We start from the raw sequence: 56,682 nt of genomic DNA, 5'->3' as shown, positions 1-56,682 counted from the left end.
AATCAGATAAGAGTCACATCAAAGGAAGGAATTAACAGAAGCGACTTAGTGAGTCAGCCTTCTCAAGGCTTTTCTTTTTTCCACTTTATTTTGTTCTTTCACAGCTTGACTTCTTTCTTCTTTTGGTGTGTTTTACAACAGCTCATTACCAGAGGAGAAAGGGATGGATGGATAGCTAGATAGATAGGTTGATGGTGTGGGAGAGGACAGAGGGGAGCGAATGCAGTAAGGGGCACTGAGCCAGACATGAGTAGAGAGAAGAAGAGAAAAAAAGATAAACAAAGAAGGGAAGAGAGAGGAAGAACTGGTTCATGGAAATTGAAAGCTAGGAAAGGATGCAAAGTCAGAAGTAGAGAAGGAAATGAGGGTCTTTCTTTTATAATCTCTGTTATCTTTATATATCTACTTTATGCTTTACAATGTAAGTTTAACTCCTGCAGGCATGTTTTTTAAATCTATACATAAACAGAAACAAGAACAGTTTGTATAAAACGGATTAAATAAATAGGGTGAATACGGCTAAAGGGGAAACTCGGGACGTGAGGAGGTTGCACAGCACAGCCTACTTCAGTGCAGCATTGTGTTTCGTGAAAACTGCAGGTGGGAGGTGAAGAGGAGAGGAGTGATCGGAGTGGGGATCGGCTTCAGCCTGGTGGGAAGGAGAGGTGTAGGTGCTGGCGGAGGTGGAGGAGGAGGGGGAGGTGGTGGGATTGCCAGGATGTGGTGTTGGTTGCCATGTGATCCTTCATTGCAGTGGGAGCAGAAGAATTATTCTTTCACGAGGGCAGCAAATTCTGAAAGAAGGAAAAAACCACAACCTGTTAGGAGAGTGCGAAAACAGCAAAACGCTGTTGAGGAGCACGTGCAGGCGGGTTTATTTTATGCACAATGTTTATACCCTGTCAATATCAGAATAAGGTTTTGAGACTTATCTGCATCAAACAAGTTATCACATGCATGCCTTTAAAAATCATGTCACGCTGTTATCTCTGGGTGGGCAGTTGAATTTTCTTGAGCTTACAAAAGAAAAAAAATGTTACTTTTCTTAAATACTTTCTGTATTTAATCAAACACATTACAATTACAGAATTCAAGGGGTTTTTTGTAGGGACAACTCGGGCCTTTAGAAAAGAACAAGAACTAAAAAATGAGTAAGATAAGTAAAAAAGTGACTATGATTTTTTTCTTTTTTAAAGGCCCTGTCTACACGTACACGGTTTTTTGATACACATAGTTTTTTCATGTGTTTTGGACTGTCATCCACACAGAAACTGCAATTTAGATAACTGAAAACCAAGCTATAGAGAAAACACCTTCCAGGGTGAATGTTTTCACAACCTGATTTTTATCTTGCAACATCAAAGATGGGAACCTTTGTCGCCTTTTTTGACATCAGGCTGCAATATTGCTTCATCGCCATCTGTTGCTTTAGCATGCTTTTTTCCCCCCAACGTTTCCATGTGGACAGAGATTTTTTTGAAAAATCCTAATTTTAAAAAATAGCTGTGTAAGTGTGGATCTGAGTTTTCAGTGAGTGGGCTGATGATTCCTATAGGCGGACCCACCGGTAGACAGACATTTGTATGAATTCTGCATCTACTGTGGGTCTCAGCTTTTGCATAATCTTATGTTTACTATATTAAGAAGACAAAAATCATATCTATCAGTTCTGTATCAGGGTTTAACTGTACATCCTTGCCACTCTAAGGACAAAGATGTTCATCCAACCCTTTTGTACCACATACCCTTTATCTTTAGTTGACTGTTGTGGTTAAGGTGTCACTTTCAGTGGCTACATCCCCCACCGGTTTTTGAAATGAACAGATATAATTACACATTGAAAAAAAAATGCAGATTGACAGCAGAAGAAACGTATGGCCAAGTGGATTTCTTGTATGGGTGTGAGGGAGTTCACTAGGTCTTCTAGGACATAGATATCTCTTAATTCAGTTTTAGTAGTGAATGTAAAAGTGTCCAGATGAGTTCAAGATTCAGGATAATTGTCTTAGGCCATATAACGTGCTTGCTGCAGCAGAGGTGATATACAGTAGCTTCTATTTATGGATGCGATCACAACCACACTGCTATGGCCAATTTCAAGGAGCAAGGCTAAATTTTAGTAGTGTGCTTTACCCTAAAGTTCAGGGCAAAAAACTGAAAAAAGTTTTCTTAAATATGAACATTGACAGACTTGTGCTTAAAATCTGCCCTGATTGCTTTTTCTTGTTTTTTTTCTTCATGATTTTATCCATGAAGCACTAAACACATGCATAGATGAATGAAAATGGGAATAAAAAAAACCCTGCCATTTGGGTTTTTGTGTTCTTTATGTGTGGGCCTTTATTTAATAATAGAATAATTTGATGTATTTGTGTTGCGTTTACCATCGACTCCAATCTTGCCGTCTCCATCCTTGTCAGCTGCTTTTAAAAATGCTTTGGTTTCTTTGTCTGTCAGGTCCCTGCCATCTTTGGCAAAGCCCTTCAGGACGAATCTACGAGAGGAAGCAAAGAAGATTGGATTTGTGTCACAGAATGCTTTTGTGTGGATAATTGTTACTCTTTTGGGGATTTCTTTGCACACACATGTGTGTTTGAGTGCATGTGTTAGTTTGTCTCACTTGAGTTCTTCCTCCTCTATGAAGCCGCTGTTGTCCGCGTCCAGCACCGTGAAGACCTTCTTCACATCGTCGGCAGACTTGGACTTCAGACCCACCAGCTCAAAAAACTTCTTGTGGTCAAAAGAGTCAGCAACTGGACACACAGAAAAACACAGAAGCCACATCAGGACTGTGACGATTTCATTTAAACTCCTCTTGATACCTATTAAAATTTGATAATCCAAAAAACAGAGTGATTTAGATACGATTGGATCTTCTAATGTTTAAAAAAGAGACAAAGCTTTTTTTGGACACTTAAAGGGCATCAAATTCCCGACGTAAGTAAGTGTGAATATTCACAAACTGTCAGAACATGGTGAAATACAATTAAACTACTAATTTCTCAATGTCGAGGGAAGTTTCTTATTCTGTGTTGGTCTGGTTAATGAAGGCCAAAGGTGGAAAATTATTTTTTATAAGTTGAGTGTAACCGATATAGAACGACGTAAGGGAAAAAAACCCCAAAAGTTCTGGCTCCAGCTTTTTTTGGGACTAACTTTTTCCCGTCACGGCTGTGCTGGTACTCACCTGCAAATGCATCTAGAGCTTTCTTGATGTCATCGGTGTTGAGGATGCTGCTCATTGCCATCTCGGCTGTTGGAGGAGGATAAAAAAAAGTCAGGGAGAGAGGCTGAATCAAAAGAGAAGACCCGAGAGGGGACAAGGTTAAAAGCAAGGTTGCCAGAGAGCAGAGACAGTACTGAGACATTCTCGTATTACACTGGTGACACTCTAGAAATGGAGCAGGAAATCAGGACATGTGAGAAGGAGGTGATGAGTGACAGAATGAATTAGTGACAGTAAAAGAGGAGTGATAAAGGGAAAGAGGAGAATGAGAGGAGAAAGGTATCCTGCTGTAGTAGGGTGTTGAGAGATACGGGAAGTGAAGGAGGTTTGTTTGTGGCATTTCAGGATGTAGAGCCAGGGCTGCGGAAATTAAAACAAAAATCAGGATGGAAGGAGAATACCAGAATGATGGAGACGAGTGATGACAGATGGACACAAAAACAAGTGTGCCTTTCAAATGTTTTCCATTTTATCTGTGTCATATCTTTGAGGTGGTAGGGATACAAACAGGGCGAGAGGCCAAGTCAGCAGGGGTTTAACAGACCATATGAGTCCTCTGCTGTGTTTGAAATATCACCGGAGAATTCAGTTTGTCAGCCCACTCCAGATGGAGAATCTTCTTCTTGTGCCTCGTGCTATGAAAGGTGAACCCTGCGCTAAACTGCGCTTTGGCTTTTTACTGCGTGTGTGTGACTGAACCTGATCGCTGCTTATGAAGTTGTCACATTCCCGCTGACTTTGACTGATGCCCTCTTTCCTTCTGTTGAGAGTGTAAAGACACGTGTATGGGATGTATATACATTAGACGGTAAACACAAATCTGTAAGAGTGGAGGAGGAAGTTATAAAGCTAGAGAGGAGTGGTGCTACGGGGAAGCGAGTTATGTGTGGATTAGAGGAAGTAGTACTCCGATTTCACTTTACAGGCAGGCGAACCATAATGGGGTTTTGTGGGCAACACATTATTTTAAGTAGGCTGTGTGATCAATGAGTACTGGTTCACTCACATCCACACGAACCTTTGCCTGAATGGACAAATGTACGACTTTCTGCGCTATTCACAGTTCACCAGAAAAGTGTCTTGGAAATCAGGTGAATAATACATTACATTGAAATTAGAACATTAAATCACAGCATTTCAGAACGTCAGGTGCAGGCTATCACACAACACCACACACAATAGATGTGCAGTGAATTTTCCAGACAGACTAACTTCAAATCCACAGCAAAAAGCCAAAGGTCAGCAGAGGACACCAGCCAGCCCAACTGTCTTCCAGAGACTAACTAGTTGAGGACATTTACTAGATCAAATAAATTTTATTTAAGTTATTCACCAGTTTTATTCCCTACTAATCAAAAATGATAAACTGGAAGCATATGTTTTACTTTGTGTCCCACAAAGATGCTTGCCTAGAGTACCAATGACATCTCTGGGAGTTTACATCATCCTAAATCTCCCATTTTTGTACCTCAGATAAAGCTGCGTCACAGTGGAAGTTACAAATACATCAGAAGCCAAAGACTGTGTAGCAGAGTGTAAAATGGGAAGGCACAGGGTCCCTCATATTTCAAACACAAGCTCAGCAGTCATTTCATTAGGGACACCTGTTCAGCTGCTCATTAGCACAAATATCTAATCAGCAGTCACGTGGCAGCAGTTCAGTGCATTTAAGCATACAGATGTGGTCAAGATGACCTGCTTGAGTTCAAACTGAGCATCAGAGTGGTGAAGAAAGGTGATTTAAGTGACTTTGTACATTGAGCATGGTTGTTGGTGCCAGACGGATATACTGCTGATGTACTGGGATTGTTCCACATAACTGTGTCTAAGGAAGTAGACTTAGTTATGTGGATTGAAATAGAGAAAACATCTAGTGAGTGCTAGTTCTCTGAGAGAAAATGCCTTATTGATGCCAGACATCAAAGGAGAGACTGTTTTGAGCTGAAAAAAGGCAAAAGTGATTGACTGACAAGATACACAGAAGAACATCACTAAACACACAACATCTCAAGAACCTTAAGCAGATGTGGTCTACAGCAGCAAAACACCACAGCGAGTGCTCTTTCTGTCAGCTATGAACAGGGAACTGAGGCTGACATTTGAATGGGCTTAGCAAAATTGGACAACAGAGGACTGGAAAATCATGTCCTAGCCTGATGAGTCTTGATTTGTGCCGGCATAGGAGGGTCAGGTTCAAGTCAGTGGTGATGGTGTCCACCCATCTTCTGAAGGCTGATTTCAGCAGTACAACACACCATCTCACAAAGCCAAACTGGCTGTGAATATAAATGTGGACCAAAATCTCTGAGGAATGTTTTACAGCACTTTGTTGAATCTATGCCACCAAGAATTAGGGCAGCTCTAAGGACAAAAAAATGGTCCAAACGGTTGCTAGCAAGATGTACCTAATGATGTAGCCAGTAAGTGTACACGTGCAAAACACTTCAAAACACTCAAAACAGTGCCCTTGCAGCAGGTCCTGTATATATTGGCGTCACAATCACTATATTCTCCTATGAGAACACAAAAACACGCAGACAGACAGAACGATTCACAAGGTGAAAGCAATACCAGCCACACTGGAACGCACGTGATCCCTAACGGTGTCCTGACACCTTCAGTTAACGAGCAATTAAATCTGATATCTGATACGTAGTTTGATTCAGATGCAGATGCCACGGAGATAATCAGCAAATCAGAACGTAATGTCACCCCATGGCAGAGCACAGTCCACACACATCCTCTAATACCTGTCATTCATTTGTGCAAGCAGATGTTAACAATAAAGAGATTTTTTATTCAGCGTCTAGCTCATACAGATGGGAGATGAGCATAAGCAGAGCTACTTTTTTTAAGTAGCGTGTTTCAAACAGCTTAACAGCATCTTAAAAATTTAAAAATGAATCGGTCACTCTCAAAGATGGAGAAAGAAAGAGGGTGGAGGACAGGAGGAGAAGAGATGATTTTCAGGGGTAAAAACTTGTCAGCAGGTGACAGGTGATAATAAAGTGAAAATTTAATTCATATTACTTTCAGTTTTTTATCCAGTGTTGTTAGGGCTGTCTGATTAAAAAAAACACCAGCTTGTATTTAAGACAATAAGTTTTCTATTTTATACAATATACTTGAAATCTTCAGCCCTTTCATTTTAATCTAGTTAAGGCTTCAAAATATCCTATTCTGAGGTTGTCTGAAACATAGCAACACTAACAAATTAAAAATAATGCATTTACCAATTATCAACAAGTGTGCTTAATTTCATAGTAATCCATCTTCTTAATTTTTTTAACATGGAACACATTTGTAAGAGTCTGACTTCAAAGATTAGTAAGATGCTCTGGTGGAAAACTTTGAGAGTTGACGGAGTTGAACTGTCTCAGCTAAAGTCATAGGAATGACACTCCATCATCATTTTCCTTGGACCGTCATCAACACTGTGTTCTCTCTGTTCAGCAAATGATACTGAACTGGCCAATATCACCCCTCCGTCCTTCTCACTGTTGGAAATACGGTCTGTATGACCTATACATTTCCGCAGGTTGCAAATGACTCGTGCCGCCTGTTCTTTGCTGCATCATGCCTCAGATATCACTGTGTTTAATAGCCACAATAAAACGAATGTTTAGCAGCTCTTTATGTACCTTTATGACGCTTAACGGTTAAGCAAACCTATCTTCAGAGTCATTTTGGTTTCAACTATACACCAGTAAATTCATGCGAATGATGCTTTTACATGCTGACCAAGCCTGTCCTCTGAAAGACACAAAAAACTGCTAAAATCCAAAAATCCATCTTTGTGATATTTCCTGTTACAGTAGCACATTTGACCACGCAGACACACCTGCACGCATACAAACAGACTAACAGTTCACCTTGTGAGGATGGTAAAAATACACCAAAGTTAATCTATAACATCCCAGATCTCTTTTAATAATCTATTAAATAAATTAGGTATTTGAGGAAATGTGCAGATTTTCTTCGTTGGTGTCATTTTATTTCATTTTTAATGTTGGTAATGTCTATGTGATTAGTAGTTCACATGGTATTCATTTTAATTCTCATCGATGCAATGATCTAATCAGCCAATCATATAATTCAATTCAAATTCAATCTTTATTGTCCCAAAAGGGAAATTAGTTTAGCAACAGGATAAAAGTAAACAAAACAATCATATAAAATGACAATGATAGTAATAGAAAATCTCAGAACGGTTATATGCCATTTAGGAGACAGGATGCAGTAGGGATAAAAGAAGCTTGGAGTCTTTTGGTCTTCCTCAGAGGTCAGAAGGCAACAACTCAAACTCACTGTGAAGTGGATGGTTCGAACAATTAACAATAGAATGAGCCTTTCTAAGCACATTTTTATTGTAAATGGCCAAAAGTCCATCTTTCCAGCGCCCTGAAATTTTGCTAGTAGTTTCTACCAAAAGACCCAACCGATTCTTATTCCTCACCATCAGGTTACCAAACCAGGCAGCGATACAAAAAGACATCACAGATTCCATAAAACTTCTATGAAACAAAGACAACATTTCAAAACACAGTTTATGGTCAAGTACCACAGATATTTATAACTCTCAACGATCCCAATATCAGCAGTTTTAATGATAGTAGGTGATGAGCTATAAGAGGACTGCCTAAAATCAATAATCATGTCTTTAGTTTTTGACACATTGAGTGAAAGGAAGGACTCATCACACCAATCCACAAAATCATCTACAACCTGTCCATGGCCTGACTCGCCCCCCACCAGAAGACTGACGATCGCTGTGTCATCAGCAAACTTCAGGATGTGTCTGTTCGTGAAATTGCTGCGACACTCATTCGTGTACAGAATGAACAGAAGAGGAGAGAGAGGCAGCAACCCTGGGGTGATCCAGTACAAGAGGAGAGCACATCAGAAAATACATGATTCACCCTCACGCATTGTGACCTATTAGTCAGAAAGTCTGTCAGGAGAGTGGCATAGTTGTTGGTGCCAGATGGAGTGGTCCGAGTATTTCAGAAACTGCCGATCTCTTGAGACTTACCATCTGTAGGGTTCATAGAGAGCCGTCTGGGAAAGAGAAAATATCCAATGAAAAGGTCTTGCCGATGAAAGAGGTCAGAGAAAATGGCCAAGCTTATAGGAAGGCAACAGTCGATCAACTATTCTGTTTATAGAAGAGCATCTCTAAATACTTCTTTAAAAATAAATAAATTCAGTTTGCTCGACTTTCTTGCAAAGTCAAATGAGAACACTTGAAATATCAGGTGTGCCTGAAGTATACGATACTGGAGCCAGAATAGATTGGAAGGAAGTGGATGAAACTTGTTCTTAGCATAAGAGAAATCCACATACAAACAACTCTAAAGCTTATTCATGGGCATATTATATATTTGTTTTATCAAATGTACTAATGAGTGAGAAAGGTAATCAGCAGATTTTTTAAAAAGTTGACAGATTGTTTTAACTCTAAACTTTAATGTCGGGGGATTTCATTCAATACCACAAAATGAATCTAAAACGAACAGCTATGCCAGCCATAGTAGCACAATTATTAAGAAGTCAACATGATCCATGTCCACAACAAGCAAAGTCCATTATGCATTTATGAATTTATTCATGTATTTCAAAGTGTGGACTCAATGACTGCTTTGTATATTATTTACTTCTTATTGTTATTACTTTTCTAGTAGTTTATTAAAATGTCAGATAATGAACCATTTGTAATTTTGCCTATTTATTAACAGAGTAATTTATTTGTACACAGTGTATACAGTAACACATTTAGCTCATAATTGGTGAAATGTTTGATTATTATTAGATGACATCTTTTGTCTGGCTAAATAAAAAATTGAAAGTTATTCTACAAAGACCGAACTTTAGAAAACGCTTCGTATTTCTTGAGGATAAGGTAAAATCTCAAAGGCAGTTCTGGTTTACACAAGGCTTGCCTGTGAACCTTTTAAAGTGGGGAAAGACTTGGGAAGTCACATGACTCTGATGGTCTTGCTAGGTGTGGGAAACCCAACTATAGTGCAAGAGTGCCAACTCTCCAGTTTACAGTAACAGCTGCATGGATGTGTGAATATATTTGCGTGTGTGTGCGTGTGCGTGTAAAAGTTTTTAAATGTGTTACTGAGGTGCCAGGCAGACTCGAGTGAAGAGGTGGAATGCAGGAAGAAGAATATACTTGCATTTCAAGAAACCTGAGCCGTTTGTGCCCATTTGAGAATGTGAATCTGAGTGTGTGTGTGTGTGTGTGTGTGTTTGAGAGGAACTCTGTTAAAAGCTGAGGTAATATGTGTGTGCCAGTGTGTGTTAGACTTATATAGATAAACCAAGGCAAGGTGCCCCTTCAGTATTACTGCAGTGCGAACTGAAAATGAACCTTCTTCATTTTTTCTCTTTCCGCCTCTCTGGCATTTTACAGCAATCTAACATTAAACAATAAACACATTCTAGTGGAATTATTGTTATTATGTGACTTAAACACCCCTCAAGCTTTATGCTGATTTAAGGTTTCATTACGATCGCCAACAGCAAGGTTTATTTTGTAATTAAAAACTCCACAATTTTTCATTTGGCCTATAACCATACAGTGCATTTCATATCCCTACAAAAGATTTCAGTATTTAACATTTGTCATTCAGTTCCCTTAAAGGGTGCCAGCAGCTTTCGCTACACCATTAATGTGAAGACAATGAAGCACTCTGATGGGCTATTCTTTCTTGAAACAAAGGGAGCCCTCAATGATTTTCTTTCTCCCTGAAAGCTTTTAATCTGAATCGCCACTGATCTGCAAAATTACCTCAACCAGAGCTATCTGTTAGAGTGCATAAGACTGCTTATCGATTGTATACCGCTCCTTATGAGAAGAGATGGTACAGTGGTGTCAGTTCCGTAACTGAAACAAACACACTTGTGCGTGCATGTAGCCACGGGCGACTGCAGCGAGTAAAAAGAGGATTTGATAAGAGCAGCAGAGGCATGGGGATCATCTGGCTGTTATCACCACTGGCCACTGTCTAATCCGCTGGCAGGTACGGGAGAGGATAGCTTAACCCCTTAGCAGTCCTACAAATTTTGCCTAAAAGGGTTAGGAGTCGGACGTACCGTGGGCGGTACGTCCGACTGCTAAGGGGTTAACCACACAGTTACAGCTTGTCATCAGCAACAGCGCTGCATTTGTGGTTTGCATGTGCGTATGTGTGTGTGTGCAGAAGGATCTGTGCATTGTTTTACAAGAAAATATTCAGTTGCTGGTCAAAGGAAAACAAAACTTCTAATCTAATCATAACAATGATCATACAAATATAAAACTGTGCTTTTTTTTAGACATTTCAGTGTGCTATGGGCTGAATCTGTTAGTCTGAAGTGTTATTGTGTATTTCAAGCAGGAGACATGCATCTTTTTGCTCTTCCTGTACAGTACGTTTTTAGAGACCAGTATATAAGAGATATGTCATTTGGCATCTGAGGTAAAACTGTACTTTAAATTATGCCAACGTAATAAGAATGTCCTGATGTGAAGCAGATACACCATTAATGACGGCCCACGAGCAAAGATGGCCAAAGTTGTACCGCTTTACCCGAGGGGCACGTCCCTGTGTCATGTTTGCACCAAAAAACTCTGTCTCCTCATTAATTAAGACTACAACCACTAAAGTATTGTTCTCCTCATTAATATTCATGGCACAGTTTAGTATGTGAGTAATATGCAACATTTTAATCATAAGCACGTGGATTTATTCTCAAGAGAAATTTCCCGTACTTCATCAGCATTTTGCTACAGATGCATTACCATGGAGCACGGACAGGACACTGCTTTCAATCTCATTAAGTGGTAATTAAAATTTGACCTTGACAGATTTCACACGTAAGCAGTGTTGCAAACCTGTGTCCTTTAATTCTGGCAGCAAAGTGTTACTATCAGAAAGTGATTACTTTGTTGATATCCTGTCGCTCTATCTAAATCTAAGCAGACTCTATGGAGACAGTGAAAGAAGGCAAATTGCTTTTCCTGTTTAGTTGCATCCACCACTGCATTTGATTAGAAAGCAAAGCCAGCTGTAAGCGTTCATCAGCCCTGTGAGGAAGGTACCTGAAAATCATTGTCAAGTGTGATCTGCTGCAGGTTACACTTAAAGCACTGGCCTTTGTCGTTTCATCTCTCATTTATCGCTGTCTTTTTCTTTCAGGCAAACTTTTTGTCTCTCCCTCATTCTTCCTCTTACCTTGTTGCTGGTGGACGGGTTTAAGGCGGGAAGAGGGGCGAGATGGGTTCAGGAGGGATGTCCAGTCAAAGATCAGAGGCTCTGCTCTTTCAGTTTTATACCTGTCCTCTCCAACTATTTTAGGATGAAAAATGGGCTCCGGGTTCAGTGTGGGGACAGGGATGTTATCCTGCTAGGTTGGCCTGTATCGCTTTCCTGACTGGACCCGTGCAAATCAAACATTACTATTAATAATCTTGGATCAATCTCCACCCCTCGTTCCAGCCAGATTTCTTTTCTTATGCTCACCCTTTCTCACCCCTCCCTCACTCTAGCTCTCCCTCCTTCCAGCCATTCGATTTCTCCACCTAATTTTCTCACACCTCCCACCCGAGGGACTTTGCTCTGTCCTCTAATCCGTCTCTGATCCTATCACTCACTCCACTACTTCTCTTTGCCTCTTTCTCTCTCTCTCTCTTCCTCTCTCTCCATTCTCTTAAACTTTTAATTTTCACTTTTAATTCTCCTCTACGAATTCCTCCTTTAAGGCATTCCACATCATCAGTGACAAATTACAAGGCCATGCTCTCTATCACTGTTGTTTTCTATCTCTTGATCATTTAAACTGTTAGAAAGTTGGCATACAAAATTGTCTTTAGGGTATTTCTTATGATGCTTTGTCTAATAATCTTTTTTTTAGTTAGTATTGATGCTCAAGATTTCCTGTATTGTTATACTTTGTCGTTTACACCTGTGGTGGCAAAACATTTTTGATTTCTGTTTATATCCGATGGTGAAATTTGTCATGTGGCTAGCTAGCTAATTAAGCTAACATTAGCCCCTTGAGTTGGCTGTAAACGTTAGCTAATTATGCTAATATAAGCCCATGAGGTAGGTGCAAACAGGATACTTAACAATACTAGTTTGGTTATCTAGAATATATAGTGGGGGGAAAAAAAGAAGAATATATTTCCATAAAGGGTATATTGGGCCCAAAGCAAACATTCCTAAATCCAATGTAAAAAAGAGGATACATGAGAGAAGATTTCAGACATGAAAAAGAGCCAAGTTAAAAGTTTCTCAAAAAAAAGTCCCCACCCTTGGTACTGTTAACTCTGTGTGGCCTTATGTGTGATTTATACTTCTGCTTTGAATCAATGTAGCCCCTACGATGTTTCCAGCATTTATACCAATGCTGGGGGTGTTGCTTTGCAGTTTTGCTGCCAAAACAGTACTTAATGATAATAATAATAATAATGGATTGCATTTATATAGCGCTTTTAGTTCCCAGTAAACACTAGTTTATCCATTCTCTTTCCATTGATTTGGAAAATCGAATCAGAAGAACAGGTGGCCAGGAACTGACAGAAGCCAACAATATGTTCACAGTGGGTCAATCAAAGCTAGCTAGGGTTTCAGAAGGGTTTGCGGATGCTATATACCTACAATGTAGATTTAATGCAGAGGCATGAATCTCACTTTTAGAAGAAACTGAAAGTTTGAAAGACTTGCTGTGGCTTACCCAGGCTGCTGATTCATATCTCGTTACTTCCTTTCTAAGGGAGGGGCTTTGTGAATCCTTAATTGTTAGATTTTCTAAAATCAGTTTTCTGAAGTTAAGATATGAATTAAGGAAAAGAAAATTGAACAGTATTCTGAATAAAATTTGCAGAGAAGTACACCTCCACAGTGAACAGTGCAGAGAAAGAACCTGCAAGAGGACCACGCTGCCGTTGATCACTCAGGCAGTGGCAGGTATTACATCTCCGGCCCAGCAGAGCACACCCAGTGCAGGAATTGTCCCTGAGGCTCACTTATAGATGTGAAGTACTTATAGCTGTGGAAACAGCTGTTTCCACTAAAGAATCGCTCACAGTGACCTTTAGAAGAACAGTCCAAGGCTTAGGCACTACTGTCTGCATGTAAGAGCCGTAAACAAGTCTGTGTTTGTGTGTTTGGGACTCGTGCATGCATTGTGAATGCTGAGTGCAGGAGTGTGAGTGAGACATTAAAAACAGGGGTGTGTATTCTCTGCCGAGCGACTGTGGACACCAGGTGCTATCATCCCAGTTACTGTAAAGATATTGTATTTATGAGGCTGCTATCAATTTCATGCTGGGTATTTATTTTAGAAAGAAAAGTGTTTAAACGGGCAAAGATTTATTATCTTTGCCATCTAATTATGAAATGTTTTGTATATTTGCCTGAGACTGTCATCACCATGACTTTGCAATCCTTACAAGGTTTTAATGGCATTAAATCGAGTTCTCCAATGACCTTCCTAGTCTATATAATGTTACTGGTGGTGTCTGCCATTCTTATGTGGGATTTAATCCGCCCCCAAATGATACTGACCTCTTTCTTTTCCGATCATACATTTTTAGTTACAACATGTTGACAGAAACTGGGAAACTGAGATATGAGATCAGTAATCTAGTCACAGTTACTTGTAGGGTGGCAAAAAGCAATGATATGAAATTGAAGGTACTGACAAATACCTTATTATGTTCAGGTTTAGGATCTTATGTGAGAACTCGAAACTAAAAATAACCTTCTCTTTTAATTCCTCTGCCCCTGTCCTTGCTGCTGTGTATTCTCCTTTTTCTTCCCTCCATCTTTATCTAATTTTGTTGCAACGTTGTGACAGGAATTTCTATCCCTCCTTCCATCCATTACGTTTTTTTGCTAGTACACTCCTTTTAAGTTCTCACTTTGTCCAGCCAAAGGGCCGCAGAGGGAGTTACCTTGATTCCCTCATTGCCTGGGTGCTTCTCGCTGTTGCCTGCCAAGAGGAGTCAGCAGGGTGACAGGACGAAGGAGGGAAGAAGAGAGAGACAGAGAGAGAGAGAGCTGATGGAGTTGTGACAACTGAAGCCAGGAGGGAGATAAAGGTGGGTGATGAACGTGCAGAAATTAAAATAGTAATGACAAAGGAGAGATTTAAAGAGGAATGCAAAGAGAGCATTCTCTCTAGTGAAGGAGTAGAGGGCTAGAAGGTTGACAGTAGATGATGCAAAGGAATTTCGATGTAAGATGGTGTACAGAGGGGTTGAATGTTGTGGAAGCAAAAGGACCGAATGTGAGGAAGGATCAATCCCAGAGTTTGCCTTATGTGTTTGGGTTTATCTCAAACCCCAAAGACTGCAGGACTCCAGGTTCATCATTGGCTCACATTTAGAGACAAAACACAAATCTTTGGGAGTTTTTCTTTTGTCCCAATACCATGGCAGCACAGACTCCACCCTCCCGAACAGCATCTGAATGTTTCCAGTCGCCCTGCTGCTACAAATGATTGGTTTGCCGCTGCACCGTTTTCATTAAAAAAGATTTTTGGCTCGTGTTTACTTATGGGACTCCCATTTGTCAATGTTTGTTTGAGATTGCTCCAAATGGATTTGGATATGTTGTTGTGCACAGAATGGCACATTAAGGTGGAAAATTACAACCTACCTCTCTGATTCATTGGCAGCAGTCATGCAGACCGGATCTACTCTTAATCATGCAAACTCGTTTGGCTTATTATTGGATTCTCCTGAGTTTATCTGGCTTTGTTAGTCAAATCATGATCAAATATTTGTGTAAGTTATTTGCGTTAAAAAACTGCTAATTATTGAGTTGGGATTTAAGATTATGACTATTAATTTCCTCTCAGATTATTTCTTTGGCCTCCTTTTTAAAAGGATTCTAAGCAAAACATGATTACTTATCACATCAGAACAAAGGGAGGTTATTCTTGAGATCAACTAAGATGATAAAGTATAAGGTAGAATTCCAAGGAGGAAAAGAAAGAGAAATGCTAATAAGAGAAGTTGGGTTGAGTGAAATTCCTTTGAGCGGGAATCCAGGTAAGCCAGCATAATGCAGTCACAATGGGAACCTGGTAAGTACAAAGAGATAGGGAAAAAGGAAGTTTGCTCCGAACTATCTGCTTCCCTGCATATTTTAAATGCATGGATGTACTGCAAAAAAAAAAAAAAAAAAAAAGGGTTGACCTCTTTCTCTCTTGTCTTCATATTCTTCTGGAGGAGGTAGGTGTCATTATCTCAGCGTCTTTGTGAAAATCTACACTCAAGAGATGCCTTTGTAAATGGAAACATAGAGGGATTGCAGCAAACAACTGGTTACACTCCAGAACAAGAGGGTTAGAAAACATCTTAATTCTTTGGGTACATCAAACCAAGATGCACTTTTACCAGAATGATGGGAAGAGAAAAATCTGGAGAAGAGAAATAAATCATGACCCACAAGCATACCCCGACATCTGGAGCAATGTCATGCCATTGGGGTGTATGGCTGCCAGTGGAACTGGTGGTCACTAGTGTTTAGTGATGATTTGACTGCTAATAGAAGCAAAACTGATGGGACAGAGCTTCACAGTGCAAAAGGATAATGACCCAAAGACAAAAGCAACCCAAGAGTTTCCTATTTTGATGCCTAGGCTGTCACTGATTGCAAAGGATATTTGTGATGTTATGATTATTATATTTATCTTAGTTTGTCCAATCACATTTGAAGCTCTAAAAAGAAGAACTGTGTATGAAAATAGGTGTTTAGCTTCCTAAATACTTTTGTTAAGTCTCTTGAATTAAAAGCATTTGAATTACATTTAGATTTTTCTTTTAAATCCACTGTTCATATATGGATGCAAAATCACCCTAAAACATGACACGTGACCTTATGCACACTAAACTCAAATACCTTGACATCCCAGAAGTTATCCTATCTTGGTGTCATCTGATGAATATCGTCTCATAACATGCTACTGTCTCACTCTGCAGATGATATCAGTGTCAACTTCTTTTTCCAGTTCATGACACAGAGGTCTAAGAATGGGTCTTGGTATGCCTGTCTGAAATATCCTTCTGTCCTAGATAACCTTGTGATTCTTTTAGAACTCCCCACCCCCTCTGATTCTCTTTCTTCCTCCACTAACAAAACCAATTTGAAAAATGTGTCATCTCCATCTAATGAAAATATATATGTTGGGTTGTCACCGCACAGTAACATTTAATATGGCATAAGTTTTCAAAAATGAGCTCAGCATTTATACAAGTCTCTGTGATCCAAAAGCTCCGGCTTCAGATTGCACTGAAAATTCAATTTCAGAGAGACAAAGAGAGGAGATATGCAGATACTGCTATTGCTACAAATCTTGCTGAGAGTAGCAGCCAATCCAAAGAAAGTGGCTGTCATTTGGAAAAGCGGCCAAAGATGGGGAAGCTAAAGCAGCTTGTTTCAAGCAGTGGATGAATTGGAGGGTCACATCAGTGCCTACCACAAAACAAATAAGGATTACATTGAATTATGAATCATGCAAAGCTACTACAGTGGCTGGAAGGGAACCTAATAAGCCCCCTTTGAGATTTTTATGTGCTACTTGCATCCAAATCAAATCCAGGCCTCTTTTGAGGATACTTCACTGTGCAAAAATCTGATGTGAGGAAATGAAATGTTTTAGGTTAGAATGTCAATAAATGACATCAGCGACTGAAAGGAACAAAAGAAATAAATCATTTTTATTAAAAGAATTAAGAAATAAATATGTAAATACAAGTACTCTTGTATTCCTTGATAGAGACACACAATTTTTTTTAAATGTAACATCCCTGACACGCGCGCACACACATAAGCTTTAAGAGTGTTTGCGAAAGAGAAAGCTGGAGAGAACAGCCATCATCTTTGTCCTCCATGTGCACTGTTATATTACTGTGCCTCAGCAGTGCTTCCATCCATCTCGCTCTCACATCGAAATGCAGAAAGAAATGTAAAGTACACAGAGTTGTGAGACAAAATTTGATAGATTGATGGGAAAAGTGGCAGCGAATCTGACAATAGGAGAAAAAGGGAAAAGATGTGTAATAGACAGACAGAAAAATCCACCTGGTTATTCACCGTAATAATCATCAGTCCCCCTTTGAACTATAGAACTGCATCCCGTAAACCTAGAAGGTTTCTGCAAATTTATAGATGTAAAGGACCGCTTCTTGCTGCAGGGTCTGAAGATATTGGACAAAGATACCCAGAGACTTGGAAGTGTGAACGAATGATTGACCTGTCTCTACACACAAAGGAGGATGATGTACCGATAGAGAAGAAAGGTTGATGGAAGGTGGAAAAAGACGAGACAAAAAGCTACATCGAAGAAAAGAGGATTTTGCTGGATGCGATTTAGGGTGGAAGATGTATGAGTGTGCCTGTCAGATATCCATCTGTGCGTCTATCTTTTGGTCTGGAGAGTTGAGAAAATAAAATTTCTCACATCGAGCGACTGTTGAACTATCCATGAGGTGACAGTGTTGTCATCAGCTGTGCCTTCATCCCTTTTATTTTTCATGTGGCCACAGTGAACATGGTAATTTTGTTGAAACAGTTGTCATGCTGACTTAACAAGATGAGGATGAAAACCCTTCAGCTGATTTTCAGAGATTCACCATCTTTCGTATTAAAGGAAGTGATTTTATCTGGTGACGCTGGCGCACACCCATCAGAGCAAGCTGGAGTAAGATTATCATCCCATAGATTTAAAAAAAAAAACAACCTACGAATCGAGTTATGAGCTTAACAAGTTACTGTGATGCAAATAAGAATATGTCTCGTGGATATGGTGGAAAATTACTTTGAATTGTTAATGTCAGCATCCATGATCAAAATGACAATGCCTAAAATCATTCAGATGTTTTATTTGGTTGAAAGCGCGGAGATGACAGATTGTCCAAAGAATGTTATGGCAATCCTTTTTCTCTTCCACTGTGTGTCTTCTGTCCTGTCTCCCTCCCCTCACCCCCAACCGGTCACAGCAGATGGCTGCCACTCCCTGCGCCTGGTTCTGCCAGAGGTTTCTTCCTGTTAAATGGGAGTTTTTCCTCCCCACGGTCACCAGGATATTCTCTGTATTATTGGGTCTTTACCTGACAATAAAAAGCACCATGAGGCATCTGTTGTTGGAATTTGGCACTATATAAATAACACTGAATTTTTTGGCTGATATATCCTGATCTGTATCAAAGTGGATCAGACCAACATCGCCGAGGTCAAGGTTTGAAAATTTCAGGACAAGTGGTTCTGATATATTCTGAAGAAAAAAACAAAACAAAACAGAACTTCCAATAAGAACTGGTCTGATGATCCTGAGTTCATTAATTACCGTCTGTTACAAGGTGTTGGTGGGTTCTGGTCTGTCCCAAAGGGTAAGATTGACCCCTCAGCTAGTAAAATGAAGTCATACAATTTGGTAATGAAAGCATTCAGCTCACCAATAAGTTAATGCACTAAAGACCAAGCTCGTGCTAATTATCCATTTGACAGTAGCTTGTTAGGAGACCTGGGTTGTTGATCCAGAGTTTTGAGTTTTCATTATTATTGAACTTTGATTTTGATATTATTTATCATTTCTACTCTTTTGGTTTATTTGTTAGAGTTCTCTGTCTTATGGTTTATGTCTCTGTGTTCTATAGTTGCCGTTTCCCCTATCAGCTGTGTCCCCTTGTCAAGACCGCGTCTCTGTGTTATGTTTCCTGTTTTATTTTGAAAGTCCATGTCTCATGTTAATGTTTTGCTTCCTTTGTCTCATTAGCCCTGATTTATCCAAGCTGTGTTTCCCTCCTGTCTCTCATTCACTGATTGCTCCCTCTGTGTATTTAAGCCCTGTGTTTTCATTGGTCTGTGTCGTGATCTACCATCATCCTATGCTGTGTGGGCTGTCCAGCTGCCTGCCAGTTAGTTATCTGTATTCTCAGTTTGTTTAGTTTTCTGTTCTGCCTTGCCATCCAGCAATAAAGCTGAGTTTGAGTTCACGTTTGCCTCTGAAACTTTGTGTCCTCCATACCACCACTCCTGCCTGCACACAGCCTTTACCTGACATAGCTTAGTGCATCTGCATCAATAGGTTGATCATCGACACTGATTTTCTGAGCACACGGGGTTATGGAAGTTATGGAACTTTTCCTTTGTCTTATATGTGTTTAGAACTAAAAAGATGTCGCATATCAGCTCATGAGGCTGGCTTTTAAAGAATGATCTCGCTTGTAAATGACAAAACAAAATGTTTTCAGTTCATTCTGCGCTCACAGTCGGTGACCCTCACTCATCCGAGAGTGTGATTAGTTCTTTAATCCACTTCAGAAAATGTGTCTCCTGTTTTGTATACTATAACTATAATTTTTCTTTGAGTGCACTATGAGTGTATGGGTTCAATTATGCACACTGGTTCATGCTGTGGTTTAAAATAGTTTGCTATAGCCTATAAAGGTGAGAGTTTTGGCAAAGCTTTAGATTGCTTGCCTTGTTTGTTTAAGCTTCAGTTCCTTTTTATGAGTTTATTATTTTCTTGTGTGTTTAGTTGCCTCAACAGGTCTGTATTTGTTCTCCAGTGCTCCCTTCGATCTTTTGAGTTTAACAAGTGTCATTTTTGTTTTACTGTAACAGTCTTGTGTCTGTTAGTTTTACTTCCTCAGTCCCATTTTTCTCTTGTCCATTGTCAAATGATCTGTTGTTGCTTCACCATGCAAGCTCTTGTGTTCGGGGATTTTTGCTGGTTTCACATTACTGGACTATGTTGAATATGGAGTTTGTTTTTGGTCTGAATAAAGGGCTTGCTCTCCATCGCTTAAGTCTGGCTCCTGTGTCTTGAATTTGGGTCCACAGCTCCACAGGTCAATGACACCACTGGTTAATCTGCTGATTCATGCAAATGGCCAACAGCATTGCCAGCATATATGCTTTTGCACAATGCATTACATGTTAATCTCCAAATGTTCACATCCCAGTATTTTATATGTGGTGCCGACCATGATAGAGAAACATTACTTTTTAGTTTTATGAGGTTAGCAATAACTGTTTTTCCATGCATTATTAAACAATTAGAAAAAAGACATATAAACAAAACCATTGTGATATATAAACTTGGCATATGATTGCATCTAGGAGTGGTGACGAGCTACAGTGCAGGGTATTGCAGAGAGATGGGGTGATGTGTTTGATTCACACAGTATCTTGTGTCAGCCTTGGCTGGATGAATGGTGTGAACTCAGGCAACAGGTGTCTGGGAATAGCTGAGAGTGACTTCAGAAGCAATATAAGTTCCAGCAACCAGATATGACAGGCTGTAGATATTCAGAGAGAGAGGAGAGTGAGAAAGGGGGGAAAAAAACTCACTTTTTAATTTTTTATTTCTTTCTTTTTTCTTTTACTGTTTTCAAAAAGTTACATTTCCTCATTTAAAAAAAGTCCAAGTGTGAGAGCTGGAGTTGTATAAGCAGAAAAAGGGATGTTGATAACGAAAGGAATGAGAAAGAGGAAGTATATCTAACATGAAATGTTAAAGGGCACATTGTTGCTAAAGAAAAGTACTGGAAATGAGGAAATAGAGCGATTTAGGGGAAAAGCAAGCTAAACATCTTAAACTGAGGTCTACCTGGAACTAAATGAGAGCTGGGAGAGCGTGTTTGTGGCCACTGGTGTCACTGAAGGAGGTTTACAGTTTCTGCCAAGCACGATTTGAATGTAGCGCCAAGTAACCTGATCGCTGGCAAAATCACAGTGAACTAATTTTACCTTCAGCAGTTGGTTTACATTCAGTGAAGTTATTTAAATTAATTTCTTCTTTAAATGGAAGGGAATGATACTGATAGATGAAAAAAGCTTGAAGAGAGTTCACGAGGGAAAGTTATCTCATTCTGATGGTGATATAAGTGATCTGTGAGTAGATCCACAAACATTCCCATCATATAACACCTGTCCTGCAGCTCTCTAAAGACAAAGCATGAAAATGGATGAGAGTTAGGATTTTACATCTTGACTAGTGTCTGATTATTGTGAGATTTTTTACATTCACAGTCCCCAGAGGGATGTATCTGTCAGCTCAAAGCATTGCGGAGTTAAATGTTTTAGCTGATATATGGAAATATTTAAAAGATGAGTGTTTCCCCCCCAAAAAAAACCTTTTCTTTTTTTGTCTTGTTTTCTTCTTCTGAGCTGTGCCTGTGAGTCACCAAATTTAACTTTATTTTATCTCAACAACTCTTTTTTTATGATGGCCCTGAGGGATTCGAATGCACTGCAATCTAAGAAAGCGCCAGCAAACAGAAAAAGATTGCAAAAACATATACAAACCAAAGTAGGAAGCTGAATAAAACATAATGGAAATTTCACAAATATTTCACAAAAAGCAAGAAATGCCAAGAATGACACTGAGACGTGCTTAAAAAAAGGGGGAAGATTCATCAGTGTTGTGAAAGAGAAAAAGATGCAAGATAAAGTGTTTTTTAATCGCATAATGCACAACCTGATCAGTGCTGGTGCAGGATCAACATTGCGACTCACGAGTCCTGAAGTTTGGATGTTCACTTTGCATTAGCCAAGAAGTTAGCTAGCTTGCTAATATGTATAAATTAATAAAGACAACACTTAAAAACACTTACCAGCTTTTTCTAGCAGACAGTTTTATATAAACAAATGGATTTGGTTTTTCTTTTTCTTCCATATTCCAACGCATTGACATCCCAACAACACAAATGTTGATCCTGGACCAATATTATTATGATGATGCAGGACACAGGGAAATCAGATACACCTTCATATAAGAGTGTACATACTCTACCAGTCAAAAGTTTGGACACACCTTCTCATTTATTTTCATGACAATTTACATTGTAGATTCTCACTGAAGGCATCAAAACTATGAATGAACACATATGGAATTATGTAGTAAACAAAAAAGTGTGAAAGAATTCAAAACATATTTCATATTTTAGATTCTTCAAAATAGCCACCCCTTGCTTTGATTACTGCTTTGCACACACTTGGCATTCTGTCAATGAGCTTCATGGGTAGTCAGATGAAATGGTTTTCCAATAGTCTGCTCAGAGATGCTGAGTGCTTGTTGGCCCTTTTCGCCATCTCATACCAAACCATCTCGACTGGGTTTAGGTCAGGTGATTGTGGCCAGGCCGTCCATCACTCTCCTTCTTGGTCAAATAGCCCTTACACAGCCTGGAGGTGTGTTTGGGGTCATTGTCCTGTTGAAAAATAAATGATGGTCCAACTAAACGCAAACCAGATGGGATGGCAGGATGCTATGGTAACCATGCTGGTTCAGTGTGTCTTCAACTTTGAATAAATCTCCAACAGTGTCACCAGCAAAGCAGCCCCACACCATAACACCTCCTCCTCCAGGTTTCAAGGTGGGAACCATGCATGTAGAGACCATCCATTCACCTTTTCTGCGTCGCACAAAGCCATGACAGTTGGAATCAAAGATCTCAAATTTGGACTCGTCAGACCAAAGCACAGATTTGATTGGTCTAATGTACATTTCTTGTGTTTCTTGGTCCCCAAAAATCTCTCGTGTTTGTTGCTTTTCCCTGGTCCAAACCCCATTTTGAAGGCAAGAAATTTTACAAATGATCCCTGACAAGTCACACCTGTGAAGTGAAAACCATTTCAAGTGACTACATCATGAAGCTGAGAGAAGGCCAAGGGTTTGCAATGCTGTCAACAAAGCAAAAGAATCTAAAATATTAAACAGATTTAGAATTATTCATCTTTTTTTTTCTACATAATTCCATAGACCTTGCTTCATATATTTGATGTCTTCAGTTTGTATCTACAACGTAGATAGTAGTAAAAAATAAAGAAAACACATTAAATGAGAATGTGTGTCCAAACTTTTGACTGGTAGTGTACATGTTTGCCATTAGCCTTTAACAGTCACTTCGGCAACACTTGATGTTGTTTGTACGTTTTCGCAGCATTTTTCGATTTTGATGGTGTTTTCTTAAGTTGCAGCATGTTTGACCTCTCGGTACTTTTTTCACCTAAGACATTTTAAACTTTAGATTTCTGTAAGTGGTAAATAGTTCAAGTGTTATCTAGACTTGAGGAAAGCTCAGTAACACATAGGTTATGTATAACACAGTGTTACAACAGAAGTACACACCAAACACAGGTCGCCAGTCCATCACAGGGGCTAAAAATGGCATCACAATTTATCTTTACATATTTAAAGAATTTAAATGGGTTTTGATCAAAAAGTTGATCACATAATGGAGGTACTGGGAAGATTTGTTGAAGCTAAGTTAAGAGGAGAGGTGAAAAGGAGAGTGCAGGCAGGGTGGAGCGGGTGGAGACGAGTGTCAGGGCTGATTTGTGACAGAACGACGACAACAACAGTGAAAAAGAAAGTTTACAAGATAATAGTGAGACCTGCTGGGATATCATGTTTTGATTTAGACACAGTGCTGCTGACGATAAAAAAAAAACGTCTGGCAGAGCTGCAGATGTTAAAATTTTCATTTGGAGTGACCAGAATGGACAGGATTAGAAAAGAACAAATCAGAGGGACAAGCTCAGGTTGGGCAGTTTGGAGAGGCAAGGCTGACATGGTTTGGACATGTGCAGAGAAGAGTTAGTGGATATAGTGGAGAAAAGATGTTGAGTATAGAGCTGACAGTCAGAAGGAAATAAAGAAAGACCTCCGAGAAGATGTGGTAATTGTGTAGTGATCATAGATATAGCAAAGGAGGACTTGCAGGGGGATGGTGTGACAGAAAAGGATGTTGGGATAGGGTGGAAGACAAAGGGAATAAGAATGTGATGTGTCCCATTCACCTTTACTGAGGCTTTTATATAAAATTATGTCATTTATAAACTAGATGAATTTCTTTATAAATAATATGAATAACAGTAATATGTGTGAGGATATATTTTATATGAAAATGCACATAAAATCCAAAAATACACACATTATAAATCTTAAGTCACAGCTAACCTGTGTGTATATACTCACCTGTGTGTTTCAGTATCTATTGGTTTAGCACAACTGAACATTTTGAACTACAGGTAAAACTCTTTTATTCCTACAAATTAGACAACCGGCTAATCTTTAAAGGAAAGAAAGCTGAAATAGCTGATAAAGGGGATGAAATTACTGAGAAAACTGCTTCACAAACACACATGCATGCATCAATGCACTCCCATTCAGCATATTTGCTCAGTACCAGTTGCAAACTTTGCAAACACAACCTATAAGCCAGCAGACACTCGTGTATATATATGCAAATATGCTCATATATGGTATACCTAGACATATACTGCATTTTAAAGACTGCAGTACTTGACCTTGAGATTCAGTATGAATTAGAAAATGCATTTCTTACAGTAGGTGTGGAGTAAGAGCAAATCACTAGTGTCAGGCAGTAAAGGCATCAAGGGAAATCTCTGAAGATTACTCAGCCTTAAATCCTCTAAAGCTTTAAATTACATCGGTGGAAATCTTCTGGTTATGATAATGACCAACAAATATGCTCTTGTCAGACACAGCCTTATGTTTGTGCATTCCTTTTGTTAATCTATGGGCATGCTTGGCGTCTCCGCCTGCTAAACACTGCACATTACAACGACATTAAAGCGATAACAAGGCCACGTTTGCAAAGAAAACAGCACCTGCTCTGCAGTCTCATCCTGCAGATGTCTTGCTTTATTTGCTTTTTATGACCAGTATAAGTTCAAGAATCTGTCTTAAGTGAATGGTCTATTAACACACATTATGCTAGGTGGATAACAACTTGCTGTGCACTGAAAGCCAGCCACACTGCAGTCAAACACTTATTTCAGTCTAGGACTCTCCTGGGAGAGATGTTCTTCAGAGCAATGCTCTGCAAGGCAGAAAAGAGGGCGCGCTATCATTATATCATCAATCAGTTGAATGTTAAAGTGGCAGTGCATCAAAAAGGTAGTGCATGTAGTGCATGCACTAGACTATAGCTTTAGTTCAGTTGTGAGCCGCTGTCCTTAGTCTTTGCATGTTCATTAGTACGTGTATGTTCCTGTGTATTTACAGTTACAAGCTGCAAACATGGTGGCTATGAGTGGTGTTCTTTCTTTAAAGCCTCTTTCATATATTGAAGGACATCTGCAGTAAACTAGAACAGCCAACAAACTATGTTCACCAAGACCATCACTCATCACTCTTTAAGAGAGTTTCAACCACATGACTGCATTAGTTCTACGCAGGTGTACCTAATGAATGGGCAACAAAGTATAGCAAATGTGTTTTGCAGGGTAGGAGGAGTAGACGTCTGACGCTACAGGGACACTATAATTAAGTCAAGTTAATGCACTGGAGTCTCATGTGCATCGATCCACAGCCCGCTAATGTCCCAGAGTGGCATGACTTGTTAGGCTTATTAGATGCACACTTGGAACCACAGTATGATCTGATTAATTAAAAGAGCATCCATTCAACCTGCACACCTTGCTGTGTGACACAAGACAGTAGCAGCAACAGACACAATTGTTTATGAAGTCAGGCGAGTCACAGAAATGCTTGTTTCAAGCTCAGAACAGCAAATATCTTCTTATCTAAGCGTAATGCCAAAATGTCACAGCTATGTTTCATTTAATCGGCTGCAAAAAGAGAAATCATTTTCATTTTGCTTGTTTCAAATGTGTCCAGCCATCACTGGCTCCAGTTTTTTTTATGGAGTAGATAATGGAGATTGCAGTTACAACTAGAAAGTTTGGGTGAAGCATCATCGAGGCTTTCAAGAGCTAGTTCAAAAATCTTTTATTGCTTTTCTGAGAAGCAGAGGCCATCAGTCTTTCTACGAATTACTTCCTCTAACTGTCCCCAATAAAGAAATTCAGGAACTCTTTGAATAAGGAACTCCAGAAAAAAGTAATACCTTTTACAATAAGCCGTTACAGCAAATGACTGTAAGCTGTTAATGTTGCTAATGTTACCCAGCTTTGTAAAAACAAAAAAGAAGAAGAAGAAGAAGAAAAGAAAAAGAAAAAAAATCTCCTGTGGGACAAAGGATATGCTAAATATTAATTTAACAAGTTGTGCTTTGAAAAATAGAGGAAAGAGCTTTAGAAAAATGCTTTGTGAGGGTTTCTCTGCAGGGAAAAAAAACAAGCAACAGCCTCGAGATTCAATTTCATCTTCCGTTTCTTTTCTCGGAGGTTCGTACATTGTTTGCCTTGAATCAAACATCTCCCTTCCAAACAAGCTGCCGCTGGCTCACCCCCTTTGGCTCGCTCATCCCTGTGTACGCACATATTCACTCCTCACCCCCATCCTGTGGTTTTACCCAGATAAAATTGGATATGGCATTACATACCTTCTGTTATTACTTTTACATTAACCTCGGCTCCTGACACATTACAATAACAACAAGCCTGAACACAGACACAATAAACACAGAGTGACCATCCAGCCACTCCATTTCTTTTCCAGCATCACTGATGTATGAGAAATCTGTCACATATGCTGAGACTTGAAGCTTAAAATTTCATGCAACCATCAAAGTTTGGGGAAAACTGGGAGACCAAACCAACAAACAGCCAAATGTTTTTTTCTGATCACTCACACTAAAGTGATGCTTAACAGTCACAGTGGTTGGTCCATTTAGATAAAGAACAAACAGCAAAGAAATTCTGTGCTGTTTGTACAGCAGGCAATACAGTATTGAATTTCTGTGGCTTCAGCACTTGCATACACTAAAAATACAGCACTGCGAAAGGCCAGTGGATGCTGGCAGAATGCAAATGGAAAGGACGTTACAGCACACTCTCAATTTAACCTCGAAATCAAAGTCAGCAAGTGATTCACTCAGGATCACATGAGGACCAGTTCTGACCCGATCTTTGATCTTTAAAGGTTTCTCGTTACAGTTGTTTTCATGAGCACCCTGCTGCATTGGTGTTGTTTCCTTCTAAACTCACATTGTCTTTAATAGTTCAGTCCTTTCAGATTTGATAACAGTAGCCCTGTCAGTAATGAGATGTCACTGACACAGTGGCCACAGAGAATGTGCTGAAGATGGGTTGTACTCTGCCCTCATTCCCCTTTTGCCATTACATGAACATCATCACAGGTGCTCAAATTTCAGTTTCAAATTCCACCACCTCTGAAACGCACTCGCTCTCCTCTGCCTTCCAGGTCTATCAACCCTCAGCTCGCCCGTATTACCTGTGCTTTCTGAACAGCACTGGCAACGAGTGCGAGCAATGATGTCTGTGTTGTAGCTCTGTTTAACTTCTGCCAGCTGTGCTCGCCAAGATGCGCTACAAGTGCATCAACTGCGCAAAATGGGAGTGAACTTGTATTGTGAATAAAGAATGGGATTATAAGATTTAAAAATCATTGCACTCTATTGTTATTTATATTTTACACAGAGTCCCAGATTTGGGGAAATTTGGGTTGTAATTAAAGTGCAACATGTTTGCCATGAAATGAGGAAGAGACAGCTTACAAGTGTTAATGTACTTGTGTAGGCAAACATACTTGGATGTCTATAGGCAGATGTAGCTACGTGGGATTTGCTATTGTGGTTATTGCCTGTGTGTGAACCTTTTAAATGTTGGCTGGGCTTTTAATATGATCAGTATTTGTACCAGAAGTGAAGACTTAAACCTACAATAGATAGATTGGTCCAAAAAGTCAGACAGAGAGTTTGTTCTCAATTATCTCTGAAATTTACTAACTCTGGAACTTTTAAATTATTTTAGATAGTGATCTCAGTTTTTAACTTGTTAATAAGGTTTCCAAAACAGCTTTCTTCCACTTGAAAAAGTCAAAAGTAAGAAAATTCTAATCCCATACTGTGAAACTGGCCCATGCCTTCATAACAAGCAGGCCCCAGTATTGAGGTGACGTCATTGACTGCCTTTAAAACCCTTCTATTAGTTTATAAAGCACTCAGGACATCTCTGACTTGCAGGTTATCAGGTGCAGATATTTTAACTGATCCCAGAATTAGATCTAAGTGCTGAGGGTGCTTTCAGGTAATGTGGTCCTGCTCTTTGGAAGAAGCTGCCTTCTGACCTGAGGTTAGTTACAACTGTGTCTACGTTTAAAAAAAAGGGAGTGGAGTGTGGAGGAGTAATCCGAGCAAATAAAGAGTGAAATCTGGAGCAAATCGGCCGAGTTTTAGACTCGAGCAGTAGAGCTGAGAAAGGCTACAGGGAGACCAGAGTGGACGGCAGATGATGAACTTTATTTCCTTTTTTACTATAATAAATTTACTCAACATGTTTCTTATTTTGTCATAGTGAACTTACATAGTGAGGTCAGTTTTAAAATTACTGGTTCAATCTGTTTCACAGTGAGTGCTCTGTTGTTGTACCTTCTTTATTTTAGCGCAGCTAAATGCGACTTTATTTTTCACGTTTTCCATTATCCAATTATTCTACATTAATAAAATTATTGTTTATGTTGATTCTTGCACCCATTGTTTATTAGTAAAATATATTTCACCATTCTGTTTTGTAATTAAATGACATGTATCATTTGTAAAACTAATAAAACACTTATGAATTCCTCTTAAATACTTATTTTGCCAAATCCTGCTTATATTTAGAAGAAGTAGAAGGAAAAACTTACAACTTCTTTAAGAAATGACTTCTTTGCTATTCCTGCTGTTTCTGCAGGACAGGAGCTACCGTTAGCCTAGCCTAGCCTAGTGCTAGCCACTACGTGCTTCCAGTTTTTTATGCAGTTGCTGACTTACTTCCTCTTTTTCTTAAATCGGATCTAGTGCAGGAAAATTCCAGCCCAGGCAGGCTGGTGCCAGCAATGAAAGAAAGATTTATAGGCAACCAGTCTAAACTCTGATGGTGTCATTTTCTGTGGTTATTATGAAGAATATACTCCATAAATTTAATAATAAAACGTTAAAGCAAAAATTCTATTTAATGTCTCTCGTAATTAACATTAAACTGTAAATCTTCTTCCAATAAAACCCCTAACTTTCCTGAATGCAAGCCTTGGAGAGGAAGAGTGTGTCTGTGTGTGCTTCCCAGAAAAGAAAAGAGAAAGTTTTTACTATCTCACACAGCTCCTGACAATGAATAATGATCAATACTTTGACCTTAGTTGTTACTCCCTGAAGGGTAGCTGCTGCACCAGAGGGAGTCAGTATTAAAACTTATACTCTTCACACCAGCATGTCAGTGTCCACACGCTACTTCTGAGTGTGTGTGTGCAGAGATTCTTAGTTCCTCACTTCTGGCATCTCGCAGAACAAGCACAGATGAAGTGAATACAGAGCAGATAAGATGGTGCATGAGGGGAGCAGCGAGCACAGCGACTGAGAATCAGAGAAAGAAACAGAGCTGAGTGTCTGAGAGATTGCCTTTGATCCCCTCGTCCCCTCGCAAGACTTTGGTTTATCATTCATTCAAGAGCGGTTCGCCTGTCCTCTCTTCACGCTCAGCAACATAAACAGAAGTCACCCGGACTCACACACACAAACACACGCGTGCATCTTTTCCTCCTTATCTCTTAAATCACATCGTACCCACTGAAGCAGGCTTACATTAAGGATTGATGTCGTAGTAGCTCCTGAACTGGGCCTGCCAATAAGAGCTCCTGACACATAATCAGAGGTGACAGATGAGGCAGGTGAGGAAGGGCAGGGTGGGGGGGAGACAAGGAAACAGACAGGGGGAGTAATTAGGAGAGGCATGCAATGCTGGAAAGAGGGGGTGCGGGAAGCAGAGGTATGAATGAAATAGAGCGTCGAGGGCTTAAAGATAGGGGCAAAAGAGGAAGCGCAAGCAAGAGATACGTGCACGCGAGTGGCAGAGCTTTGATGAAAGCAGTCAACTGCTGTGCTGACAGTTTAATGAAAACAATAATAGACCAGCTTTTTTCACGCCTTTTAAATTATCTTTTGATCTTTCTTCCTCGATCACACTGCAAGTCAAGTCATCCCCCACTTTTTTACAGACTGAAATACCTCAACGGCTGCTAGACAGTGCCATGAAATTTTGATCCCCTGAGTTTTACGTGGGTCCACAATGAAGTCTGCAATATTTTTTGCAGACAATCATGTTTCCCATAGGATGATCTGCAACGAGCTTTTGAAGATAAACGGCTGTGTGAGTATACTCAGTTTCTATTTCTCTCTTCCACCTTTAGTCCTCTTTCTGTTTTTCATTTCCCCAGCATCCCCACTTCATTTTCTCAGTTGTACGTCCACGTCATCGCTTCTCTCCTAGGTAGCATTTGGTATCAAATAAAGTTTCTTCTTTGTTTCTTTTTTGTTGTTCTTTTTCTTTTTGAGAAATATTTGTATCTTTCTCTCTCTCACAGTTGGATGTTGGCACCTGTCAGTTTTCTTGAGATCTATGATTGAGTTTCTCATTTCATTATTACGCCACTTTCCATTCATGCGAGACGAGACAGAGTCAGATGCTGTGCCTCAATGGGCATGTGTTTCTTTGCATCTCAAGTAGCTACTGAATGCGTTGCATCAGTGAGACGGCAAACAGTCAAATTCAGAACAAGGTTATGTCCAAAATCATTACGTCCTTCATTACTTCCTGTCCCCTGCTGAAGTTCTATGAGTTCTATTTGTTGGTTCATCTGAAAAAGAGAAAACATTGATTTTTGTTTTTTATGAATACAAAATACACTGAGTGTATTTTACAGCCAAGTTAGAAGTTAGTAGCAAGTTGGAAGCCAGTTGGAAGTTGGTTTCCATTTAAAGATTTAATGCTTTGCCTGAAGTATTTCTCTCTCATTTCCTTTCATCCATCCATTTTCTGCCACTTAACCAAGTCTGGGTCAGGGGGTGGGAGTAAAAACAGAGATACCCAAACTTCCCTGTTCACACTTCCTCCACCTTGGAATCCGAGGGGACATCAAGGTGCTCCATAGCCAGTTTCACAGTGCCATCTACTTGGGGGCCTCCTCCATCTTAGTCAGATACCTCAGATCCACCTCAAATGGTTTCCTTTGATGTGGAGATATCCTGGCTTTAGCAGGGCCCCTCCTAGATGGGTGAGCTCCTCACCATATCTACTAAGAGAGAGCCACCCTTCAGCAGAAACTTCCTTCTTCTGCTTTTATCAGCAGTCTCATTCTTTTGGTCACTAACCCCCTTGTGGGCATAGGTGGGGTTAGGGATTGGAAGGTCAGGGGTTTGAATCCACTGAGCGGCTACCCTGAAGTACCCTTGAGCAAGGTACCGTCTCTACACACTGCTCCCTGGGTGCTGGGGTTAAATGCAAAGAACTACAGAATTTCCCACGTGTGGGACTATAAGGGGTTTAAAATAAAGAAAAATTTAATTAAAAAAAAAAAAGTAGATCGACCACTAAATCAACAGCTTTAACGTCACACTCAGCTTTCTCTTCACCACAGTAGAGTGATGATGATTAAATCCATAAGATAAAAAAACATAGAGATGTTAACAATTGCTCTGTGTGTGATAATCCTTCTCCAAAGTTTGGCCCACACACATGAAGGAAACAGGGTAGATAAAGACATTTAGCATTTTTCTGATAGTACCTACTTGGTTCGGTTCAGCACGATTCGACTCGGTCTCTGGGGATTTCCTCATACCAGGTACTGTTTTAGGATCTACTCGTACGGGGTTGTAAGAGATCTGATGTCACCGATTGGCGAGTCAGTGACATCACTAGATGACTCAATAGACTCCTCCATTGTTCTGGGTAATATAAAAATGACCTCACAGTACTTTTGGCCATGTTGCTATAACAACCCCACGCACATTAGGTGGTACTCAAGTCGAGTCAAGCTGCGTCGACTCAAGTTGAGTAGGTACTAATGGAAAAGGGCTAATATACATTAGTATTTATTCCATTATAGTAAGATGTAAGGCAATAATTAATTAAACTTAATAAATAGTCATTTTACTGTTAACCAACAGTGAGGCTCTGCAGATGAGTCGAAGGGGCCACAGAAAACAGGCAAGTATGCTGATGTCTACTCAGACTCCCTGATGATGTCGGCTCAGTGCTGTACTGCACATTTGGATATCAATACCAAATAAATAAAGGGCTAGTAACGCCGATATCAATACAGATACTTTTAACTTCTAAAGGCAGCTTATGTGTAGGAGAAAATTGCCAAAAATTGTTAATTTAACACAATTCAGTGGGCTACATACTCAACTCAGAGTATAGAAACAAAGCATTGATCATACTGTGCTAGTATTGATTCAATACCAGTTCCAGCGTTGGTATCAAAATTATCAATATTTGCATAGATCCGCCCACCTCTACCACTCAGATCCAAACAGACCCCAGAGGACCAGCAGATGTGGAAACTTCTTAAAGGACTTGGTTATAAATGTAAGTCCCATGTGAAAATGACACTTAAAAGTGATCCCAAAAATAAGTGTGCAACATCGATCCCACCTGCCTCTTAATGTTGGATTCTTCAGTTCTTCCAAATATCCTTTGTTTGATATGGTTGAAAAGCCAGTAGGATCGCCTAGTCGGAGGACTTTTTGGTGGAATAACGTCACTGCATCAGTGAATCTCTGCCAGCTCTGCCAATTTTAAAAGTGCTTTTTTTTCCCCCAGAGTTTATAAAGGAGGGAGGAGAGGAGGCATGTTGAAGTAACTCTAAATCAGTGTTATGATATCATCTATTGGGATTGGAGCCATTTTCAGCAGCAGAGTGAAAAGGTAGCAATACAACAAGGCTTTCCTGTATGTACACTCTCTGAGTCTTTGCTTCCACGTTTTCTTTTTTAATTTTATTTGCCTCATTTGTCTACGTGACTCCTCTCCATCCCCTTGAAGCTGCAGAAACAATGTGGCCCTGCAACCTAAATTAACACTCTAATCTATCTCTCTGGCTCTCCATCCATCTCTTCCCTTTCATTTAGCCTTTATCCTTTCCCTCAATCTTCCCCTCTCTCTTTCTCTCTCTTTCCCTTTCATCTCCACTATTCCCACCCATAGTTTTCCACTTTCCTTTCCTGGAAGTGGCACACATACGTGGTCTCATATGTGCATTTTGAATTCCCCCATTCTCTCGCCCCTAAATCCCCTAAACTTCCTCTCTATTTTTTTCTCCTTTCACACACCCGTCCCCCTCGAGATCATTTGGCCACAGCAAATGGGCCATTATATTCCAGGTGCACTGCATTGACCACAGGAGGACCTGGATACAGCTCACACAAAACATGCACACACATACACAAACGCACACACGCACATCTGCGATGAGCAGCCAATGGCCCAATCATTGCACCAACAGTTCTGTGCCCAGCATTTCCTCTTCTTCCTTTCCTCTCTTTCCAGGAAGACTATCTGTCATGTTTTGCCAGTCAGCCTGCGTTAGAATAGCCGAATCAAACATAGAGTCATTCTGTGTCTTGAGAAATTGACTTATAATCCATGAATATGTAGGTGAACACACCGACGTGGAGGTACAAATGTATACCTGCAACATATCATATAAATGTACACACACAGTCAAACTTGGTACAGTCCCCCTTGAGATTTTTGACTCTGTGTGATAAATGTGTTTTCCATGCCATCGTCCCAACTGTTGCCAAGCCGTTACTCTCGCCTTCTCTCTTTTCTTCTAATTCCAAATGGATTAATTCATCTAGCTCATTAAATAGACAACAGCATCAATACTGTGCTGTCATAATTTTGCCTCTAGGCTCAATGAGGTGTAAAAATGGCTATTATAACTTGTTGGGGAAGACAGAAGAGTCACTGTATTTGGATGGAAGTGTCTGAATGGGAGTAATCTTTCATGGTAGAAATCAGTAAGACATTTGCAACCGCCAAGGAGAATTTCTGAATTAATTACTTTTTGGATTGATATTTGTGTGAGCCTCACTTGTGGGACAGATTCATGCGGTTTCTGCATTTATCAACAAAATGCCACCATTGTTAACAATTTAAATCAGGGAAAGTAGATAAGAGGTTTATGGAATGTGAAAGAAGTCGGGAAAACAATGTGGGGAAAATAAATTATATGTCTCATTTATCTAGTTTTAACCTCTGATAAGCAATAGTTTTGGCCCTTATGGGGAGTCTTTTGCTACTTATGACGAAATGATTGCACAATCACTGCAAATTATGGTTAAGTTTCAGGTGCAGTGCTTGAACTGGCATCATTTCTGCTATTATGTATCAATGAGTGTAACCAGTGAGATGCTCTCCTCTGTCGAAGAAACAGATATTCATCTGAGGGTGTGTTGAGCTGCAGACACGGTAAAGTGGAAGAAGTTTATTCTTCTTGTTGTATAACACTCTCAATCAAATAACAGAGGCTTAAAAAAAGACTAGCTATTTGAACCCATGGCACTACACATGCTATTGCAAATCCGTCTGCAGAGATAAATAGAACTTCAATGCGGCTGCACTAACTTTATGTTTTAACCCTCTGGGTTAAAATTGTTCTCCCAAGTCATGCAATCATAGAACAAAGGAAATTTGTCTCCCTCTAAAATAAGGTCTTCCTTCCCCTTCTCCTTTTTCAAAATGGTGGTTCAGTGGTTAGCACTGTTGCCTCACAGCAAGAAGGTCTGGAGCTGACTCCACCATCTGGCAGGGCTCTTTCTCTGTGGAGTTTGCATTTTCTTTCTGGGTACTCAAGCTTCCTTCCACAGTCCAAGACAGTTAATGTGAGTGCAGGTAGTCTGTCTGCCTGTCTTTGTTAGACCTGTGTTGAATTGTCTCTCGACCAATGGATGAATGAATGGATGAGTATAGACCTGAATGTTTGGACATTGTGTGTGGTGTACCACAAGGTTCAGTGTTAGGGCCAAATTAAATGTATATTAATTACAATTCTGTAATTCGGTCTGTCATAGTGAAGAAAGAGCTGAGCAGAAAAGCAAAGCTGCTGAATTACTAGTTGAGCTACATCCTTTCCTTCACCTATGATCACAAGCTCTGGGTGGTGATCAAAAGAACGAGATCATAGATACAAGCAGCAGGAATGAACTTTATCCAAAGGGTGGCTGGCCTGTCCCTTAACAATAGGGTGAGGACTTCAGTCACTCAACAGGGACTCAGAGCAGAGCTGCTACTTCACCACATTCAATTGAGCCATTTGATGTTGTTTAGGCATCCGTTTAGGATTCTACCTGGGTGAGGTGTTCAGGGCATGTCCCACTGGAAAGAGGCCCCGGGCCAGACGCAGGACATGCTGGAGAGATTATATCTCTCGGCTAGCCTGTTCCCCCAGGTAAGCTGGAAGAGGGAGATCTGAGTTTTTGTGCTTAGGCCCCCAGGACCTAGCTAAGAAGAAGATAATGGATGGATGGATTTGCCACTATAATCCAAAAGATAATTGTTATTAACATCTGCACTCTCTTAGATTTGCTTTTTGCATTTTATGTTCATATAAGAAAAGTATAAGAAGTATATGAAGTAAGATGCCCATACAAAAAAGACGTTGCATCTGTCACGATGGCGATGACAGTGATTAACCTCCTAAGACCCAAACTCTTCCATGGCATGCATTTTTAATTTCTCTTTGATATTTGGGCTGATTGGGACCTGATGAATGTAAAAACAAAGAATCACCAGATGTTTTTTTAACCTAATTTTTGTTTCTAAGAAAAAAGAGAGCCACATATGAGGATATTTGTTTAAAATTTTGATAGAACAGTAGCAGTATAATGTTCTCATAAGTAGATATCAGGCCCTTGTAGAGCAAAATTGAGTATTTTGGTCTAAATAACCCAAAATGTCATGTCCACATATGTGGACGCCAGGTCCTGGGAGGTTAAGTCAGACTTTGCACAAAAAGGAAAAAAAGCTGGATTTGTTTGTGGGTTGCAAAGCTGCTTGCAGACGTGCAACAAATTAAGGCAGACTTAAGTCTAGATTACACCTGCCTAGATTAATAATATTAATAAAATAATATATGATTAAATAGTAACATTTTATCAATATTATTAATATATGAATAATGATACATGAAAAATGTATGATTAAATAGTAATAAGGCAGCACGATGGTTAGCACTGTTGCCACACAGCAAGAAGGTCCTGAGTTCAATTCCACCATCAGGCCAGGCTCTTTCTGTGTGGAGTTTGCATGTTCTCCCCGTGTTTGTGTGGGTTCCTCCCACAGTCCAAAGACATGCAGTTAGTGGGGATAGGTTAACTGATCAATCTAAATTGCCCATAGGAATGAATGTGAGTGCGAATGGTTGTCTGTCTCTGTGTGTTAGCCCTGCGACAGACTAGCGACCTGTCCAGGGTGTACCCCGCCTATCGCCCTATGACAGCTGGGATAGGCTCCAGCTGACCACGACGCTGAAAAGGATAAGCAGAAGCAAATGAATGAATGGATGGATGGATAAATAGTAATAATACACAACAGTTGAGTAGTCATTCCTGACCTGTCTCTGTAGTGTCACTAAAGCAGTCAGAATAAACTGACAGACTCATCTTCTGAATTTACATGGAATCTTATATAGTGTGCCCTGTGTTAAATATGTCCATTGCAAGGACAGAAGGGTATCACATGAACCATCAGCACATTATGGCTGCCTGTTATCAGCTTATCCTGCAGTTTCTAAATCCAAAGTGGATCTGATTATTTTTTTTGGCTTGTATGAACTAAAACCATCCTCAAGTTGAGGGAGTGTTGAAGCATTCCCAACATGTGCTAAGCTAGTCTTATATCTACAGTGCATTGCCTCTGCTGAGTAAAAGTCAACTGACTGTCCACCAGTGTGTTACGCAAAAAAAAAAACCAATGAAAAAATAGAAAATCAGTTATGCTGCATTTTATACAAACTGTGCTTTAACTGTCTACATCATCTAGCTATCAGCTTCTCTGTATTTGAGTTCTGCGAGCAGCGGCTGGGTGATACAGATAAAGAATGACAAAAGACTTTGTCATACATGCTGATGTGTTCACTGTTACTGTCCATGACCCCTGAACACCAACCCCCACCTGCCAACACCAATTTTATGACTGTTACATGATACGTAGTAAAGCAAAAAGGAAAAAACTCTAAAGGTAACAACCTTAATGAAAACAAAACAAATTGATAGATAGCTAAAAGAATGATAAGCGGATTATAACATGCACTTCCCCAAGATCATTCCTATAGCTCGGATGACCTTGGCTTTGACGGGGGAATCTGTGTTTTTTAGTTGTCTCTGTGATCAGTGTCACCATCTCCCCTCCTCTGTCTCTGTACTGCAATGCCTCGTCCTTTTTACTGTCTTGTTCACTTGTTTTATTCAGCGGCATTACAAGACAAAGACCCCGGAGGTCCGGATGCAGCCAAAACACATATGCACCCACACACACGCACACACATTTTAACAGAGTTAAAAATCCAACCATGTATTTTCCTCTTATAGAGTATGAAGTCTGCACATGCATGCATAATTTACAGTCAAGACACAAATACGAAGAGACATACAAGCACACACTCGTAAGTGACCCAGACAAGCCACTGACTGCAAGAGTTAAATCACTGTCATTGCATGACAAAGTTCAAGAAGCAGGTCTTCTGAGATTAATCTCTCTCCCACGTTTGCAAACAGCTCTAACCGACGTAATCAGAGTACATTCAGAAAGTTTTTAGACCCTTTCAAGCTTCCTACATTCCCAGCTTTTTTTGTCTTGTGTCTATTCTACAGCCCTTACATGTCTGTGAAAATCACCACAAATAAACTTTACTTCCATACTTGCTTACATTTTTGGTATCATTCAGATAAAGTGAAGCAATTGGCAGATTGCAGACAGATGGCCTCACGTTTGACACTAGAATACTTTGATGTACAGAGGAGCTCACGTTTGACTCAGTAGCTGCAAGATGCCCAGTTTCCTGGGGCTGCAGAACAAGGCCAGATCATCACCCCTCCACCACCGTGCTTGACAGTTGGTATGAGGTGTTTTTGCTGGCATGCTGTGTTTAGTTTCCAAATGTGGAGCTGTGCATTTAGGCCCGAAATCTCCACTTTGGTCTTGCCTGTTCAAAGAACATTGTGATTTGTTCAGACCCAACTTTGCTAACCTAAGCCATGCTATCATGTTCATTTTAGAGACAAGAGGCAGCCCCAGCTCCAAACAAGCCATACTTCTTCAGTTTTTATCTAATTACACTATCATGAACTTTAACACGCTAACTGAGGCCTGTAGAGTCTGAGATGCAGCTCTTGTGTTGTTATCCATTTCTCTGTGCATTGTACCGTCTGACCTTGGAGGGATTTTCCTGAGAGGTTCTGGAAAGACTGTGGTGTGTGTGTGTTAACACACCTGAATCCTCCCAGTGCAGCAAACTGAGAAAACTTCTCCTTTTACAGAGGTGCTCACACTTGCTGCTGCTCAATTAATCAAGTGAATTTGATTGTCAGCATCTAGCTGCTACTTGCCCTCTTAATTCCTATGGAAGTAGTAAAGGTGGACTTAGTTTTTCTGAAGACTGCATACAGTCTTTTTCATATGACTGTAGCTTAAAACAACTTTATCGGTAATGGCAGCCTCCGGTCTTTCTGGGAACGATTCTGCGGTCTTTTATGATATGAGTATTTTTTCTTTGTTTACTTTGATTCTTCATGGCAGAAATGTAAAAGTGCACTATACATCATGCTGCTATCGCACACTGTGTGGCATTGATGGATATGGCTGATGAAGCCATTTAAAAAAAGCGAAACCAGGTGGAGGAGTGTTTACTGTGACCTTCAACTGAACGATTCACAGTGAAAACCCACTTCTATCTATCTCCGATTGTGTCAGTGAATATTAGAGAGGCTTGATTAGTTTAATGTAGTGTTGTTAAAGGCAGGTGTGTGCACACACACACAGACACACACACACACACACACACACTGAAAATACTGCAGTCCTCGTCATGCCTCGCTGGCTCACAGCAGCGTGATGTAAGGGTCCTTTTTTTTCCCTTGGCTCCTTTAAAGTGATGGAGTCCAGTTTGGCCGGGCTTTGTGCAGGAAAAACCTTTAATCAAATGAGACAGACGTTGAATGCGCCACAGAGTTTGTGTGCATACTAGCTGGTGTGGCACTTAGGGCAACACAACACAAATATGGTTTGAGTCGTGACTAACTAGGGTCAGGGGGAGTCATGAGAGACGTGTCTCTTTTTTTACTCATGCAGACACAGACCTCTTCCAGGCACTTGGCCTTCATGGTTATACAGACATAAAAAAAATATAAAGCACAGTCACACAAACAAAAAGCATCCCCGGCCTTTGGGTCCTGATTCCCCTCTTCATCCGTCTGCCTGTTCCCCTTTGTTTCCTCTGACGTTGGTGAGGAAAAACGGGAAGAGACAGCTTCGGTGAAACATTGCGAGACGTCCGTCCAGCGGACAGAGCGAGAGATCCATTGGCGTGAGTGGCAGCAGACCCCTTTCTGATGATTTTAATGAAGGTTGATGGACTCTGAGACCTGACTCACTGCATACTGTCCGTGATGTGCGCAGGACAACCCTGCCTTACCGAGAGTTATGGCTTGCTGCATGAGTGCCACGGTCTGTATATCACGACTCTTGTCCTTGTCGGTAAGGAGCAGTCCCTTTCAGCGTCCTGCTCAAAAGCACTTCAGGCAGATGCTTGTTCATGCAGAAAAACTATGCACTGTGTCATGCTGCAGTGCCCTGGAGGACTAAGCAAAGCAGGGGTGAGGGTAAACTGAAACGGGCACTTTGCTGGATTTTCCATTTGGAGTTCAGTTTACCCATCCAGTGAAAAGACATGCAGAAATGTGCACTTCTTTAGGCTCTGTGGCCTAACCCGAAAGCTTGGTTAAGTAGTCAGGTACGCATTATGACAAAATCAACGGCCATTATTATTAAATAACTTTTGATTGTTTCTCAGGTAGACGCTGAGAAATCAAAGCCCTGTTAAACAATATTTTGCATCTGAGCATTAAGAATCAACGCACCGACTGCAGCTCTGTGCAGTTTTCCCAACATTTTGGCAGCAATTCGCGCCGTAGGCCGGAGCAGACAGTTGAATTCTTTGAAGTCTGTCCAGCCCGTGTTGGTCCAGCTGCCCAGCTTTCACGGAGCACCTCCTATCTGCATTTTGCCTTTTCGTCTTTGTATCGTTCTTCATTGTCGCTAACTGCTCACACATCCTCCATTTACCTATACTTTTCTCTCCCACCCCACCTCACCTCCTCTTCACTTCTTTGTCCGCTTGTTGTTTTTTCTTGTCTGACGAGTTGCTTTAACGCCTTGCGGCCACCTCTTTTTTAGCTTTGGTTGGACACTTTCACTCAAACTCTCATTCTCCTCAGCATTAAAGAAAGAAAAACACAATTTGTATTCCGGGCCATGTCTGTGATGTGAGTGAACAGAGAGGGGGAAGGAGAGACAGGGAGGAGGGCAGCGAGGAGAGGAGGGCTTGTTAAAGTCACAGTTTGATGACTGGTTAAATGTATTTGACATAAAGGCAGGTGTCTGGGGGCATTCGCCCACATTGGTAGACTGATTTTTTTCTTTTTTCTTTTGGTTTTATTTTAAAGAGGGAATTTGACCTTGAGTCAGCAAAGTGGCATGCTCTGACGCCAGAGAAGGTACTACAATGCACCATCACTCACTTCCTAACATAACAATAGCTTGACTTTACTGCAGCGAGGAGAAATTAGAAATGCATTTTGCAGAATGTTATAATTCTGCCTGATTTTGTGCATCATTACACAGGTGATTTGTATATTGACACACAAGTCTGCATTGCGCTTGAGTTTGCCCTTTTGTGGGGTTTTTTTTTTCCTAAATATAGACTCCCAGTGTATCCTCACAGTTGGATAATGATGCAGTTAGAGGGGTGAGAGAGGGAGAAGGATGGCTATCCACACACGTGGCAAGTCAAGTGCTCAACAGTAGACTTTTTAGATGCTGGTGGCACGGTGTGTTTGGATGCATTTGAATTTGTACCTCCATGACTGAGCAATATTCCCCTGCACGAATGAGTTTACGCATGGATGCCCGTTTATACATGTTACCCTGTATCCTACCCTGGCAGCGATGCCTGGTCAGCAGCTGACACCCCCCACACACACACGTAAACCTCCCACCCCATCACTGACAGCAGCTCCTGCAGTGCTGCAAGAAGGGAAAAAGATGGGGCAGCAGAGCTCCACTGACCTTGCAGCAGAAAACCCAAACAGTTCCAACAATACTAGCACACCCTCGACTGCTCACACGCTAAAGCGCTCTTGGGACGGCGCACACACAGCTCTCACCCCTCGCATCTCTTTGTGCTCATTCAGACACTCGGTCTACACTTTGGAATCACCTCAGGCCTGTTTGCCAGCCCCAGCCTTCTTACAAAGCATGAGGAAATGGACAAGACAGAAAATGTGCCCGAGGCTGGTGGTTGAGGACAGAATACGCGCGTTCCCATATACTGAAGCAAATGTGCATTCATTTATAAAGCGACAAGAGACAGAGAGTGAAACTGAGTTCTACCCGCAGGGAGGGAAATCAATAAACACGCACACACCGAGTTTTACACAGTTCTATGCATGCGTTAGCGTGCACTACAAAGTGCATTATGAATGTATGTAATGCCCATACACACGCTTGAAATAGAAAGCAAAAAACATCCTCAGCCCCAACTTCCCCTGCAGCTGGTAAAAGTCAGATAAAAGTTCCTCCTTTTTCCACTCTCTCTCTCTCTCTCCAGACTCTCTATCCCCACTTTCAGGTGGAGCTGTGGATCACCCCTCCTTGTTAGACCTGGTTGTGGGCGGAGCCTTCATTTTTGGGCACTTGCCTCCTCTCTAGGGCTGCGCAATACTGCAAATTCTGGAATCGATCAGATACCAAGTAAATGCAGGGCCAAGATTGTTAATACAAATAAAGATACTTTTAACCTATAAAGCCATTTTTTTATAGTGGAGAGCAGTGTGTCATAATTTATGAGACGAATCATCATTAATTTGCAAATTCTGAACACATTTTACTTTCCACAATAATTAGTTAACAGAACAAAACACACCTTTTAGCTTTTTACTACTTTTTGAATCTGGGTTTTTTGGAGACCTAGAATTTAAATCAGTGCTTTGGCACAAATATAAATGCGATGCTAATACCAGCGTCGGTAGTGATACTGTTGAGAGCTAAATCGATCCGGTCACCTCTGCTCTCTCAGGTTTTTTTCTTTTGTTTAAGTTAGAAATACTGAACCATTGTTCAGCTCCTTTGATTCCTGTCTCATTAAGAACATTGTTTCACACATCCAGTTCCACTCACCTGAGCTTCCCTGCCATCCACGCCACCTGTGACGAGTTACACTTACCTGCCTGCCCGCTCTCCACCCTCCTGAAAACCTATCCATCTGCCAGCTTCCCACTCTGAATCAGCTGCTCAAGAAACTAAAAAGGTCTTAGAGTTTAATTGCAAAATCTGCAAGATCATCTCTGACTCACCTTGGCCATCACTAATCACTCCCCTCCTCTCTGGCAGAGCCTCCTATCCTGTGCCTTTAGAGAAACCTCCACCTGCCAGTATCACTTACCTGCCCATAAATTACACTTTTTATCATTGCAATAAAACCGGTGAAACTGCAGTCGGTTTCCAAGTCCTGCCTTTTGAGTCCAGTCCTTGGTTAAATATGACAAAACCATTGTTTCTCTTCAACCTAGTGCCTCTTACTGATAATACCACAGGCCTCAGGCTTGTGTCGCCAGATTGAATATGACAGGGAAGTGAATGGGTTTCAGGAACAAGTGCATTATGGCATGAACGCTGTCAGAGAGAGTTTTTGTCTGTTTTGGGGCTTTGTTAATCCTGCTGGGAAAACACTGCTGTATTTAAAGCCTAGAAATATATTTGTCTTTAATTAAAAGGCAGGTCTGTTTCAAATGCATCGCATAAAGCCAAATGGTGTTTTAGTTAGGTATCACACAAAGTAGAACAGGGCTTGGCAAAGGCAATTAATTAACTATAATGAAATTTTACTTTGTAAAAGGGGGCTCCACCAATTTTACACATCAAAGTCAACGTGCAGGATGTGACAACGTGTACTCAGCACACTCACCAGCATTTTGTCAGAAGTCACTGGCATTAAGAGGAATGCACAAAGATTCATGTTTGTCAGCCAAAACACAGCGGTTCATATCCCATTTGAGAGCTTTGTGCTTTGTTCTTTGTTCCAGTTTTTTACTTTTTTTCAGTTTTATTTGAATTTAGCTTTCATTTGCTCTTTATACACCCAAACTACTGAGCCAGCTTTCATTTTAATTGCTGGTTTGGGTTAATAATATTACGCCCCATGTTAACAGATGACTTAACAGTGTCATAGGACCTCATTGACTAGCCTGTGCTTAAATATTGCATATGACCAATTCACACACAAATCCAGGATTAAACTCCTGCATTTGTTTGCACTCTGCAAACAGATATAGAGACCCTCGGGTCATGCGTACACACAAATGACAAAGGCCAAGCGTAAATCCGCACTCTTAAACTAAACTATATTAATAGATTTTTGTGGGTCATTCTTAATGCTTTAAAACAAAACAAGGCCAACCGTTAGTCCTATGGTTCACTATCAATACAGAATTAAATTACATGTAAAATTTAACATGACATATTCTACTAGGCAGCACTTTCACTACTAGATGTGACCAATAGGAAGACAAAAATAAACATGAGTTGGTTTTCAAACTTTCAAACTGTTTCCTCATAACCTCATAATTGCCATTTCCTGACACATCAGGTGCTCTTTTTTCCTCCGCCTGCTTCCTTCTTTTCCTTAAACTTGTTTTCTTTTCACATGAAGTTTGATGCCAGATGTTTTGGGTTTTTTGCGTCTCTCAGAGGAGGCACAATTTTCACAATGCTGGTTATTGCTGGGGGTTTTTTGAACAGCCAGGCTTACTGCTTTGCTGACAACCTCAACCTCAAGGTCAGTAAGAGAAATGGGGTCCTGGTTGAAGGTAGATTTCAGATACCAATTTAGATGTATGCACATGAAGGCCAAGAACAGCACTGGTAAGTGTACACGTTTCATCACTTCAGTGGAACTTGCATGTGCACTTACTTTAGAGAGGAATGTAAGAACATTTCTATGAACATATTCATGAATATTAGGGTCACATTTAGCCACACTAAGCCATCCATCCCATCCATTCGCTTCCGCTTATCCTTTTCAGGGTCGCGGGGGGCGCTGGAGCCTATCCCAGCTGTCATAGGGCGAGAGGCAGGGTACACCCTGGACAGGTCGCCAGTCTGCCGCAGGGCCAACACACAGGGACAGACAACCATTCACACTCACATTCATTCGCACATTCACACCTAGTGACAATTTGGATTATCCAATTAACCTATCCCCACAAGCTGCATGTCTTTGGACGGTGGGAGGAAGCCGGAGTACCCGGAGGGAACCCACGTAAACACGGGGAGAACATGCAAACTCCACACAGAAAGACCACTAAGCCTCTGCGGTTAAATGTGAACCTCTCGACCAGGCTCATCGACAGTTATATTTCAGTATAAACCAGCAGGAAAGCAGGTGATAACACAGAGATGGTAGCAGGGAAGAGAGAAGGTGGATGATTGGATAAGGGTTTTGGATTAAACAGAATGTATCGTCAGGGAATTGGAAATGAAGGTCAGATGAAAGGGGAGGAAGGTAAGAGGAAGAAGTGATAAATGGAAACTTACGCACCATCAGCATCCTTGGCTTTATTCCTAAGGGGCCAGATGTGGCCTGGTATATGTTAACATTAAATGGGGATTGATGGATATTGTTCTAAATAAACAGGTCTTTACAAGGCCACAACTACTTTGTGGCAACACCATCTCTCCATTTAACTACTTTTTCTCCACATTAGAGAGTATTTGAGATCAGCTTTCATTGTGTTTATGCTGTTGGTGCTGTTGTTGTTTAATCAATGTGATGTTGATCTGCTAGATTTTGCTTTTCTTGAAGAAATAAGAAAGCCAGTTACTAAAATTACTTTTTATAGAAGGATGTGTAATAATAGCAAAGAAGCGGAAGTTCCACATTGCTGCTCATGTCGAGTCCTCATCATAACTTAGCTGTAATTTCCAAACTATTCGTTGAATCCAAAGTAGCATTTTTGTTTCATTTCAGCCTTATTATTGTGAAACCAGCCAGAACGTGCCTGAAATTTAAACCAATGACAAAGCTATATTTGAATAATTGCTGTGCATTTGTTGAACGGTGAATGTTTAACCTGAGGACTCACGGCATTCATATATATATATATGTGTGTGTGTGTGTGTGTCTGTGTGTGTGGGTGGGTGTGTGTAAGTGTGTGTGTGTGATAAGATTTGGCTCCCCATAGATGGAGGCTTTAAGTGACTTTGACAAAATAGGTCACATCATCATCCTATTAATGTTCCTTTTCTTAAAAAAGACCCAACTAAAATAATAAGAAAACTCTCAATCCAATTTTTGCTCACTCCTTCTCCCATCTGACCAACGGGTTGTTAATGATCTCATTTAAGAGGTCATGGGTACTCTAATTGGAAGTGGGCTGACTACTGTTTCTCTGGACTGACCTCTGTGACGGTCTAAAGTTAGCACAGACTTCGTGACCCCACTAAAAATAGTCAAGTTTCTCTCACCGACTGACCTTACAAGTCCACATCGACCCTTTTAATTGCTCAAATTACCTTTGGAGCTCCCTTAAGGAAAGCCTTCTTTGCCTTTGGAGAAATAGTGACTTTATGTGGATTTAGTGACATTACTTTGGATGGAGAAAAGCTACATGATGAGCTACACTGATAGAACAAAGAGGAAGAGGCCCTATATACGCCAAAACCATTAAAAGTAATGCAAGTTTCCAGTATTGCTGGGCAATTTGCCGCTTGTTGCACCATGCTGTTCACTCTGGTAGCATGTGACACCTTGACACAATCACACAGTGTGCAGCTGAGCACTGTCTGGCAGTAAACTGCGCACTGCCACAATCCCATCACTTATTCAAATATTAGCCAAACCGCAACATCTGATGCTTCGATACAAGCTGTTCATTCCAGCCTCATAAGTCTTTGTTAGGAGGTGGCTCTGTTCCAGCACCAGTGCAGTCCACACACAGTCACAGTGCCACACATATACGCACGCGGCAGCGTCTACACACGTGTGTCTGCAGGCCAGCACACCCAATAATAAGCTGTAAACAGGCAGCATTGGGCACGTTTTCTTTTAATGATCAGCCTGCGTATCACTGAAACCATCAAGCTCTCTCCCAACGCAACCGCCAAAAACAACATCTGTCCTTGACCTTGGCAAAGAAAACCCACCAGTGTATAGCGAGCTGCTCCGCCTATCACAGCCTTCTGTCGGGTCCATTATGATAACAGGGTCATTTGTTAATGTGTCTCTGTGCTGTGTAAATGCAACTGCTTAGTTTGTGGGTGCATTGGGGTATATGGGGGGTCTTTGTGTCACCTATGACTGGCCCAGCGTTACAGGCCCTGTTTCTGTGTATCCGTGTGCATTACACACTGGATAGGGGTGAGAATTTAAAAAATGGACATCAATTGTTCCTAAATGCCGAACCCCGGTTGACCTTTTTTCCATCTCTTCAGCAAAACCACGTGACTCCCTCTTCTTCAGTCATCTTTATTAAAATCTGTGTTTTAATTAACGCCGTTCAACGAGGGCCCTCTGAACAGGGGGTTAATTGTGCTTTTCGTGAAATCAGCTCAAATGCAAATTCTCTCTGCGTGACCTCTGTTCCGTTCCTTGGAATAGTGTTTTAATTATCCAGACAACCTCTTAAGAAACCGTGGTGACGGGGTAACCATATGGTCAGTAGTCAGGTCTCATCCTCGAGATACTGCGGATCACAGGAAGTGAAAGAATGTGGAGGATCAGTGGAAGAATGTTCGGATTTACAGATATTCAGGAAGTAAAGCACCAAAAATAAGGAACAATGATGATAGTGATGCTTAAAATAACAATAAAAAATAATAAATAAAGAAATGTCTAGAAGAAACGTCAATATACTGCTCACATTCTGACTATTGATTTCATGATGTTCTCTTATGTGCTATCCACACGCTTCCAGAAACAGCTACTCCACTATCCTTCCCTACTCAGCCCTCTGCCAATGGGCTTCCATCCTCCCTGCTCACATTAACAGTCATGTCTCCACAACATGTGCGCCGCAACAATGGGCAGCAGAGCACAAAAGATAGGCAAACGGTGATTTGCATTGTAGGCCAAAGCACATCCTCCTCAGCAATACGCAGGAAAAAATAAAACCCTGAACACAATCATCAGCAGCCATAAGTAGGCAGTAGGGTTTTTTTTAATTATTATGCATGGTTTCACTTGGATTCACTTGAAAAAATAAAGTTGTTGTAAACCAAAGAGCACTTTGATGTCAGTCATGTGTTTCCTGCTTCTTTGTCTGTTTGTACGGTAAAGATGTTAATGTCAGTTTGTCTGTGTATCAGTCCACCACTTTACCCGAGGCTGTAAAAGACGATAGAAAAGTATTGGATAGATTACCATGAAATGTATTACAGAGTTTTATAGCCACCACAGGATGAATCCTACTCATTTTGACCACACCCTCAATTTCCTGTCCCTCAATTTCCTGTCAATTTCCTGTTTAAAAAGTCAGTAGCGTAACATCATATCTAATAATATTTTAAGACTTCAAAGCCGATTTAGACAGCACATCAGCATCCATATTCTTGCTAATATAGTAATGGCATCATTCGTATATCCTGTGTGTAACCACACAATTGAGCACAGTCTTCTAAAACAAACTGTCACTGTTAAACAGGTAGCACCTCGTTCACACATTGTCAATATACACATAACTGCACTCGTTCATGTCCCAGTCATACTGTTAATGTGACGCATCAGCGCATTTGCTACCGAAGGTTTGGAATTTCTACACTGGTTCCCTGTGCCTCCCTAAATCAGCCTGTTCTTATTCCTGGGGCAACAATTAATGGTGTTTTATCAAAGCTGTTGGCTTGGCTCATTTAGCACAAGGTGTCCTTAAGCAGCGGAGCTTAACGCATGGCATTAGCGAGATGGGACTGTCGATCCCAGTTCGTGTTTCGTCAGGGTTACTGCTGTGAAGGAGCATTTTTTGTTACAGATCACAATCTTTTCATAACCTTAGAATAAGTTTTTAGCACCTAAACATAAACAAGTTTGTACCTCAAACTAGTCTGAGAGTCTTTAAAACAGAGACAATATTGCAATGACAGCAGTTGAAGAAACGTGGAATCGGACAAAATTGCATTACAGATATACTAGATATACTGTGCCGCAGTTTTCAAGACGTGTCCTTAAATGCGCATGCACATCATTGCTGTAGCTTCACACACACATACACACACAGACATATAATGATCCACACACCAATCTTTATTTTTCTTTCCCCTGTCACCCTCTTTTCATCTTCTTGTCCTGTCAAACACGGTGACATAAGAAAAACATTCACTCCCTCTTTTTGAAGCTGTTTCTCTCTCTCTAACACACACCCTGCAACCCCGTCTCATGGTTCCCTCCCACAGAGCATTATTTCCCACCTGGGTATTTCACACTCCGCAGGGCCCTGTGCTTTTTAATTCATTGAACTCTCATGAAATCCCAAGAAGATATGTTACCATGCACTGAGTCTGACTTTTATAGCTAATAGGGAAGTGGTGACAAAGTTTAATGGGGTTGTGTGATGTGTGAGTTTTAGGAGTGGAGAGAGAGCAAGAGGCAGATACAGAGGGCTGTATTTTCATATTATCCTTTTTCTTGAAATATTGGAGCAAAAAGAATGTTTTTATAGGTTAATGTCACTCTAAAATGGGGTTTTTTGGAGGGCCAATTCCTCATCTAGAGAAATTACCTGTGGTACACATCAGGGTCTGATCTGGGCCCTATTTTCTCTTCTCTTTTGTCTGCATATACACTTTTTGTATATGCAAATGACACAAAATTGTATGTCCCTATAATTTGTCTTGGTTTGTTTCATATCTCGAGCCTAAAGACGAAAACTGACATAATTATATATGTAGGTATTTTACATTCCACAGGGCTCTATGCAGGGCTGCCATGAAATCACAAAAATATATTCTACCATGCATCACATCTGACTTTTACATCTAATAGGGAAGTGGTCATAAATCATTTAGCGCAATTCAGTTTTATTTATATAATGCCAAATCATACGCAGATGACAAACATTTATATATCTCTTTGATAATTTGTAAGTGTCTCAGTCAAGCTGCAAAGTTATAATTTAAGGTAAAAAGCTAACTACCAGTGAAAAGACAATACTGTTTTATGTCTTTCGTCCAACTTTATAATGGATGGACTGGTGAATATGTTAGACATGCTTGGCTTACATGCCCCAAAGCTCGTGATCTGCCTTTTTCTATGTATTTGGCAGAACACAGAATTTATTATAAAGTCCAAGAATAACATATCAGTACTGCAGAATTATAGATATTAAATCTTCTTGTCGCTTTAGCCCAAATTTTGCACAGGCTTTAAATGGTTACCAGAAGATATATTTTAATTGCTTTGGTGATCCTCTGTCTTTGACTCTTGGCCTCTACGGGATCCTATCGTTATCTGTACGCCTCCCTTTTCAGTCCAACTTATCACTCCTACACTAAGAAGGCATCTGAAGTTTTCTCCATCCATTTTTTTAACCATTTTTGATCACCCCCTTCCACTTGAAGTGCAACCGACTCTCCCCCTCTCCCCAAACAAATGTCGCTCTCTAATTGGCCAGAACTGGGGAGTCATGAGAGCGTTGGTGTTTGGACAGCTGTTAATCTTGAAGGGTTGGCAGCGGCAGAGAAGATTGTGACAGTGGTGGGGAGAGGGATGACAATCTGGAATGGCAATGTGAATGACGCAAGGAGAGAGGAAGAGTTCAAGTCTGGTTGCAAATTACTGCCATCCCAAGTCTGTGACCACATCTGTCTGTCATTGTGAGGCTGTGGTGTCAGTGAGAAAGTGCTTCCACAGATATATAATGCAGTGTCACTGTTTGTCTCAATGCCTCTGCAGCATTGTGTAGTATGTACTATGGCAGTGCAGTTAATGTACAAGAACAGACACACACACACGCCCTGCACATTCATTCACTCCAAATCATCACACGCATGGGGATGCACTGTGTTTTCTCCACTGCTCACACTCACTCTTGCTCCATATCTTCCTTTCCTTCGATCCTATGCTCACACACATACACACAATAAAGCACACATACACAGCGCTCAGGGAACCAATCACCATCGCCTGTTTTCAGGTCCTGTTTGTGAATGGGATTTTTACGGGAGAGGAGGAGGCAGGCACCTCTGTGTTGTAGGCATGCAGCTGCTACAGCGGGGAAGCATCAGCATCCCGTTCTCATTTTTTTTCCCCCACAAGCTCAAATATTTCTCTCATTTTCTCTTTGTGTTTCATTTTTAATGTTATGGTTATTTTGGTTGTTTTTATTATTGCAGCATCACTCTTTCCCTCTTCTTGAACTCTCTCTGACTCTTTTCATCTTTTTTTGGATGGTGCAGTTGGATGTGACTGCTGCATTGAAATATCCCCCCTCTTTCACCATTACCTTCACCATCATCCACAGCTGTTTGCCTCTTCCAAATATTTTTCATTATCCTGTCCACTTTCCCATTTATTGCACAACTTGCTTTTTCCACAACATTTTTTCTATCTGTCACTCCATCTTTTTCTTACCCTTCTTTCTTCTCACCATCCCATCTGCATCCCGAGGAAGGTGCTGATGCGGGTAGGGTGAATGCCTAAAGACTCACACACACACAAACACACAAGCGTAGACACTTACCTTCTGTGACAGGATCTTCCGTCCGGAGTGCTTCTGAATCTTCAGTGGTTGAAGATAGAGCAGCGAGCCTCTGTGAGCTTCTGGCAGATAAAAAAGAAGTGGAGGACAGGCAGAGAGGAAGAGAGAGAAAGAGAGACAAGACAGGAGAGGGAGTGAGAGGTATAAAGAGAGAGAGTGAGAGAAGGGAAAAAGTGGACTAGAGGGGCGGGCTGAAGCGATCCAAGTGGAGGAGGAGCAGGATTCTCCTAGCTAGCTGGAGGTGAGATGAAGGGGAGAAAGAGAGAGGGAGGGAGAGATAAAGGGAGAGGGAGGGAGAGAGCTAGGGTGCACTGGATTGGGATAGGAGGGGATTGTGTGATGTTTGAGAGGAGGAGGGATTGCAGCGGATGAAGGGAAAGTTGGAGAGAGGAGAGAGGAGGGAAGGGAACAAAGAGAAAAAGAGGTTTATTGATGGGAAATGATGGAGGAGGGAGGATAAAAGAGTGAGATGCATGCGAAAGATGACCTAAAGCCAAGTATCCGAGGAGGACGGAAATGACAGATTAGAGGTAGAAAATGCAGACAGGGCAGCAGAACCAAAAGTCTAAAAGGGAGCCAGAGGACAAAAACGCCTGACAGGAAATAGGTGTGTTCAGCTATGATTTGATGGAAGAGAAGTGGAAGTGTGAGATTTCAGGGCACCGTTATGTAACCTTTAACAGCGTCAAATAATACAAGAACAACTTATGTCAAGCCATCACATGCATGCGGTCCCTGGAGACAATCAATTTCAGAGTGCAGAAAATGTCCTTCCATCCATTAAATCTTACGGTAATCCGATCTTGTGTTGATGTGTTGCAGTACGGATACTGCGATTAACTTTGGAGCAATAACTTACCGGCGGATGGAGAACTGGGGGGAAAATAAAGCGAAAGATCTTTGTGAGAGGCTGGTGACAAAAATGGAATCTGGGAGGTGAGCGTACATATACCTTTCAGGAACTTTAAGGAGAGTAATGGTTCACATGTGGATTGTAACATACTGTACAAAAAGTTTTAATGTGAGCAAACCGCATTACAGCTATGGATAGACTGTCTCTCTCTGCTCTCTTCTCTTTCCTCCAACCCCCAGCCAGTCATGATGGATGGCTGCCCCCTGGAGCCTGGTTCTGCTGGAGGTTTCTTCCTGTTTAAAGGGACTTTCTCCTTCCCACTGTCACCCAGTGCTTGCTCATAGGGGGGTTGCCTGATTGCACGTATGAAACACCATGCCACCGAACACAGGAGCATATTTCGAGAAACCATGGGGCTTCCAGGAGTCTGAGTCCCATGTAGGACTGCTGTTTTTACACTTTTATTTTCAAATTTGGTTTTCTGATACTGTTCAAATAAATTAACACAATAAAGCTATCTGGGTTTTTTTAGTAAAACATCATGTTTGGATTAAAATGATGTTTGAGTCTCATGACTGAAAACTGCAATTCCTCTAATCACCACTTTAGGCCTGCTTAAAAAAGTGAGTCAACTCCTATAGACACCCATGGCCACTGGGATAGACTATCCTCTTGGTAATCCAACTCTAGTTTGATATTTTTAGGTGTTTATTTGACCAGGAAGTGAAACTAAGCGTCTCTTTTGCAAGATTTTCCTATACTGACATAGTCAAATAGACTGGTATTTTTATCTAACACTTACATACACGTTAACACTCTGATGGATGCACCAGGGGCAACTCGAGGATACTTCAACATGCTGACTTCAGGAGCCAAAGTAAGAAACAGAGAGGTTGACAGGTTGTAGCTCCTAAGCCACAGCCACTCATAGACAGTATTAACCTAGCAAACTTTTCACGTCAGGGGAAAACAGAGCTCCAAGAAAAATCTCTGCAAGCATGGGGAGAAGTGTACCTCCTCACAAAAGAGCCGTACCCTGGTTTGAACCCAGGACCCACTTATGGTAAATGCAGCAATTCTAACCGCTGAGCAGATGCGAGAGAGCCAGCGTGATGCTAAATGCTAGCTTGCTGCACTCTTGCTGGAAAGTTAGCAGAAGTATATTGGTTATGTAGGTGATGCAGTCTGCTCCTCTTCATGGATTTAAAAAGAAACCCTGATTTTGCACCTGTTGTTGATCAGCAGGTTACTGAATGTAAAAGTGAAAATGAAAAAAATCCTAAACTAGCATATAAAAAAACTGTTTGTGGTCGCTTTTGCATCTTTTCTCACATCTCTTTGGGGTCCTTTCTCACTGGCTTCTAAAGGAGAGGCATCGCTTCATGCAGATGCTTTGTCAGATATAGATTTCATGCAATTGTCTATTTGTGTTCAGTGTCAGAGGTCTGGGTCAGCCCGCAGTACTCTTAAGCTGGCTGGCATTCATTTTTGTCAAGGTGAGAATTCATTTGCTCAAGGACACTTCAGCAGAGTGGATGCTTGCCAATGCACAGTTTAATCCTAGGATTTCTTTTCTCCCTTTCAAAAAAAAAAGCTGTACTCAGCTATTTAGTGTACTGATGGTGTCTATTTTCATAAAAGACTGCTAAAATCAGCTTTGGCTGCAGTCTCTATGCACAGCTGTTTCCACTGCTTTCATTCGTGTAAAGCTATATCATAGGTTATGTCTGCAATGTTTTCACCCAACAGGGTGTTTTCTCCATAAGTGTAGACTGAACATCCAAAGCAAGACTCCCATTGCACAAAAGCCACAACTAGTAATAAAAGAGGAAGTAATAATACTACATGCAGGCAATTATTAGACTCTATGCAGATCCATACATTCATTTTCTTCAGCTTATTTCAAGGCAGCAGCCTAAGCAGAGAAGCCCAGACCTCCCTCTCCCTAGTTACCTCCTGTAAAGGCGTTTCCAAGCCACCTGAGAGCTATAGTCTTTCCAGCATGTCCTGGGTCTGCCCTGTGGTCTCCTCCCAGTGGGTCATACCTGGAGCACTTCACCCAGGAGGTCCCCAGGAGTTACCTTGTCAGATGCCTAAACCACCTACTCTCAGCCCCTCAATGGCTGAACTCCTCACTCTATCTCTAATGGAGAGGCCAGCCACCCTTTTTTTCCAACGCTTGTTCCCGCGATCTTGTTCTTTTGGTCACTACCCGAAGCTCGTGACCATAGGTGAGGGTAGGGATGTAGATCGATCAGTAAATTGAGAGCTTCGCTTTTCAGCTCAGCTCTCTCTTTACCAAGACGGACCTGTACAGCGTTCGCATCACTGCAGCCGCTGCACCAATCCGTTTGTTGATCTCCTGCTCCCTCTCCCCGCACTCATGAACAAGACCCCAAGATACTGTCTATGCAGATAGCATTTAAAATATTAGGTTCGTTAATATTAATGAATACTTATATAAATACATATACATTGCAACACTGGTTCTCATAGGACTTTTTGATCCCGGAGCTGGATATCCTCAGAGAAGTTTTCCTACAGACACAGAGTGACTGTGGAGACATTGCTTTCTACACATTGTCTGCAGTGCAATTCTAGGCCCAGGGCCAAATACTGTGCTTCTATCATAAGGCGCTGGCATCACAGACATGATGAGGCCATAATATGACATGTGTAACACTTGGGTGGTTTTTTTTCTTCTCCTTTTTTTTCCAGTGCTTTTAAAAGACTTACAATAGCCAGACTTACTGATAAAACCGATGAAAAAAAAACCCATTCTATCTAACAAACACCAAAGGAAATATAAGATTCTGAGGCCACAATTGACTAAACTGAGTAGATGAAAATTCACAGTACAGTTTTGATGGGCTGAAATGCCACTGTATAAATGTAAAACAAATTGAAAACCTTGAAAACGAATCAATCAAAACATGCAAGTAGAAGAGGAAGCACAAAGAAGAAGTAGGGGGAAAATAATAAGTAGAAGGAAAAGCAAGAGGAGGGGAAAAAGAGGTCTGGCAGAACTGCTGCTCAGACGCCTAGAAAATCATTGACACATCTAGACTTTTCTTAATGTTATTTGACAGATTCACTGCTATCATTGCTTCTGTTAAGTCAGGGATGTCAAACTCATTTTACATCGAGGGACACATACAGGCTGTTTTGATCTTAAGCAGGCTGAGTGAAATTCCACTTTTTATCCATGTAAAGACGTTTAACTACACATTTAATCGCTGAGTTTTCTTAACATAAAATAAAGAAGTGTAATGTCAACAGCACATCTATTTTTCTATATGATAAATGTGCAAAATTACAAAAAAAAGCTCTGGTAGCTCACTGCCCAGACTCCCCCACATTTATAAAACCGAAGGTTTTTGTTGATTGATGAAAATTTTCTTATTTTTACCTAAATTTCGATGGTATACAGAAAAAAAAAAACAGGAACCTTTCAGTCATTCAATTGTTTATCCATTACTTATCCACTTTAATGTAGTATGAATGGCTATGGGGGAACAGAAAAAGCTGTAAAAAACATAAAAATACAGTTAAGTCCAAAGATTTATGCCCCTCTTAACATTTTCCAAAGCCATCCAGCAGGTTCTGGCCCCTGGGCCTTATGTTTGACACTCATGTTCTAAGTTTAATACTTAACAGTGTTCATCTTTGAATATTAAAAGCATATGTCATATTGAGGTTTTAAACGTAATCTCAAGCTTTGATTTTTCTTGTTTTCAAGTGATGTGATCAGGCAGTAATGCAACTGTCCGGCTCAATTACAATATTAGGTTTTTGTCTATTTTCTGTGCATGCCAATTGATTTTAAAAAAGGGGGAAAAAAACAGAAGAAGACAAAAACCACGAAGCACTTGGAAGTGGCTCAGACGTGTCTCTTCCAGCAGGACGCAGCTCAGTTTTAAGCAGAACTGCTTTGTAATTACTTTAATATATCCTTATTGGGCACGTATGCCAATTTTCATAAGTTCAGTAATTGACTCTCTGCTTTTTCAGCTCTGGCACAGCCCACTCTGTCTCACACACTCTCGTATTGATCCCATTAGTTTACATTACTTTGCCTCAGAGATTACAACAGATTGGTCCATGCTTGTGTACAAATGCCGCGAGCGCTGATCTAACAGTTCGGGTTACAGCTACTTATTGTTCAAAGTAAATGTTTTTCCTGTTGAGAAACACAACTGAGCAATGAAGCTGATGAGAAGCCCTGATGAGAAGCATGAACAGAGACTTTGCCTCCTCCTGTGTCTTATGTTTTACGGAGTCGTGGCTCAGTGAGAACATCCCAGACTGCGCGCTCAAACTGGAGGGCTTCCATCTGCTGCGCGCGGACCGGCAGGCCGCTCTCTCCGGTAAGTCCAAAGGTGGAGGTCTCTGCTTCTACATCAATAGTGGCTGGTGCACAGATGTGACAGTGATTGCTCAGCACTGCTCTTCCTCTCTGGAATATCTTTTTATCCACTGCAAACCGTTTTATTCTCCGCGGGAGTTTGCTTCATTCATCCTGGCCGCTGTTTACATCCCGCCAGACGCAGATGCGCAGGCAGCTCAGTGCGCACTCGCGGAGCAGATTCTCCACACGGAGCGGACATTCCCGGACTCTCTCATCATTGCTCTTGGGGACTTTAACAAAGCCAATCTGAGCCATGAGCTTCCAAAATACAAGCAGTATATTAAATGCCCGACCAGAGAGGAGAGGACATTGGACCACTGTTACAGCACAATCAGCGGGGCCTATCGCGCGGTGCCCCGCGCTTCACTCGGACTTTCTGACCACGTCATGATCCACCTAATCCCCGCGTACAGACAGAGGCTGAAGCTCTCCAAACCTGTCGTGAGGACCAAAAA

The 56,682-nt window shown here is 40.9% G+C and overlaps 1 protein-coding gene across 2 annotated transcripts; it reads right to left on the bottom strand.

The window, feature by feature from the left end:
• Nucleotides 1-452: 452 nt before the first annotated feature.
• On the bottom strand, nucleotides 453-51,194 carry pvalb6 (parvalbumin 6). Of its 2 annotated transcripts, none has more exons than XM_040006151.1 (5): nucleotides 50,949-51,194; nucleotides 3,188-3,253; nucleotides 2,621-2,753; nucleotides 2,385-2,494; nucleotides 453-794 (listed from the first exon to the last, which is right to left on the bottom strand). In XM_040006151.1, the coding sequence occupies exons 2-5, from the start codon at nucleotides 3,246-3,248 to the stop codon at nucleotides 769-771; spliced, it is 330 nt and encodes a 109-aa protein (XP_039862085.1). In that variant the 5' UTR covers nucleotides 3,249-3,253; nucleotides 50,949-51,194; the 3' UTR covers nucleotides 453-768. The 2 variants fall into 2 exon arrangements, with proteins under 2 accessions (XP_039862085.1, XP_039862084.1); XM_040006150.1 differs by lacking the exon at nucleotides 50,949-51,194 and adding an exon at nucleotides 11,449-11,748.
• Nucleotides 51,195-56,682: the final 5,488 nt, after the last annotated feature.

Source organism: Simochromis diagramma, unplaced genomic scaffold (assembly GCF_900408965.1).
Source record: "Simochromis diagramma unplaced genomic scaffold, fSimDia1.1 OVJJ01000510.1, whole genome shotgun sequence".
Lineage (NCBI taxonomy): Eukaryota > Metazoa > Chordata > Actinopteri > Cichliformes > Cichlidae > Simochromis > Simochromis diagramma.
This window is presented reverse-complemented; position numbering and strand designations above follow the sequence as displayed.

Coding starts and splice junctions, on each gene's coding strand:
- pvalb6 (XM_040006151.1), bottom strand. CDS start 3,248: ATGGCAATGAGCAGCATCCTCAACACCGATGACATCAAGAAAGCTCTA. Junction 2,754..3,187: donor AGCTCTAGATGCATTTGCAG/GTGAGTACCAGC, acceptor CTGTGTGTCCAG/TTGCTGACTCTTTTGACCAC. Junction 2,495..2,620: donor ATAGAGGAGGAAGAACTCAA/GTGAGACAAACT, acceptor TTCCTCTCGTAG/ATTCGTCCTGAAGGGCTTTG.